Source organism: Lepidochelys kempii, chromosome 1, assembly GCF_965140285.1.
Source record: "Lepidochelys kempii isolate rLepKem1 chromosome 1, rLepKem1.hap1, whole genome shotgun sequence".
NCBI lineage: Eukaryota > Metazoa > Chordata > Testudines > Cheloniidae > Lepidochelys > Lepidochelys kempii.
The window spans coordinates 125,988,918-126,056,835 of record NC_136380.1 but is presented as its reverse complement, the minus strand read 5'-3'; the positions used below and the strand labels follow the sequence as shown (position 1 = coordinate 126,056,835).

General features: G+C 43.5%; 1 protein-coding gene across 1 annotated transcript; it reads left to right on the top strand.

Annotated features, from left to right (window-relative positions):
• The first annotated feature begins 38,759 nt into the window (after nt 1–38,759).
• On the top strand, nt 38,760–62,557 carry LOC140905109 (P2Y purinoceptor 8). Its single transcript, XM_073327780.2, has 2 exons — nt 38,760–39,329; nt 59,800–62,557. Exon 2 carries the CDS (start codon nt 59,904–59,906, stop codon nt 60,903–60,905), a length of 1,002 nt encoding a protein of 333 aa, XP_073183881.1. The 5' UTR covers nt 38,760–39,329; nt 59,800–59,903; the 3' UTR covers nt 60,906–62,557.
• The last annotated feature ends 5,361 nt before the right edge of the window (nt 62,558–67,918 follow it).

Sequence of the window (67,918 nt, the reverse complement as noted above, 5' to 3'; positions counted from 1 at the left end):
CATCTGCTACCATTGAGAACAGTCTAGAGCCATCCTCTTTGGAACCCCCTTTCAGGTAGTTGAAAGCAGCTATCAAATCCCCCCTCATTCTTCTCTTCTGCAGGCTAAACAATCCCAGCTCCCTCAGCCTCTCCTCATAACTCATGTGTTCCAGTCCCCTAATCATTTTTGTTGCCCTTCGCTGGACTCTCTCCAATTTATCCACATCCTTCTTGAAGTGTGGGGCCCAAAACTGGACACAGTACTCCAGATGAGGCCTCACCAATGTCGAATAGAGGGGAACGATCCCGTCCCTCGATCTGCTCGCTATGCCCCTACTTATACATCCCAAAATGCCATTGGCCTTCTTGGCAACAAGGGCACACTGCTGACTCATATCCAGCTTCTCGTCCACTGTAACCCCTAGGTCCTTTTCCGCAGAACTGCTGCCGAGCCATTCAGTCCCTAGTCTGTAGCAGTGCATGGGATTCTTCCGTCCTAAGTGCAGGACCCTGCACTTATCCTTATTGAACCTCATCAGATTTCTTTTGGCCCAATCCTCCAATTTGTCTAGGTCCCTCTGTATCCTATCCCTGCCCTCCAGCGTATCTACCACTCCTCCCAGTTTAGTATCATCCGCAAATTTGCTGAGAGTGCAATCCACACCATCCTCCAGATCATTTATGAAGATATTGAACAAAACCGGCCCCAGGACCGACCCCTGGGGCACTCCACTTGACACCGGCTGCCAACTAGACATGGAGCCATTGATCACTACCTGTTGAGCCCGACAATCTAGCCAGCTTTCTACCCACCTTATAGTGCATTCATCCAGCCCGTACTTCCTTAACAGATGCCCAATGGTATGTAAATAACATAAGCCCCTTAACCTGGGAAGAGGCCATTGGTGGTTCCTTAATACCATTAGGGGGAGTAATACACCATGCAAAAAGGCTCCTAAGGTTACAAGCAGTAGTTGAAATAATGGCAAATGAAACCGGAGAAAGTTTAAGAGCCCTGGCCAAAGAAACAGGAGCAATCCGACAGATGGCCCTCCAAAACCGTCAGGCATTGGACATAGTGCTGGTGGCAAAAAGAGGGACTTGTGTTCTCATTGGAAAAGACTGCTGTGTGTATATACCAGACAACACCAATGAGGTAATAGATCGTGCTAGCCACTTAGAACAAATTGCATATCTTCCCCACGAAGAGCCAAGTTCTTTATGGAAGTGGCTAAGTAACCTTTTGAGGTAATAGATCGTGCTAGCCACTTAGAACAAATCACATATCTTCCCCACGAAGAGCCAAGTTCTTTATGGAAGTGGCTAAGTAACCTTTTCAATTTCTCTGGCATAGGAAACTGGTTGTTTCAGGGAGCCCTAACTCTCCTGTTTGGAATCCTAATAATTTTTGTATGTTTTCAGTTACTTTCCTGTTGTATTCAAAATTGTGTCAGGCATGCTACACAGATAGCTGCCTCAAACCAGAGTGCTAATTTGATGATTTTAAATATCACTGATGAACAAAGAGATAAAGAACGATTGATATGTGGAACCCAGTCATTGTTGGTCATTGTGTAGCTTGACCAAAAGGAGGGATTGTGAAAGTAGAATGAATTATATTGAAATTATAATTCATTAAAGAAATGCTGCTTGAAAGGTTTGTTGAAATATAGTTGTCAGGAAGAGAAACATTAAGGACTGTGAGACAATGGGTCCTCAAACTAATTAACTTAGAGCTCCTACTGAGCTAGGAGATTGGTAAACGTTAGTATGCAAATAAGATATGTATGTATATTTGTCAGTTTCTGCTTCCTTTTGTCTCCTATGTTAAATTGGCTTTGGTTTATCTGTATAAATAAGTTAACTTGAGCTTTTGCAGGGGGCTCACATATATCTGGGTGCATTGGCAAAGCACTTTGGTAATAAACAGAGTGGTCTGACAAATTCAGTGAGTCTTGAATCTGACTTTGATAGCCTCTCACCCCATTGGGGGAGGAGGGAATCTAGTGGGGGAGTTGGGGTTCAGTGCAGAAGGGAAGGGGTTTCTGGGGCTAATGGGGGCTTGAAGGGTGAGAGTCAGTGGAAGAGGGGGAATAAATAAGAGGGATGGGGTCCCTGAGGATATAGAGGGAGAGGTTGAGGTGGGGGTGGGGGTGGGGGACTGGATAAGGAAACAGTAGGGGTTGGGAAGATCCATGGTGCCCTATGGTGTTTGTATCCATAGGCCCGACTTCTGCTGGCACTGGTGGGTGCTCGACCCCCCCTCTGCCCTCCCTCCCTGCCCCAACTCCACCCCTGCCCTGCCCCCATTCCAACCCCTTCCCCAAATCCCCAGCCCTGCCTCTTTCCCACCTCCTCTCCTGAGTGCACCATATTCCCACTCCTCCCTGCTCCGTCCCAGAGCTTGTTACGCCACAAAACAGCTGTTTTGCGGCGGTAAGTGCTGGGAGGAGAAGCGGGGATGTGGCACGCTGAGGGGAGGAGGTGGAGGTGAGGTGGGGTGGAGGGCGGAGCGGGGAGGGAAACTTGGCTGCCGGTAGGTGCAGAGCATCCACCAATTTTTCCCTGTGGGTGCTCCATCCCCAGAGCACCTATGAAGTCAGCACCTATGTTTGTGTCACTGAATGGGGATGGAGAAGCAGGGGTTATTTGAGGGCTGCAGTAATCAGTAAATGTCAATAGGGAGGGATAGCTCAGTGGTTTGAGCATTGGCCTGCTAAACCTAGGGTTGTGAGTTCAGTCCTTGAGGGGGCCATTTAGGGATCTGGGCCAAAAATTGGGGATTGGTCCTGCTTTGATTGAGCAGGGGGTTGGACTAGATGACCTGCTGAGGGTCCCTTCCAACCCTGATAGTCTGTGATCGAAGGAGCTGATCATAAGCAACAGAGGACAAACCATGAAAAAAGAAAATGAAGTGTATAGCTATATGCTTGTTTTTAATTCATAAAACCTTTCAATTCCATGGAATAATGCTTAATAAAATGAGGTATTATAGATAAACTAGGATGTATATAATCTTTAATTTATCTACAGTCTTTTGAGGTATTTTATTAATGTAAATGTAATAAAAACCAACATTTTGAATGGATAAAACAAAATAACAAGAAACTCCCCCAAAATAAAATGAAAATTTATTTAAAAATATATAATTTCATGGGGCTCTACATATATGTTTAGTGCAAATGAACTCAGTTTTCACTGTAATGTATTGCAGTTCAAAGCAGATAGAAAAATCATGTAATACTCTGGAAGACCAATTAGGGACTAATAAAAGCCTGAGGTAGCTAGTCCGTTGTTCGCACAAGAATCTAACTTGTTCTTTGGCTCTAAACTTACATTGAAACTGATGTCACTGAAGAACTTCCTACAGTGTTTGGACAGTTATTTCTAAAGAAAGCTATCTGAACCAGTTGACAAAAAATCTTTGTCGTATGCAGTGTTGTTGTAGCCATGTCGGTCCGAGGATATTAGAGAGACAAGGTAGGTGAGGTAATATCTTTCACTGGACCATCTTCTGTTGGTGAGAGAGACAAGCTTTCGAGCTACCTACAGTTGAGGAAAAGCTCTCTGTAAGCTCCAAAGCTTGTCTCTGTCACCAACAGAAGTTGGTCCAATGAAAGCTAGTGTCTCACCCACCTTGTCTCTCTCAAAAAATCTTTATTAATTTATTTTTAAAACCATTATGCTGATTAGCTATCTGACTTCGTAGCATTAGGATATGGTGATGAGAATGGGATATCATAATAGTGAGTGGTCAATTAAATCACAAAATGATCTGTGAACAGAGGGGCTGGAACCCCAATCTGTTGAGCCATTTAGGACCTGAATACGTTGTTTGGTGAAGATCTGCCCTTACAACTCTATAACCATGGCAGCACACAGATGTTTTCTGTCACAGTTTGGGATGTCCATATTCTCCAACTTTGTGTGTGTGTGTGAGTGAGAGAGAGAGAGAGATGGATAACATACATATAGAACAAAATTGTCCCATCCACAATTCACACACAAAAACACAAAAATGTTCCAAGAGAAATGTAACTATGCCAAGCAGGTGTACACGGTCATGGTTAGGGCTGTATTTTAGATAGACCCTTAAAATGGGACAAAGTTCTGAAAAATCATATGGAGAGAACCATCTTGGTTTTACATTTAGGACTAGATGACCCAATGGGTTTTTTCCATCCAGTTTTTTTGGTTCTGTATTGCAGTTTTTGCTTTTGATGATGCATAAGCAATCTCTGTCCAGTATTATATATAATTTAACATATAGTGTTGTAGTACATTACACTTTATTATATTTGTATCTCAACAGACAGAAATTTAAAAGAAAAAATATGATAGTGTGACAATCAGCGTCCATTCACCCCAAGGGAAGAATAGGGGGCCTGAATTCCAAAGAGTAAGCAATTGAATCAGCTGGTTGTATACAATATTGTTGTGTATAAAAAATATGACAAGTAAGGCTTTTTATGAAACCTTGTAATGTTCTGAACTTCATGGTCATTATGAGATATGTATACAGACTATGGTTATGAATTATGCATTTATGTACATAGAATACTATGCTCATGACCTGTACTAAAATTTCAAATATACCTCACAGCAAGGAGGGGCTTCTCCCAAGCCAGATTGTTACACAAAACTGAAAGCAACTAATGGCCCATGGTACAATCCAGGAAAAAAAAATGATGGCCCATTATAGTTAACAGGAAGACACCAAGTCATCCCAACTACCAAGTTGAGAGGGAATTTCCCCCACCATGAATCTGAGAGAAACAAAAAGAGAACTGCAAAACCTTAAAAGAGAAGTGGTTTGAAGTGAAGGGTATTGTGACTCTCTGTATCTTAGGGGAACACCCTGCATCCCCATGTTCATCCTTATAATACGATTGTGTGGTATCCAATGCAAAGTTTGTTATGTCAGGTGTCTTCGGAAGGCTCATGATGCACTGAGCATTGTTGTTATAGTAATGTTATGTTATAGGTTGTAATTTCATGTATATAGTTATGAGGCTGAAAATGTGTCCTCATTGCTTAAAACAAGCCCAGGCAAAACTCTCCAGGAACAAAGGGGCAGTTCACACCTTATCAGGACATGTATGGGACAAACCCAGCCAAGCCTAACAGGAACAAAGGACACTGGCCTAGGCAGCAACAAAGGATTTGTTGGACTCTCGAGTGAGTCACCCCCCTTCCTTTGGTCAGTTTGGGACTACGATAAGGTAATGTTCACCAGACCCTGAACGGGGTGGGGCAAAGCCAAGAGGGAAGAAAGAACATGATAAAAAGGAGAGACATTTACCATGCTCTCTCTCTTCTATCTCCATCTACAGACATCACCACCATGCGACTGAAGCGCTAATCAAAGGGGAGAGCCTGGCTGAAGGGCTACCAGCTAGCCTGTGGTGAGAAGCATCTACGTTTGTAAGGGCACTGAAAGTGTTAAGATCAGCTTAGAATGTGTTTTGCTCTTATTTCATTTGACCAAATCTGACTTGTTGTGCTTTGACTTGTAATAACTTAAAATCTGTCTTTTGTAATTAATAAATTTGTTTGCTTAGTCTACCTGAAACAGTGCATTTGAAGCATGTCAGAGACTCCCCTTGGGATAACAAGTCTGGTACATATCAATTTCTTTGTTAAATTGACAAACTCATATAAGCTTGCAGCGACCAGCAGGCATAACTGGACACTGCAAGGTGGAGGTTCCTAGGATTGTGTCTGGGACCAGAGATATTGGCTAGTGTCATTTGGTTGCACAATCCAAGCAGCGGCTGACCAAAAGTGCTCACTCACGTAGCTGGGAGCAGCTTACATGCCAGAGGCTGTGCAGGGACAAACCAGGAGTGGTGGTTCTCACAGCAGAGCAGGGTAACACTGGCTCCTAGAGTCGAGGACTGGAGTGACCTAGCAGATCACTGACACTCTGACAGGCTGCTGGGGTCAGAGCTGTTGGACCAGGGCTGTAGCTATACACACAGACTCTCAGGGCATGACCTGCTTGCTGTTCGGGAGAATCCCAGGTTTGGCGCTACAGCACCAAAGCATTGTGAGGCACCTTGAGTTGCATGGCCAGTGTTGACAACCCCTCACTGTCTTGAGTTACACCCTGGAATGTCACACTCACATGATCATATTCAGTTTGAGAACGGTAAAGCTGACTTCAAGCAATTGCATGACAAACAGAATTTTCTCATGTGATTTTTATTCCTTTTTATATAGGACATGAGTTATAAACAGCAGGTGTGAAGGTTGTGTTAATACTTGAACACGTGGTAGCACAGATAATTCTGCATTTTGTGAGATATTTGTGACATGTGGCCCAGCCACTAGGAGTCTTGCAGAGAGAGAAGTCTTCTTATAACTCTCAGCCCCTGATCAGAACCCTGACAGGTCACATGGCTTGGTATGGGAAGCCACCATGTCTGGTAGATGGGAAGGGGGAAATGAGACATTTTGTCCTCTTTTATACAGGAAGTGGAATTAGTTGCAGAGCAGCACAATATGCACTGACATTTTCATAGAACTGGGCAACATCCTTACATTACTCCATTTTATCACTGACTTATTTCCATCCCTTTCTCATGTCCCCGCCTCAGACAGATGCACCAGACACACTGTACCAGCTGGTGCCTGTTGAGTCTGTAATCCACTTCCTGCCCCAGGAGGTGGGGTTGGGGCAGAAAATAACTTCAGTCAATTTCTGTCCAGTCCTTTCTTTTGACTATTCCTTTTTCCAAAGTTCCAGAGCAAGCATGCAAGGGGCTTGATAAAGCAAGGTACAAAATCCCTTAACTCCCATTTTAGTTTTAGTCCAATTTACATAGGTCTGAGATTAGAATTAGACCTCTCTTTTCTCTTCCTTTCCCAAAGTCCAAGAGCAGCCAGTAGAACTAGGCAATAGAGCATGACTAGGAATGTAGGAACTGCATGGCCAGATCAGACTAGTGCGGCTCTAGTCCATTATCCTGTCTGTAACTGTAACAGGGCACACTCACCTCTCACAAGTGCCTGCCTTGGCCGAGTGTGTGTGCTTGCGACTGCATTCTCTCTCTCTCAGTTTGTCCCTGCTCCTGTATAGAGCAGTGCCTCAGGGCTCCCTCCCTGGAGACAATGTCTTCAGCCTGTTGGGCCCTTTCTGGTCACAGCTCTCCAGCTGGGCTACCACAGTTCAGTTCCCACTCTGAGGTGCCAGTGGCTAAATGGGGGGGAAGAAGGAGACCCAGGCCCAGCCCTACTCCAGGTCCCACCCCAGGGACCCTGTAGAAAGCAGCCAGCTGCTGTGTCCTTTTTCTATGTCGCACTGCTTCTCTAATTCCCTGGTCCGCTTCCCCGCAGCCCCGCACTGTCTTCACCCTTACCTCAGGGTCTTGTCCTAATGGAGTCCCAGCAACCAGCTCAGGGCTCCTTCTGGCCCTCCCTGACTTCTCGCATAGAATCATAGAATATCAGGGTTGGAAGGGACCTCAGGAGGTCATCTAGTCCAACCCCCTGCTCAAAGCAGGACCAATCCCCAATTAAATCATCCCAGCCAGGGCTTTGTCAAGCCTGACCTTAAAAACTTCTAAGGAAGGAGATTCTACCATCTCCCTAGGTAACGCATTCCAGTGTTTCACCACCCTCCTAGTGAAAAAGTTTTTCCTAATATCCAACCTAAACCTCCCCCACTGCAACTTGAGACCATTACTCCTTGTCCTGTCCTCTTCTACCACTGAGAATAGTCTAGAACCGTCCTCTCTGGAACCACCTCTCAGGTAGTTGAAAGCAGCTATCAGATCCCCCCTCATTCTTCTCTTCTGCAGACTAAAGATTCCCAGTACCCTCAACCTCTCCTCATAAGTCATGTGTTCCAGACCCCTAATCATTTTTGTTGCCCTTCGCTGGACTCTCTCCATCCTTCTTGTAGTGTGGGGCCCAAAACTGGACACAGTACTCCAGATGAGGCCTCACCAATGTCGAATAGAGTGGGACGATCACGTCCCTCGATCTGCTCACTATGCCCCTACTTATACATCCCAAGATGCCATTGGCCTTCTTGGCAACAAGGGCACACTGCTGACTCATATCCAGCTTCTCGTCCACTGTCACCCCAGGTCCTTTTCCGCAGAAGCTGCAGCAGCGCTGCCCTATCTGAGATTCTGCAGCTCCGCCAGCCAGCCACACAACAGCCATACTCCCTGAGCTCCAGAAAAGAAATGCAACTTACTCTGGCCCTCCTGCAGCTCTTCTTATAAAGATCTGCTGGGCCCTGATTGGCTGTGTCCCACACAGCCACTCTAGGCAGTTTGGAGGTCCCTCTCCACTGCCCTTTTCTAGGGCAGGATGTGGCAGGGCCACAAGGCCTCCAGCAAGGGGCCTCAGAGGGTTTTATATACCCCATCACAATAACAGTGGTGGTATTCTTCAGAGAAAGGCCCTGTACTGGACAATCATGGAAACATCTGTCAGCATTGGAGATATTTCTTCTGAACCCCCATTAGCTATTGATTAACTTCTGGCCTGAAGTATGAGGTATCTTTTGCAAATATATATCTCTCTATATATAGCTATAGCTGTGTGCGTGTGTGTGTGTGTATATATATATATATATATATATATATATATATATATATATATATATAAATGGGCAGAGACTAATTTGTATGTATAAGCTGTTGTTTTTTCTGAATCCTACTAAGCTCTTGATCTTAAAGGTGTCTTTTGGCAAGAAATTAAATATGTACTATATTAAAAAAAAAACACCAATGCTTGGCTTTTCATTTATCTACATCTACCATTAATTATTGTTTCACCCAATTTACCAAGAAGTAAGGCTACTATCTTGTTAAAGATAGAATCATAGAAATGTAGGACTGGAAGGAATCTTGATAGGTCATCTAGTCCAGTCCTCTGTACTGAGGCAGGACTAAGTATTCTCTAGACCAGTGGCTTTCAAACTTCTTTCATTTGAGGGCCCCTAAAGAATTTCGAATGAAGGAGTGGACCCCTTTGTAATTCTTAGACATAGTCTGCAGACCCCCAGAGGTCCACGGACCCGAGGTTGAAAACCATTGCAGTCTAGAGCATCCCTGACAGGTGTTTCTCTAACCTGTTCTTAAAAACCTTAATATGGAGATTCCACAACCTCCCTAGGTAATTTGTTCTAGTGCTTAGCTACCCTTACAGTTAGGAAATTTTTTCTAATGTCTAACCTAAAGCTCCCATAATTAAGTCCATTATTTCTTGTCCTGTTATCAGTGGATAAGGAGAACAATTTATCATGTTCCTCTTTATAACAACCTTTTACATAACTGAAGACTATTATCATGCCCCACTCAGACTTCTCTTTTCCAGACTAAACAAACCCAGTTTTTTCAATCTTTCCTTATAGGTCCCGTTTACTAGACCTTTAATCACTTTTTGTTGCTCTCCTCTGGATTTTCTCCAGTTTCCTAAAGTGTGGTGCCCAGAACTGGACATAGTACTCCAGTTGATGTCTTACTAGTGCTGAGTAGAGTGGAAGAATTATTTCTTATGTTTTGCTTACAACACTCATGCTAATATATCCCAGAAATGATGTTTGCCTTGTTTGCAATAGTATTACATTGCTGACGTATAGTTAGTTTGTGTTCATTATAACCCCCAGATCCTTTTCTGCAGTACTCCTTCCTAGGCAGTCATTTCCCATTTTGTATTGTGAAATTGATTATTCCAGTCTAAGTGCAGAACTTTGGATTTGTCCTTACTGAATTTCATCCTCTTTATTTCAGACCATGTCTTCATTTGGTCAAGATCCTTTTGAATTCTAGTCCTGTCCTCCAAAGTGTTTGCAACCCCTCCCAGCTTGGTATTGTCTGCAAACTTTGTAAGTTTGCTCTCTATACCAGTCATTATCCAGTCATTTTTGAAGATATTGACTAGAACCACATCCGGATACAACATTTGCTGCCCCCCAAGTTCTCCAGTATAGTAGCTGATTTCAGTGAGACTTTTTTTCCTATTTCCAGTTCACCCACTTCATTCTTTAATTCTTTCACACACACCAAACAAAGAAACTGATTGACAAAATATTTCACCATGCCAGTCTATTTTATGTGGAAGGTGCTCAGATACTAAAGAGGTATGCAATAGTACAAAATCCCTAAATACATAGATTTCACCACGACTGAAATTTGAGTTGCAAATTGGTTTTTACCTAGCTCCACAGATGGTTTCTACAAACAAACTGAAACAAGAGTTCTAAAGTAGGCATCTGTAGATAGGAATATGCCATGTGGAATACAGTTTATTTCCTATGGACTATTTTGCTTTTTGGCAACGAGAAGTTTTATTTGTTTTTATCAGGCCTTTTATTAACATTCTGCTAGATATATTTATCTAATTGCACATTCTGTGTCCATGAATATAGCGGGTACAATGGGAAATTATGGATATGTAGGAAGAACTACTGGCAGGAGTAAGCGCGTGGCCAGTTTAAGTGTAAATTTCATTTTATTGGCTTCACTCTGAAAGGCAGATCCCCAGCGGGTGTAAATTGTTGTAACTCTTTGGAGTTAATGGAACTATGACGGTTTAGACCAGCTGAAGATCTCCCCCTGTCCCTAGTCCATTCTTAAATCTGTGGGTACAGCTTGTTAGCACAATCTGCTATGTGTCCTTGCATACCCCCAAGGCACACTGGGCCATTACTAATAAGGCGATTACACTCCACACACTATGCTTTTTGCCACCTGCAATACATTGTCCATTAGTTACCCACTTTTGCTTTCTGCTTGTTGTGACGAATATATCTTTCTTACCACTTGCAGCTGAATATAGTTATGAACTGTCTGGCTGGAGTATATAGTATTCATCCCATAAAACATTAGAATTAAGTACAAGCAGTCACTGTATTAGACTCTTTAGCAAAATATGTGTTTTCAAAAGTTCTGCTATTAGGGAGTCAAATAGATCATAGACTAATTATCTTCATTCTTACACAAAGAGTGACTTAAAACATTCCCACATACTATTACTTCAGACTTCTGTGGCTCTAGCTTCAATTATGTCGCTCTATTCATTTAGTGGAATATAGTTGATTATGCGTCACAGCAAGTGTTTTCTTTTCTACAAAATATTACATATTCTTTCAGTTAATAAAACAATCTTATACTTATGTAGCACTTTTTATCCCAGAGGTGTTTTTTTTAGCAATTTATAAACTAATATGCAAGAATCATTCATATATCCTGAAATGCAGCCACTTCTGGAGTGGAATATGACAACAGTTTAACAGCTGATTGTAGCACTCCACAACAATTCAGAAAAGGAAGAGGATAATATAATAATAATATATTCAGTAATACCACAACCAGCTGAAACTATGAATGTGTTATGCAGGAGGTCATAGTAGAGGATCACAATGGTCCCTTCTGAACTTAAAATCTTTGAATCTACAAGGGAGTTTTAGGTAGGCCAAATTCCCACTAGAAATTTGGCCAGGACATGAAGGTAAATATCCCTTCTCTTTCATGTAATGTATAATAAGCACAAACAGTTCAGTGGATCTAAATGGCCAGGAATCAGTTTCATGTTGCAGCAAAAACACACACCCTCCAGCAGCACAGTTTCCTAACACTGTGCAAGAACATTGGTTCAATACAGACTTTCACGAAAGAGGACTACCAAGTGAATCAACAGTGCTTCCTGTAGAATGCTATTTTCCTTCCGATGGTCCCTGTCCTTCCGCATTTCCCAGAAGTCCACATCAGCTTAGCTTGTGAAATCTGATAAGATAGACTTCAGAGGGATAGTTGCACTATGTGACACTTCATTTATGAACATAGGTGCTTTTAAGGAAACTTTATAGCTTTACCATTGTGAAGAGCAGCAGCTAACAGGAGTTTCAGAGGGCATTGTTTCAGAGTCTGCAGACTCCGTGCTTGGAGATTGACTTGGTGAGTGATACATTTGATCAGTCTGTGGGTTGCTTGTTTAAATGTTTGTTCTCTGTATATGGGCAGTAGCTGGATCATGGTCCCAAGAGTAAGCAGCTGAGACAAGTCTGTTTGTTGGCGCTTTGCTAGGGGTCTCAAGACTCTGACCCTTGGAACTTTGATCTGCTCTGCCATTTGAAGCCTCTGAATTCTTAATTGCTCCCTGGTGGTGAGGTTTGAACCAGGAAAAGGGTGTCAGTATCAAAGCCCAGACTCCAGTCTGCACAGGAACGTCTACACTTCCTGTTTTTAGCCTGGTAGTGTGAGCCCGGCAAGTTTCAGTCAGTTGACCCAGGCTCTGAGATTCGCTGCTATGTGGGGTTTATTGCAGTGTAGATATTCCCACAGAAAACTTTCCACCAGTTATCTCTATGACAGTGGTTCCCAAACTTGTTCCACCATTTGTGCAGGGAAAGCCCCTGGTGGGCCGGGCCGGTTTGTTTACTGCCACATCCGCAGGTTTGGCTGATTGCGGCTCCCAGTGGCCGCGGTTCGCTGCTCCAGGCCAATGGGAGCTGCTGGGAGTGGCACGGGCCAAGGGACATACTGGCCGCTGCTTCCAGCAGCTCCCATTGGCCTGGAGCGGTGAACCACAGCCAGTGGGAGCCGCGATTGGCCGAACCTGCAGACACAGCAGGTAAACAAACTGGCCCGGCCCACCAGGGGCTTTCCCTGCACAAGCGGCGGAACAAGTTTGGGAACCACTGCTGTATGAAAAGGAAATGCTTTTCTATCTGATCATTGCCATCTTTCAGTGGACTACCCACTTCAGCTAATATTGAGCTGGAGGAATATTAAATAAGAGAGGATACAGTAATGGAGAAAGCAACAACAGAGGGTAGGGGAATGGATATCAAGAAGAAAGATAGTTCCAATACCAATTACACTAACAGGTAGGCAATACTGGCACTAGAATGACTGTACCGAATCGGGTGAGGAATGTGGGCATAGACAAGCAGAAACAACTGAGATGTTTGTACACCAATGCAAGGAGCCTGGGTAACAAAATGGAGGAACTGGAACTCGTGGTGCAGGAAGTGAAACCAGCTATTATAAGGATAAAAGAAACATGGTTGAATTGTAGTCATGAGTGGAGTACAGGGATTGAAGGGAATGTGCTGTTCAGGAGAGACAGAAATAAAGATAAAGGTGGTGAAGTAGCATTGTATATTATGAGTGAGGTAGACTGTAAAGAAATTAGAAGTGATGGAATGGATAAGGCAGAGTCTGTTTGGGGCATAATCACTCTGGGGAAGAAAGCTACCAGAGGCTCCCCTAGCATAGCACATGGGGTATGTTACACACTCCCAGAATACGATGTGTTTATGAATAGAGACCTCTTTAATATTTTAATTAAATAAATATTACTGAGAATTCTGTGATCATGAGAGACTTTAATTTTATGGAGAACAAATGCTACTAATAATGGTAGGGCCCAGATTTTCCTGGATGTGATAGCTGACAGCTTGCTTCACGAAAGACTCACTGAACAAACAAGAGGTGATGTAATTTTAGATTTAGTGTTGGCAAGCAGTGAGGACCTCACAGAAGAACTGGTTGTAGGGGACAACCTTGGTTCGCGTGATCGTGAGCTAATTCAATTTAAACTAAATGGAAGGATTAACAAAAATAGGTCCACAGCTAAGGTCCTTGATTTCAAAAGGGCAGACTTAAAAAAATTAAGATAATTAGTTAGGGAAGTGCACTGGACTGAAGAAGTCAGGGATCTGAATGTGGAGGAGGCTTGGAAATACTTTAAATCCAAGTTGCAGAAGCTATCTGAAGCCTGCACCCCTAGCAATGGGGAAAAAATTGTAGGGAAGTGTTGCAGATCAAACTGGATGAGCAAGGAAGGAAAGCTACTTCTTGGAGGTCAGAAAGTGTAGGGGGAAAGTGAGAACTGCTAAAATTCATGCAGAGTTGGACATTGCAAAGGAAATTAAAACCCATAGTAAAATATTCAATGGTCATATAAATAAAAAGAAAACTAGGAAAAAAGAAGTGGGACCACTAAGCACTGAGGATGGGGGAGATTAAAGATAATCTAGGCATTGCCCAACACCTACATGAATAATTTGCCTCAGTTTTTAATAAGGCTAATGAAGAGCTTAGTGGCAGTGAAAGGGTGGCTAATGGAAATGAGGATATGGAAGTAGAAATTACCACATCCGAGTTGGAAATCAAACTCAACAGCTTAATGGGACCAAATTGAGGGGACCAGGTAATCCAAGAATATTAAAGGAACTGGCATAAGAAATTGCAAGCCCAATAGCAAGGATTTTTAATGAATCCATAAACTTAGAGGTCCTACCCTATGACTGGAGAATTGCCAGGAAACTGCGGGCCTGTTAGTTTGACCTCAATTGAATGCAAGCTCTTGGAACAAATTTTGAAAGAGAAAGTAGTTAAAGACATAGGGGTAAATGGTAATTGGGAAAAAATACAACATGGTTTTACAGACCAACTTGGTCTCTTTCTTAACTAATTTTTTAGACAAAGGAAATGAAGTAGATCTAATTTACCTTCATTTCAGTAAGCCATTTGGTAGAGTTCCACATGGGACATTATTAGTTAAACTGGAGAAGATGGGGATTAATAAGAAGATTGAAAGATGGATAAGAAACTGGTTTAAGAGAAGACTACAAAGGGTCATACTGAAAGGTGAACTGTCAGGCTGGAGAGAGGTTACTAGTGGAGTTCCTCAGGGATCGGTCAGGGGGCCAACCTTACTTAACATTTTTATTACGGATATTGGCACAAAAAGTGGGAATGTGCTAATAACATTTGTAGCTGACACAAAGTTGGGAGGTATTGCCAATACAGAGGAGGACCAGAATATCATATAAGAAGATCTGGATGACCTTGTAAACTGGAGTAATGGAAATGGGATGAAATTTAATAGTGTAAAGTGCAAGGTTATGCATTTAGGGACTAAGAACAATTTTTTTTTTGCCATAACCTGGGGATTTATCAGTTGGAAGCTACAGAGCAGGAGAAAGACCTGGGTGTATTGGTTGATCCCAGGATGATTATGAGACGCCAATGTGATGCAGCTGTGAAAAAAGGCTAATGCAATTCTAGGATGCTTCAGGTGAGGTATTTCCAGTAGAGATAGAGAAGTGTTAGTACCATTATAGAAGGCACTGGTGAGACCTGATCTGGAATGCTGTGTGTAATTCCAGTCTCCCCTGTTTAAGAAAGATGAATTCAAACTGGAACATGGGCAAAGAAGGGCTACTACATGATGAAGGAATGTAAACCTACCTTATGAGAAGAGACTCAAAGAGCTTGGTTTGTTTAGCCCAACCAAATGAAGGCAGAGGGGAGATATGATTGCTCTCTATAAATACATCAGAGGAATAAATACCAGGGAGGGAAGAGGAGTTATTTAAGTTAAGCACCAATGTTAACACAAGAACAAATGGATATAAACTGGCCATCAACAAGTTTAGGTTTGAAATTAGGTGAAGGTTTCTAACCATCAGAGGAGTGAAGTTCTGGAACAGCCACCCAAGGGAACCAGTGGTGGTGGGGGGAAGATCTACCTGGCTTCAAGACTGATCTTGATAAGTTTACAGAGGAGATGGTATGATGAGACTCCGTACAATGGCATGTAGCCAATTGGCAACTGTTAGCTGCAAATATGTCCAACAATTAGTGATGGGACACTAGATGGGGAGGGCTCTGACTTACTACAGAGAATTATTTCCCAGGTGTCTGGCTGATGGGTCTTGCCTATATGCTCAGGGTTCACCTGGATCGCCATATTTGGGTAAGAAAGGAATTTCTCCCCAGGTCAGACTGACAGAGATGCTGGGGGTTTTCACCTTCCTCTGCAGCCTGAGGCACAGGTCACTTGAAGATTTAAACTAGTGTAAATGGTGGATTCTGTTGAATTCTTGAAGTCTTTAAATCATGATTTGAGGACTTCAATAACTCAACCAGAGATTAGGAGTTTATTACAGGAATGCAATGTGCAGGAGGTCAAACTAGATGATCATGATGGTCCCTTCTGGCCTTAAAGTCTATAAGTCAGTGAGCTCAAAAATTTTCAGTCTTTCCCTCATCCCTGTACAAGTGCACCTGGCTGTTATTTTGACCGCTCACTCACCAGGCAGGACTCTGTGTTCTCTCATCCTATGGAGATGAGATATTGACAAGGCTTAATTCATATTTTCCCCTGCTCAGAAGCCTTCCTTAAATATGCCAAATTTATAGACTCACTACCTGAATCATTTTCTGAATGCTTTTTGCATCATCTCTCATTGAAAGCTGCATTCCTAGTGCTGATCACATCAGCTCAGAAATGTTATATTGTTCCACAGCAATAAGATGATTCTTACTGTGATGGGTTGTATCCCCTGGGATGCAGTCTGGGAGCCGCTGGAACCGCTGTGCCGCCTAACAATTCTGCTGAGTTAGCTCTCTCACACTGCTCTGATGATGACTTACAGCCTCTCTCACGCTGCTCTGCTGGTGACTTAAAGCCAGGCTCTCCATGCCCTGTTAAAAGAACCTGAATACTTGTGGCACCTTAGAGACTAACAAATTTATTAGAGCATAAGCTTTCGTGAGCTACAGCTCACTTCATTGGATGCATAGAATGGAACATATAGTGGAACATACACATATATACACACACAGATAAGTTAGAAGTTACCATACAAACTGTGAGAGGCTAATTAGTTAAGATGAGCTATTATCAGCAGGAGAAAAAAAACTTTTGTAGTGATAATCAAGATGGCCCATTTACACAGTTGACAAGAAGGTGTGAGGATACTTAATTTAAGGAAATAGATTCAATATGTGTAATGATCCAGCCACTCCCATGCCCTGTTATCACCCAACACGACAGCAGGTAGCACCACACACCCAACTGAGTTACTTGAGTGCTTTACCTGAGCCACTCAAGGATCAACTTGCAAGCACCAGCCACTCCCCAGCCTTGCACCCCTATTGGAGTATAAGCCCAGGATTATTATACTGTCTTGTACTGCACTGAGATCTGTATGGTGCAAGTTCATAAATTGATTCGCTCCCCTCTCAATGTGGGAAAGATATGCAACAAGCCTGTCTGACCAAGCTGAGATTTTCTCAAACACTTCACTCAAAAACACAATGGTTAAGATAAAACATCAAATGAGTTTATTAACTACAGAAAGATAGATTTTAAGTGATTATAAGTGATAACAAACAGATCAAAGCAGATTACCTAGCAAATAAACTAAGCCTAATATACTAGATAGATAAGATCTGAATTAGCAATATGTCACCCTGACTGATGATACAAGCAGTTCACCAAGCTTCCATACACAGGCTAGAAATCCCTTAACCTGGGACCAGCACTTACCCCAGTTCAGTCTTTGTTCCTCAGGTGTTTCCAGGTTTTCTCTTGTGTGGCGAGTGAGGCCAAAAGATGATATCACTTCCCACATAATATAGTTTCTCCAAATGGCGGGAACCCTTTGTTCCAAGCTAAGTTCACAGCCCAGTTTGTGGAAAAACACAGATACCAAAATGGAGTTCAGTGTCATGTGGTCTGGTCACATGCCCTTGCATGTCTTGCTGAGTCTTAGCAGCCATTATTCATAGTCTGGCTGAAGCATTCCCAGGAAGGCTCACAAGGTGGGGGATAAGCTTCTCCTAAGGCCTATTGTTTCCCTTAATGGCCCTTTACCTTGAATAGTCCCTTCACAATCAGCTTTCTAGGCTGAAGCATCTTGCCTAGTGGGTGTCACCCAGGTGCAACCACATTTGAAATACAGATACATAATCAATATTCATAACTCCAGATACAAATATGATACATGCATACAAATAGGATAATCATATCCAGTAAATCATAACTTTTCCAATGACACCTCAGAAGTGGGTTTTAGCCCATGAAAGCTTATGCTCAAATAAATTTGTTAGTCTCTAAGGTGCCACAAGTACTCCTCATTCTTTATTCTGTACAAAGTGCATCATAATTATGTCATAATTACATTATAATAATACCGCTATGGTGAATATGTGATGCAGAGTGTCACACTTACCCCAGATTCTTATTAAAGGTGATCTCTGGTTTACATCTAAACCAACCAATCCACTTACCGATGTTTCCCCTGCTCTCTCCTAAGAGCTATTCACTGCTAGACAGACTAGCCTGCATCATTTAGATGTGAAAAGGGCACTTAGTTGCTATCTAAACAGAATTAAGATGTTTTCTAACTCATCTAGGTTGTTCATTTCACATGGGAATAATATTACGGGGACAGTCAATTTCCATCCAGACCTTATCCAGATGAATTAGACTCCCTTGCTAGGCATCATTGGAGATTTCAATACCATCACTGGAGCACATCCCATAAGATACAAAGCAACCTTTACTGCCTGTCTCAGAAATATTTCCATCACAGCAATATGTGCAGGGTGCAAGCTAGAGTTCTCTCCATACTTCATCATGCAGCATTACTCCCTGGATTTAGCTTCTTGAACAGTCACTCAGTTCAGGAGCGCAATCCTGCAATGATTGTTCAATTCAGACTCCTGGAGTCTACCTCCTTTGGTTTCAGAGACTGCCGTTACATGCTTGTGGATATGACCGCAGGAGTGTGGGTCTATGAAGGCAAAACACAAAGAAGTAAGGATAATAAATCTGCTGCTAGGCAGTGATTACCTTCCCAAATATTTTGGAATTTTACATTAGATTAGTGGAAAGAACTAAGTGGCCACTGGGGCTTTGTCCCCATATATATTTTCAAGGTAGGGCACAGAGAGATAACTAGAGAGTTCATATCATCCCATTTGACATCGCTAGCAAGAAAATTCCAAGCTCATGTGCTGAGGGTGTGCATGTCACCTAAACTCTAATCTTGTCCCATTGACATCAATGGCAACACTCCCACTGGCATCACTGGTAAAGGATCAGTCCAATGCAGGGAATTATCTGGTAGTATGGTAAGTAAGATTTTTTTCCCTTTATTAAGAGTATGTTTTTATACAGTTCACAACAGTCAGCATAAACTAACTCTCTGCTAATAGGAAAAGTGACTAATGCTATGCTCGGGAAGTCTTCTTGCATATTTTTTTATGTTTATAATGGGTGTATTTCTTCACGTGAATTTGTCAGCATTTCCCTTTGTCAATTAAAAATGTGGCCAATGTTGTGATGAAGGCTTTGAATAGAAGTGTTGCAACTTTGGTCTTCAAGCTCAAGCTCTTACACAAGAACACAGCAAATTATGAAAATATTTCATAGCATGGCCATAACCAGCTATTTCTGAAATTTCTCAATATGGGCCCTATTTCTTCTTATCCTGAAACAAAATAAATAAATTCTTGTTTCAATAAAAGAGTGGAATAATGCCAGACTTGCAGAAGATTATTATATTGGAACATCATATCAGCCACTGGAAAAAACCGTCCCAGGACATCAAAGAGATTGCCACCAAAGCACTCCAAGAATAAATGTTCCAGCTTAGTGGGACATTGAATTGACTTTGGTTTCAACAAGAAAGATTCCAGTATTCCTTTTTCTGGATTAATTCTTACAGTCAGGTGTGACAGCTTTGCTTAGGAATGTACATAGATCTGAATTGTCGGTACTGGTGAAGCATTTCAAGTAATACATGTCACAGTATATATTCATTACAAGCTATTTACAACAGATTTATTACAGATGCTGCGTAAATCGTGGGCCCAATTCTGCCACATTTATGCATATATGTGAAAATTCCAAGGGTCTGCAGAGAAGACTAAAACTGAACATCATTTTAACATATTTTGCTGATTCCACTCTTACACCTAGTCCTATTCTCTTTTCACCCTTACTTATTTTCTTCTAGAAAATGGAATCATCTTCAGTTCCTTTTCTGAATCTTCAAACTTCTTTCCCTCTTTCTATGGCTGATCCTTAATCAAGAACAGAAAAAAGTGTCTCATCTATCAACCTTATGTAAAAGATATCCAGTAAGTTTACATAGAAGACCTCATTTAACATACTTAAAATCTACCAGAACTTCTTAATAAATCCCCATTTTCAGGGTCTGATAACTTAGGAAGTAAAAATTCCTTAGTGCTGAAACATAGCCCATAAATATTGCTGAAGGCCCAGGGCTGATTTCTTAATTATCCTTAGCTGGACCAGGGCAGGGGAGGGCAAATTACGGTCCGTGGACCAGATCTGGCCCATCAGGGCTTTCAATCAGGCCCACAGGATTGCCAGGGGCTAAGGCAGGCTTCCTGCCTGCCCTGGTCCCACACCGCTCCCAGAAGCATCTAGCACCACGCCACTACGGCCCCTGTAGGGAGGGGGCAGAGGGCTCCGTGTGCTGGGAGCCAATGGGAGCTTTGGGGGGTGGTACCCGCAGGCAAGGGCAGCGCGCAGCAGAGCTCCCTGCCCCACCCCACCCCTAGGAGCCACTGCCAGACATGCTGGCCACTTCTGGGAGCGGCGCAGGGCCAGGGCAGGCAGGAGCCTGCCTTAGCCTCACTGCGTGTTGTTGCGACCCCGGAGCCGCTTGAGGTAAGCAGTGTTGAGCCACAGCCGGCACCCTGAACCCCTCCTGCACCCCGCACCCCAACCCCCTTCCTTGAGCCCCCGCCACACCCCTCCTGCACCCCAACCCTCTTCCCTGAGCCCCTTCCTGCACCCCTTCTGCACCTCAACCCCTTGCCCTGAGCCCCTTCCTGCACACCGCACCCCCTCCCACACCCCAACCTCCTGCCCCAGCCCTACATTCATGGCCCTGCATACAATTTCCGCACCCAGATGTGGCCCTTGGGCTAAAAAGTTTGCCCACCCCTGATCTAGGGTGACCAGATAGCTCATGTGAAAAATTGGGATGGAGTAGGGCGGTAATAGGGTCTTATGTAAGACAAAGCCCCTAATATCAGGTCAGTCCCTATCAAATCAGTACATCTGGTCACCCTCGCTGGCTCATACTTTCAGTTTCTTCTGTTACTACTTCTGATTCAAGCCTTTTCAATATTCAGTGATGACTGATAAATAGGAGCTGCATTGTAATGTACAGTCACACTCTTGTGTTTAAAGCACTAGGCTGGGTCCTAGTCTTGACCCTATGACAGAGTTCCTTTCTGATTTGGGGCAAATTATCTAACCAGTCTGTACCTCCATTGTCCTGTTTGCAAAGAAGTCACGTAATGCTTGCTTTCTTCTCAGGAATGTGGTAAAGTATTATTTTTAAGGTAGTCAGAGAGCCTCAGAAGAAAAGCACTATATATAACGCAAAGAATTGTTATTATAAAAAGTCCTAGAAAGAAAGTTAATGTTATATTTGGGTCATACAATCTGAATATTCACCTAATATCTCAAGAGCTCAGTGTACAGAGTTTTGTTTTCATTTATGATCTTTTTCTTGCTTTAAGGTCAAATTCTGTTTCCAGCCATTCTGTCTCCTCGCAAAACCTAATAAAACAGCAAAGGAGCAAAAATTAATTTAGCTCTTCCCCATACCCAAACAAATATGTGCTTTATTATTTCGCATTACATTCTGCTGATATAACTAAAATGTCTTTGATGGTAAAGTCATTGCAAGTACTTCACCTGGATTGTGGTTTTGTACCTTGTGTAAATAATTTCAATCAGCAATAACTAAGATAAATTCAGCTTCACCAGCAAAGACCCATTGGGCCAATATCTCCTGCTTTTCTATGAACCAAAGGCATTTAATGGTACAGCTGGAAACTAAGGCAAAGAACTAAGTAAGTTAGTATTTGTATAGAGTGAGGCGGGAGATACTTGTAGATTAGTTGGAGGCTACTCTCTGCAGATAAAGCAGTTTTTTCCCCAGCCTCATTTGTGTGGGGGCACTGCAAAGTAGTAGTAGGCATAGGTGTCTGGTTTATTTTAAAACAAATAAAATTTATTGTCCATATCCTGGGGAGAAAGCAAAGCAAATCCAGGTGGCAGAGTGAGATCTAGACTGTTCAGCACAGAATCACACTCGATGAAGTACAAAGGAAACCAATGGCTGTGCATAACGATACTTATTTCTGCAGCAGAGAGGAACCTTCTGAAAACCACAGCACCAGTGACTTTATTAGATCTGATATGAGCCAGGAAGAGAGACAAGATTGTGCTGTGAGAACAAGGCTGAACAGTGAACAACACATTGCTGTGGGCATGTGACGGAAAAGACAGAGCCATGGGAAAATAAGGGTAATAATTGAGTTGCACCAGGGGAAAAAGCTGACCTTTTCTGAAGTCAGGTCTCCCCTCTGAGCCAATCCCAGGGCACATTTTCCCTGCTACCACCTGGAGGCCCACATAAGCCCTGGCCCTTAGTGGTATTCATGCTGAAAAACCTGTAGAATCACTGGGAGATCTGATTTTTCCTAGTAAAGGGTTTCAATTGTCGAAAGTTGCATGTTTGGAATGGAACTTATCTGCAGTTTTTATTTTAAAACTGTGCTTTCCTATTTCTCTCTATCATGAGAATGCCCTGAACATGTAATACATCCCTTATGCCAAGGAATGAGAATAATAATTTAAGTTGGTACAAGGGGACATAACTATGAGCAATGGACATAATTCAGAAAGGGAGAACCTGGGCTGAGTATCAAAAATAAATTTTATGTCAGCAAGATCCCTTGGACTGGAACAGTCTCTTCCAAGGGAAGTAATGGATGCCACATTACTTGAACAAGTTAAAGCTAGACTGGATGAAACAATAACCAAAATGTATTGTGGGGACCAAAGCTGAACTGGCAGGGGAATCCTAAGTAAAGCTGGTTTGGAATGTATTTTGACAAAATACTTTTTCATCAGAAGAGTTTCTCAGTTCCAGGATGGAACTTCTGGTGAGGTGAGAGAGAGAGAGAGAGAGATACTCCAAAGATTAGGGCACTCTGCCTGATTCAGAACAGAGACCCTACAGCCTATGTGAGCACCCTAACTACCAGGCTATAGGCTGTTCTAGAGTAGGTCACTCACTCTCTCTGCCTCATGGCTTTTTTTTTCCCCCACAAAATATTTCTAAAGGTCTCATTCTAAGACCTCAAAATGTTTCCAAACATAATTCTTGGTTTCTGGCCAGCCCTGCTTATTAGGTCTATTCTGTCTGTGATTTCTATTGTTCCATGAGAGCTTCTGCAGATAAATGGAGATGGTATGTAACATGTTGAAAAGTTAGCCCTTAATATCTCTTTTTTAGCTTTTGATGAGCTCTCCTTGACTTCACATACTCAGTAGGCTTTATATCTCTTTTTTAAAAGGTGCTTGCGTGCCAGGAAGATTTATTTTTCATATTTACTTCATTGTGACAATTTATTAAAGTCTTCAGGGAGTTTAGCTCCAGAGTAGCTACAGCTACTTTTGTCTGTACAGTGGAACTGCAAGACAACTGAGGAGCTACAGCTCTTCACATGTTGTTATAGCTGAGTTCTCTGACTCACCCCCTGATGGGTCTATGGTCTACTAGTTCTCCTCTGGAAGGACAGACATGATTCCTATAGATTCACCAAAACATCAAGGGCCATATTGTCTGGCTTGCAAGCTGTGCTGAGCACAAGCCCAGTGGATGAGGGAGAAAGGGTGGCTTTAGGCAATCATTGTAGTGCCCCTGAGCATCAGTCAGATCATCACAGGCTATACTCCCCAGATAGTTTAGAGCAACATGAGGGTTGTCTCAATGGTGCCAGCAACTAGTGGCTCTCAGGCACCATTCCAGTAACTGGGGATTCCTATGGCATTGGGCTACCCTGGCCATACCTGTTTTCCCCTAGATATACTTGGAGGCCAGGAGGGGAGGGGGTGCAGGAGCTACTACAATGGGTCATTGCCACCAGAGAATTCCACTGTGTGGGGAAAATGTTCCACTGACTGCAACTGCAGGCTTTGGGGATGCTTTGTGGGGAACAGCAGCACAAAGCTGCCTTAACAGCCCAGAAAATCTGACCCCTGATTTTTTGTAGATAGCAGACATTGCAAAATAATTTGCTTATGGTGAAAAAAGAGATGGTAGGTTTCTTCTCAATCCTTACTTTAAACTCCTATATACTGAAACTTTCAACTTTTTTTATTGCATCAATGGGTTTCCCTCTAAAACACTCAGAGAAACCACCAACTAAACTATACTTTTCTATTCATTTAGTGACCACCTCCAGTTACAAGAATATGCTAAGTCAATGCATGCATATGTGTCATTACCATGCCTGGTGAATACGCCCACTCCATCACATAAAGATCAATGGAGTTCAGCCTAAAACAGAGGTTACAGTATGGCCCATTGTATCCCCTGCTTCAGTTATGCATAGCAAAGACTGGAACATATGAACGGATATCTTTTCATCAATCTAAATCAGCTACACTATGTTGTTTATCCAGGGACTAGACATATTCATTGATAAAATAATTATGGGTAAAGAAAGTAATGTATTTCTCCCTAAGGGATGCATTTAAATAGGCACTCAAATACCAATGTGATAAGTGCAGTAGAATAACCTAGATAGATAGAAAGAAAATTGAACTTGTGTGAGCTCAGAGTTGTTATACTGCAGCACTCAAAGTTCAGATGAGCAAAAACAACATGTTATGTGCCTCTTTAACACCTCTTGTCTGTGTGATTTTCATATTAAATTTAGCTTGTGGTGTACCCTGTAGCCAAAAGTTACTTAGACAAACAAACAGGTGATGAACACTGTATATATGAGCCAGATAACTTTATTTTGGTAGTGTTACTTTGTAACTGGAAAGTGTGACCTTTTGTGACCTTTAATGCTATTGTGGGCAAAGTGAGAACAAGCGAAAAAAAACACACAAAAATGTATTAAACTAAATGAACTGCTTATATTCTTGGCTCATCTATAAAAAAAAACCCTTCACACCTGTTGGACCACCAAAGCTCTATACTGACAGGTTTCAGAGTAGCAGCCGTGTTAGTCTGTATCCGGAAAAAGAACAGGAGTACTTGTGGCACCTTAGAGACTAACAAATTTATCAGAGCATAAGCATTCGTGGGCTACAGCCCACTTCATCGGATGCATAGAATGGAACATATAGTAAGAAGATATATATATACATACAGATAAGTTGGAAGTTGTCATACAAACTGTGAGAGGCTAATTAATTAAGATGAGCTATTATCAGCAGGAGAAAAAAACTTTTGTAGTGATAATCAAGATGGCCCATGTAGACAGTTGACAGAAGGTGTGAGGCTACTTAACTTTGGGAAATAGATTCAATATGTGTAATGACCTAGCCACTCCCAGTCTCTATTCAAACCCAAGTTAATGGTAAATAGTTTGCATATTAATTCAAGCTCAGCAGTTTCTAGTTGGAGTCTGTTTTTGAAGCTTTTCTGTTGCAAAATTGCCACCCTTAAATCTTTTACTGAGTGGCCAGAAAGGTTGAAGTGTTCTCCTACCAGTTTTTGAATGTTATGATTCTGATGTCAGATTTGTGTCCATTTATTCTTTTATGTAGAGACTGTCCGGTTTGGCCAATGTACATGGCAGGGGGGCATTGCTGGCACATGATGGCATATATCACATTGGTAAATGTGCAGATGAACGAGCCCCTGATGGCGTGGCGTGATAAGGTCCTATGATGGTGTCACTTGAATAAATATGTGGACAGAGTTGGCATCGGGCTTTGTTGCAAGGATAGGTTCCTGGGTTAGTGTTTTTGTTGTGTGTTGTGTGGTTGCTGGAGAGTATTTGCTTCAGGTTGGGGGACTGGGATAGGTTCCTGGGTTAGTGTTTTTGTTGTGTGTTGTGTGGTTGCTGGAGAGTATTTGCTTCAGGTTGGGGGACTGGTCTGTCTCCCAAGATCTGTGAGAGTGAGGGATCATTTTTCAGGATAGGTTGTAAATCTCTGATGATGCGCTGGAGAGATTTTAGTTGGGGGCTGAAGGTGACAGCTAGTGTCATTCTGTTATTTTCTTTGTTGGGCCTGTCCTGTAGTAGGTGACTTCTGGGTACTCTTCTGGCTCCGTCAATCTGTTTTTTCACTTCAGCAGGTGGGTATTGTAGTTTTAAGAATGCTTGATAGAGATCTTGTAGGTGTTTGTCTCTGTCTGAGGGATTGGAGTATCACACAACAAAAACACATGGCATTAAGAAGTCATTACCCTGAAACAGAAGTTCATACTGTGATAGACCCCAAAAGTCATTCCTGGGTCCAGGAATTTCCTATTAGCATTGGAAGAAAATCCAGGATGGCAGGCAACACTAAAGTCTTGAGATTAATATGGAAATGTCTCTGAGTTTTCTCACTGACTGCCCGAGAGCAAGGTTGGACCCTTGTAGGAATAAGTTATGCAGGAATTTCCAATTAGTTACACTCTGATGCACCCCAGAACAGCAATGCCAGAACACAAGGACATTGAGCAAAACATGAAGATAGGTGGAATTAACACATATAACAACCATGAATCAGTTAAGTCAGCAACAGTCTGAAGAAAACATCATCATAGTCCAAATGGCAGGTGTGTAGCAGCAGGTCCTGAGTAACTGCACACACCTAGCCCTATGTGCACGTACACACAGGAACTGGAACACTGAGTTCAGCGAGCAAGGCCCAGGAAACGAACAGGAACAGGGAGCAGGAAGCAGGGGAAGCAGGAAAGCAACACACACACACACACACACCAGTCATCACAATTTCCTTCTCTTTTCCCCAGAAGTTCAGCGGTATTTTACCAGGGGCACCTGGGGATCCTGGGACTGTCAGTTCTGCCTCTGATTCAGCTCAGGGGGTGGATGAGGTTGTTGTGGTGCAAAGTTCCCAATTAGTCACATGACCTCATCGTATGGAGAAAGACTGTCCTCTTCCCTCCCTGTTCCTCTCCCAGTATAGGCAAGATATCTCGCTGGTATCTCCGTGTTGTACTCAGACTTGCCACACTCCAGACCCTAACATATCACTAGCAAGGTTTGAAGATAGATATCTGCAGCCCCACACAACTGCAGCTTTTTCAGAATCAGCAGCCTCTGACTCACTGGTAACTTTCTTGTACTGTGGTAAGAAACAAGAACCTCTGGATAAATGTGTGCTACGAGTTGTTTGCTAAGAAAAACAAAACAAGTGAGAAACCGCCACCAACAATGGCCTCCTTCAGGCAGCTCCCAAAACGTGCAAATTATCAGTCACCCATATGGACTGATGCAACAGGCCAGTATCTTCAAGTACCCTCTGCCAGTAATGGATGGGTGCTAGGACAGCTTGTTCCTAAAACAATGTTGCTGTCACCTGCTCCAGAAGCCATCTTCACATTTGTGCAGAGTGGCTGTGAGAGTAGCTGTGCAACAAAGAGATTCAAATGCCACAGAGAAGATTTAGTGTGTTGTGAGGCATGCAACTATGACAGTCAGGAACGTAGCAACAACGTATTGAACACATCAGACACAGATTCTGAGGGGGAGTAGAAATGTTTCAACTATCTGCTAAATACCGTGACTGTTTTTCTGCAATATAGCTCAAAGGGGAGCTGCCTTAGAAATTCATTAATTCATAGTTATATGTAGGGGTTACATGAGAGTACATGCCTGTACTTCGTTATTCACACAATATATTCATACAAGACATTCTACGGCCCTCCTACTAAGCGTCACTACAGTTATAAATACCGTACATGTATTGTCAGTGTATTCAGTGATAGAAGATATTTACAGTTGTATGATGTGTGCTTAGACTTATGTCTTCTGGTGAGCAGATAACATTAAAAATGGTTTATAATTAGGGGTAGGGGGCCTTGTTAGCTGCATAACTTCATACAAATACCAGATAGAACAACTTTTCTTAGATCAGTCCATTCTACAAATAATGACAAATACATTGATGTATTACGTAATATTAACAAGCTCATGCTGTCGTGTGACTACAGACTTTTGCTTTAACTGAAGACAACACACACCAATCATCACACAATTAAGGGTGAAAAAGCCCTCTACACCACCGCACTCCACACAGGAGAAGGGTCAGCCACATCCAGTAGTTAGGGTGCTAGTCTGAGATCCATGTTCGAGTCCCTACTCTGCCAAAGACTTCCCATGTGACCTTGAGGAAGATCATAGAATCATAGAATATCAGGGTTGGAAGGGACCTCAGGAGGTCATCTAGTCCAACCCCCTGCTCAAAAGCAGGACCCATCCCCAATTAAATCATCCCAGCCAGGGCTTTGTCAAGCCTGACCTTAAAAACTTCTAAGGAAGGAGATTCTACCACCTCCCTAGGTAACGCATTCCAGTGTTTCACCACCCTCCTAGTGAAAAAGTTTTTCCTAATATCCAACCTAAACCTCCCCAACTTCAACTTGAGACCATTACTCCTTGTTCTGTCATCTGCTACCACTGAGAACAGTCTAGAGCCATCCTCTTTGGAACCCCCTTTCAGGTAGTTGAAAGCAGCTATCAAATCCCCCCTCATTCTTCTCTTCTTCAGACTAAACAATCCCAGTTCCCTCAGCCTCTCCTCATAACTCATGTGTTCCAGTCCCCTAATCATTTTTGTTGCCCTCCACTGGACTCTTTCCAATTTTTCCACATCCTTCTTGTAGTGTGGGGCCCAAAACGGGACACAGTACTCCAGATGAGGCCTCACCAATGTCAAATAGAGGGGAACGATCGCGTCCCTCGATCTGCTGGCAATGCCCCTACTTATACATCCCAAAATGCCATTGGCCTTCTTGGCAACAAGGGCACACTGCTGACTCATATCCAGATTCTTGTCCACTGTAACCCCTAGGTCCTTTTCCGCAGAACTGCTGCCGAGCCATTCAGTCCCTAGTCTGTAGCAGTGCATGGGATTCTTCCGTCCTAAGTGCAGGACTCTGCACTTGTCCTTGTTGAACCTCATCAGATTTCTTTTGGCCCAATCCTCCAATTTGTCTAGGTCCCTCTGTATCCTATCCCTGCCCTCCAGCGTATCTACCACTCCTCCCAGTTTAGTATCATCCGCAAATTTGCTGAGAGTGCAATCCACACCATCCTCCAGATCATTTATGAAGATATTGAACAAAACCGGCCCCAGGACCGACCCCTGGGGCACTCCACTTGACACCGGCTGCCAACTAGACATGGAGCCATTGATCACTACCCGTTGCGCCCGACAATCTAGCCAACTTTCTACCCACCTTATAGTGCATTCATCCAACCCATACTTCTTTAACTTGCTGACAAGAATATTGTGGGAGACCGTGTCAAAAGCTTTGCTAAAGTCAAGAAACAATACATCCTCTGCTTTCCCTTCATCCACAGAACCAGTAATCTCATCATAGAAGGCGATTAGATTAGTCAGGCATGACCTTCCCTTGGTGAATCCATGCTGACTGTTCCTGATCACTTTCCTCTCATGTAAGTGCTTCAGGATTGATTCTTTGAGGACCTGCTCCATGATATTTCCAGGGACTGAGGTGAGGCTGACTGGCCTGTAGTTCCCAGGATCCTCCTTCTTCCCTTTTTTAAAGATTGGCACTACATTAGCCTTTTTCCCGTCATCCGGGACTTCCCCCGTTCGCCACGAGTTTTCAAAGATAATGGCCAGTGGCTCTGCAATCACAGCCGCCAGTTCCTTTAGCACTCTCGGATGCAACTCGTCCAGCCCCATGGACTTGTGCACATCCAGCTTTTCTAAATAGTCCCTAACCACCTCTTTCTCCACAGAGGGCTGGTCATCTATTCCCCATGTTGTGATACCCAGCGCAGCAGTCTGGGAGCTGACCTTGTTAGTGAAGACAGAGGCAAAAAAAGCATTGAGTACATTAGCTTTTTCCACATCCTCTGTCACTAGGTTGCCTCCCTCATTCGTTAAGGGGCCCACACTTTCCTTGGCTTTCTTCTTGTTGCCAACATACCTGAAAAAACCCTTCTTGTTACTCTTAACATCTCTCGCTTGCTGCAGCTCCAGGTGCGATTTGGCCCTCCTGATTTCATTCCTACATGCCCGAGCAATATTTTTATACTCTTCCCTGGTCATATGTCCAACCTTCCACTTCTTGTAAGCTTCTTTTTTATGTTTAAGATCCGCTAGGATTTCACCGTTAAGCCAAGCTGGTCGCCTGCCATATTTACTATTCTTTCGACACATCGGGATGGTTTGTCCCTGTAACCTCAACAGGGATTCCTTGAAATACAGCCAGCTCTCCTGGACTCCTTTCCCCTTCATGTTAGTCCCCCAGGGGATCCTACCCATCCGTTCCCTGAGGGAGTCAAAGTCTGCTTTCCTGAAGTCCAGGGTCCGTATCCTGCTGCTTACCTTTCTTCCCTGTGTCAGGATCCTGAACTCAACCAACTCATGGTCACTGCCTCCCAGATTCCCATCCACTTTTGCTTCCCCTACTAATTCTTCTCGGTTTGTGAGCAGCAGGTCAAGAAAAGCTCCCCCTCTAGTTGGCTCCTCTAGCACTTGCACCAGGAAATCATCCCCTACGCTTTCCAAAAACTTCCTGGATTGTCTATGCACCGCTGTATTGCTCTACCAGTGGATATCAGGAAAATTAAAGTCACCCATGAGAACCAGGGCGTGCGATTTAGTAGCTTCTGCGAGCTGCCGGAAGAAAGCCTCATCCACCTCATCCCCCTGGTCCGGTGGTCTATAGCAGACTCCCACCACTACATCACTCTTGTTGCTCACACTTCTAAACTTAATCCAGAGACACTCAGGTTTTTCTGCAGTTTCGTACCGGAGCTCTGAGCAGTCATACTGCCCCCTTACATACAGTGCTACTCCCCCACCTTTTCTGCCCTGCCTGTCCTTCCTGAACAGTTTATAACCATCCATGACAGTACTCCAGTCATGTGAGTTATCCCATCAAGTCTCTGTTATTCCAATCACATCATAATTCCTTGACATCACCAGGACCTCCAGTTCTCGCTGCTTGTTTCCAAGGCTTTGTGCATTCATATATAAGCACTTGAGATAACCTGCTGATCGCCCCTCATTCTCAGTATGAGGCAGGAGCCCTCCCCTCACAGACATTCCTGCCTGTGCTTCCTCCCGGTATCCCGCTTTCCCACTTACCTCAGGGCTTTGGTCTCCTTCCCCCGGTGAACCTAGTTTAAAGCCCTCCTCACTAGGTTAGCCAGCCTGCTCGCAAAGATGCTCTTCCTTCTCTTCGTAAGGTGGAGCCCGTCTCTGCCTAGCACTCCTCCTTCATGGAACACCATCCCATGGTCAAAGAATCCAAAGCCTTCTCTCCGACACCACCTGCGTAGCCATTCGTTGACTTCCATGATTCGACGGTCCCTACCCAGGCCTTTTCCTTCCACGGGGAGGATGGACGAGCACACCACCTGCGCCTCAAACTCCTTTATTCTTCTTCCCAGAGCCACGTAGTCTGCAGTGATCCGCTCAAGGTCATTCTTGGCAGTATCATTGGTGCCCACGTGGAGAAGCAGGAAGGGGTAGCGGTCTGAGGGCTTGATGAGTCTCGGCAGTCTCTCCGTCACATCGCAAATCTTAGCCCCCGGCAAGCAGCAGACTTCTCGGTTTTCCCGGTCAGGGCGGCAGATAGATGACTCAGTCCCCCGGAGTAGAGAGTCCCCGACCACCGCCACCCGCCTCCTTCTCTTGGGAGTGATGGTCGTGGAACCCCCCATCTCAGGACAGTGCATCTCATGCCTTCCAACCAGCGGAGTCTCCTTCTGCTTTCTCCCCCCAGACATATCATCTGGTCCACTCTCCGCAATGGTACCTGTGGAGAGAACATGAAAGCGGTTAGTTACCTGTGTCCGCATTGCTGGAAACCGGACATTCCCCCTTCTTCTTCTGGAGGTCACATGTTGCCAAGCTTCTTCACTGGCCTCTTGGCTCCGCTGTGCAACCTGCTCTAAATCTTTAGAGCTTTGTGCCAGTAGAAGCATATCCTGACTTTTGTCCAGAAAATCCTCTGTTTCTCGTATGCAACGCAGGGTCGTTATCTGTTGCTCCAGACCTTCAATCTTCTCTTCCAATATGGAGACCAGCAAGATACTAAGTCTCTCTGTGCCTCAGTTCCCTGTCTGCAAAATGGGGATAGTAGTACTTCTCTATCTCAGGAGGGTGTTGTGAAGATGAATATATTAAAGATTGTAAGGTGCTCAGCTACTTTTGTAATAGGGAGAGTGCCTTAGTTATATATTTGTTTTGTGCTGTTCACTTTTTATTGTTTTGTCTTTTTACCAAGTACATTATAAAGTCCCTTGATGCCTCAGTTTTCCCATCTGTAAAATGGGATAGTGATGCTTACCTGCTTTGTAAAAGGATTTGAGATCTGCTGATGAAAAGTACTGTGTAAGAGTGAGGATTTATTATTACTATTGATTAAGTGCCTCAAATGTATAGTTATTGTGAATGCATATGTGCTCTCAATATATATTTTTATAGTGTACAACAAAAAATCTCAGCTGTACACTATTTGGGGGCACTCCAAAATGGAGCCCCCTAATTGGAGATATACAGTGTCTGATTTTCATGGTGCTGAGTACCACAGCTTCTAGTGACTTTGATTGGAATTGTGTGTTCTCAATTCCTCTGAAAAATCAATTAAGCATCCAAAATTAGAGGCAACATTAAACATTTGACTTATATGTCTGTAACTTCAGGTGCAAAGCTCTATAAAGACTAGTGAAGTACTTCTGTGTAGTAGTGGTCGGACATGTGACCATTATAGAAAACATTCTGGACCAGGCTGTGCCTTAATTCTACATGGATGCACAGGGCAGGACAGGGCACAAGAAGGCTCTTACCCCTCCTCAGATCCTTGCTTAGAAGGAGAGCACACAGTAGGTATGTCTACACTGCAATTAGACACCTGTGACTGGCCTGTCCAGCTGACTCAGACTCACGGGATTCAGACTCAGGGGCTCTTTAATTGTGGTGTAGATGTTATGGCTTGGATTGAAGCCTGGGCTCTAGGACCCTGTGAGGTGGGAAGGTCCCAGCGCATGGGCTCCAGTCTGAGCCCAAATGTCTACACTGCAATTAACAGCCCCACAGCCTGAACCCTGCAAGCCTGAGCCAGGTGGCACAGGCCATACACAGGTGTCTAATTGCAGTGTAGACATACCCCCTAGAGTCCTTGTTCTCAGAACGCAAAGCCCCAGCCAGGCTCGGGCTTCTGCTGTTTATAGCCTCTTCAGAGGGAGCAGCTAAAGGTGGGACTATGCTCCACAATGACCAGCAGAGCTGTCTGGGTACAGACTATATCCTGTCCGAGAGAGACTCAGCAGCCACACTCCCAGGAGTGTTCAAAGCTATTATGTTTGCTTGAGGTACAATACATCCTGGAGACCTAGCTGACAGCATGCATTTTCACACACACACACACACCCCCAATGTGGTCTGATGGCAATAGGCCACAATCAGTTCCTCTCTGTTTCCTTTGTGCTGATTGCACCTTCCATCCAGATGTCTCTTAGCACCCATTTCTTTTAGAAGGTTGTTGTTTCTTTTTAGAACCCTAATGTTTCCTCTTCATCTCATCAAAACAGTGTATTGTTACAGGGCAAATATATGGATCAGAATTTTTGTTTCACGTGCTCTTAAAAATAATAACCTGGCTGGGCTACAGCTATCAATAGGCAAAATTTTGCTTTGAGATCCACACAGCAGCTCTTATTGCTCACATGCTGCTCTTCCAAGGGAACAGCAATATATGTTGTAAGGGAACATTTTGAAGCCCATTATCCACTACACTTACATGGCATGCAAATTCCACTTGTATTGCAAACAATGAATACTTAGAATGTGACTCCCCATACATGGCTTCCAGTGTGTATTCTGAGTACAGGTGAGTTTTCCTTATATACTGACATTGGGACCAAAACTAATTAATTCTTCCCCTTAAGTATCTCAGATCAGTAGTTTATCTCTTGCTGTCTCTTATAGCAATGCTGATTTTTCTGCTGATTTTCCTTTTATGGAATTATATAATCATTTTAAACAAGCCACTACAGACTCAGGGCCCTCTTTCTTCTGCTTCTACAAATTTATTTCCTTTTGTTTCTTGAGAGGAAGAGTCTTTAATGAGCTAGAACAAACGTAATTTAAAAAAAAAACAATGCCAGACACTTATGCAGGAAGAAAAATGCTTACCATTCAAATAAGCCCACACAGAGGTATATGACAAGCTGTCAAAAAGTTAAGGGTACCCCTCTGTTTTTGAGAAGAGTGAATATGATCAAATTAAAACTGAAGACGTATTTGGAGCTTCAACCAAAGGTAGGAAATAGAGGCTACTCAGTTTCACCCACCAGTGAAAATTATCCAAAACGAGAATGATGATTCACAGAATGGTTGTATCAGTATTGGCTCTCTGCAGGGACAGTACAAATGCTGTTCCATCTCTAGGGCCCGCCAGTACACATATTTTAAATAATCAAATTTGAGCCCTGTCTTTTTTTTTTTTTTTACTGACCAAAACTCTCCAGTCTGAAGCATGTGCAACAACCAATGACATGGAGTAATTTTCATGAAAAGCATCCTCTAAGCACTGTACTTACTAACAGAAAACATCAGAATGGAACTGAGCACAAAGAATAAAATCAGAAACAGAGAAACAGATCACACTTTCACAAGAAGTGACACAGTGAGACCCCAGTGATAACATGAACTCTGTGGGGGAGAGGGGCTTCTGCACCCCTGGGGTGCTCATTGTAGGATTTGCCTATACAAAAACTTGGCAACTGATAGGCTGCTTGTGTGCTGGGACCACCACCTGACCAATATGGTCTCATTGTTTCCTTGTCCTCCCCCATCTGTCTGTATCCATCTGTTGTCTCTTGTTTTATAGCCAGATTATAAATTCTTGAGGACAGTGGCTGTCTTTTTTGTTCAGTGTTTGTATAGTGCCTACCACAACTGGGTCCTGGTCCATGACTAGAGTTCCTAGATGCTACCATAATAAAAATAATATCTAATGAGTCAGATTCATTTGTTGCTAGCTGCATATATCTATCGTTTATCTATAAATCATCTATCATTTGAACGAATGTCATTGTAACTAGTTCTGCTTCTTAGAGAGATTAACTGGGTTCTGCATAGCAGACATGTTGTGGTATTTCCTGCTGTTCAAATTAACAAGTGTGATGGGCAAAGTAAAGTGGCTTTTGCATCTGATTGGCCTGTTCTACCGCAAGCTGACTGCTGCATGGAACCTTTCCTAGCCAGTTCTACAGAAACTCCATGCTGAAGTCAATAGAGAGAGAAGAGCCATTACTAATATCTTTCTAAAAGATGTGCTGTCGCTCATCCAGAAGTTACGGCTCAAAGCAGAAATTACTGCATGAAATTCTATGGGCTACATCATACTAGAGGTCAGGCTAGATCATAAAGGTTCCTTCTGGCCTTCAACTATGAATCTATAATGCTCTGACCTCTCCCTGCACATCACTAAATCCTGTTCTTTGTTATTAAAATGCTGTTTTTACAAGACAGCAGGAAGTACTTGATCTTTGCTTGAATACAAATGCCATCTCTTAGCCGCTTTTACAGGAGGAATCGCTATCAGCATAGCTCAGTTTAATCTGCTATTTTGACACTTGGTCACTCTAGGCAAAGGTGTGTGGTATATAGGTAGGCTAAGAAACAAACAACTTCTGTAGCTCTTCCGTGAAGTTAAAATTAGCAATTGCTGGAACAGGACTTCCTGCAAAGATGAATAATGAAAATGGGGTGGAGGGGAAGTTAGACAAACCGTCTCTCTTTTGATGTTTTTCTGGGGTTTCTCTGGCATGGTCTACTTTTTTTAAAAATGCACTAGTTTAACTGTCGGCCAGCAATGCAAGCCCCTAATACAGACACACTTAAGCAAAGCTAAACAAGTACTTCAACCAACTTAAACCAGTGTAGCTTGCATCGGTAAATTACCAATTTAACCAAATTGATTTAAGCCAGGTTTAAACTGGTTTAAGTGTATCTACATTAGAGGATTCTATCAGTTTAACTAAATCGATTTAGTTAGTTTGTTACAATTTTTCTAATATAGGCAAACCCTCTGGCTTAACCAAACAGAGAAATGGGTAAATATTAGCTTCCCATGTCACCCCTCACTTCATTGAAATCCCTCCTGAAACCCACTTCTTCTACAACCTTTAACCCATATCAATATAACTCTAGCACCACACCATACAATAGTCTTAAAAAGTTATCCTTAGAGCCAGTCAAAAGCCAAAATTTTCTTCCACAACAAATTCCAAAATTCTGGGAGGGAAAAAAAAAGTTTCAAAACAAAAATAGAATTATCAAAACTTCCAAGGAAGGGAAAAATCTGGGGAAAAAAAGGGGGGAGGGGTTAGAAATAATAGAAATGTTTCGTTTTGAAACCTGGCAGCCCAAGCTCTGAGGCCTCCTGCTTCAGATGTGGCTCCTTGAGTTTTCAGGCTCCCAGCTCTGTCGTAGGGAGCTGGGAAGTCCCCAGAGCTTTTAGCTTGAGCTGGGGTTCTCAAGGATTCTGTTTCCTGCTGCAGAACAAGGAGTGAACTGCTCTGCTCCCCCTTCAGGCTTCTCCTCCAGCTTGTGCATGCCCAGCACTTGTGGTGGGGTGGAGAGGCACAGGCCCAGAGCAGCTGCTTAATCCCTTCCTCTGCTGTGTGGGGTTTCTACCCTCTATGACAGAAGGCAAAAGGCACATCCCTGACACAAAGGCCGCCCCCCTGGCCAAATTTCAAGTCCGTACTCCAGAGCATGGGGGTGCTAGAGTTCTCAAAGAATAAGTTGCCAGAGAGAATTTAACATGAGGAAAACAGTGTATTTTTCCCTAGCCTGATTCTCAGAAATTGCTGAATTGTTTTGACTGAAATTAAAACACACACACTACAAACCCAAATAAAATAATCAGCCTGAGGCAGACACCCAATATGGAAAACTGCAGTCCAATTGGTTAAAATTTGGCAAAGTTATACCCTACAGAAAACAGCATGTCATAATGGGAAATGTCAAGCAATCTGAATAACATGTGGTATATATAAATTCACACATGCAGATAATCTCTTGTTCATGCAGACTTCCTGTCTGACCTTGGGCAAATCACACAATCTCCCAGTGCCTCCGTTCATCTGTTCAACAGAGAAAATACTTTCCTACTTAACAGGGGAGTTGTGAAGATAAAATCCATTAATGATTGTGATATGTGTTATCATAAAGAAAGGCATAGAAGTGCCTATAAAGATATTCAAATCACCAAAAAGAAGATAACACATTATGGCACAGTGCTCATGGGGATACCAATCTCTCTCCAGACCAACCCCTGCTGTGTAGGAGTTGGTGAAAATGTTATAGGCTATCTATAGCTTCCATCAACTTTCTCATGACTATTGGAATTACTATTCTTTGACAATCAATACTACTGACTTTTACAGTAACAGCATCTAGAAAAAGAAGAGATTTATGTGCTGGCAGTAAGAGGGGTGAGTGAATCTAGAAACGTTACACAGTTTGGAGATCTGAAGTGGAACATGAGTTCATTCTTGCATGCTCAGTTTGAGGTTGTAGAGTTCAGGGATCTTTTGGGACAGATGTATTAAAGTGTGGTGGTTTGTTTACCATGTCAGCTGATTGCACCTTACAATGTATGGCAGACTTGAACATGACTGGTTTAAATGAGATTGAATTTCTTCCCCAATTGTATCCACTAGCTCCGTTTGAGTCTGGACAGGTTCTTTACCAGCCCTTGTTGTCAGTAAGATTATTTAGGCTGGTTTGTGGAAAGGTAAAGAGCATATAGGAAACACAAAACAGACCAATGTGAAATGAGTTTCAGACAAAATTAAAATATTTGACATTTATGCCGATCCTTTCATTATAGAGGATTCAAAAACACATTACAAAGCATATACATACACTCTAAAGAGGAGATTTCCAAAGGTACAAATAAAGGTGCCTAACTCCTACTAGTAATACCTAGCTCTCATATAGCACTTTTTCATCAGTAGATCTCAAAATGCTCTACCAAGGAGGTCAGTATCATTAGTCTCATTTTACAGATGGGGGAACTTAGGCACGGGAGATGAAATGACAGATCTAAGGTCTCCCAGCAGGCCAGTGATTAAAGTGGGATTAGAACCCAGATCTCCTGAGTTAAATCAAGTGTGCTAACCACCAAGACACAATGCAGACAATCAGAGGGCAGCAGACAACTTGTACACAGACTGCCACACAACCATGGGGGTATGGGACATAAACGAAACCCCTTATCTCATAAAAGGATGGCATCATTAGGGCAAGATTATGATTTATGGGCACTGTCCTGCATTAGGGACAGAGTGATGGCTCCAGTGCCTCTGCAGTAGCTCCTGGAGGAATTGTACCCCACAACAATGCCCAGATCTGTGTGTCACACAAATGGAGCACACGTTGCCCCATCCGTTAAGAGAAAACAGTGAAGCAAACCAGTGTCATAATTAGAGCTAGTTAGAAATATTCCACTGGAACGTTTTTCCAGGAGAAAATGTTGTTTGATTGAAATCAAAATTTTCTGAGGGTATGTGTCAATTTTGGCAAAGTTTTGTTTTTAAAAAATCAAAGCCAGATGTCCCACTTTGAGGTTATTGGCGCAGCAGATTTCGAGTTTTCATTTTGAAATGACATTTTGGTCATTTGAAAAATATATATATTATAAAGTAAAAATTAGAACAAAATCAGTTTTATCAAAACAAAATATTCTGATTGAAACAAAGCCACTTGTTAGAACATTCTGTTTTGTAGAAAAAATTGAAATGTTTTGGTTTTGTTCTGATTTGAATGAAAAAAAATCAAAATCTTGGCATATTTTGAAGAATAGACATTCCGTTCTCCAACCAGCTCTACATATAACAAGCACAATATTTAGCGCTCCACTTCCCTAGTTGTTGTCAGTTGCTATTGCTTTGTATGTGCTGTCGTAAAAATGAGTCTTGAGGAAGGATTTGAAGGAAAAGAGGGTAGCAACTTTGCAAATTTTTCATGGAGTTTTTCACTGCACAAAAAGGCCAGTTTAGGAGAATGATAGAAACATATCTGAACTCAGAAAGATATTTCAAAAGCAGAAATATGTGGTTCCTTTTCTGACTTGACTACACCCAGTACACTAAAAACCTATTCAGAGTTTACAGGTTTCATACAAGATAAAAAAGAATGGAAGAATCTCGGTATTACAAAATCCACAACGGGGAAAGATATTCACAATGAATCAAGCATTTGTCATACACCGTGAATATTTGCCAGGGCTACTATTGGCATCCCAATGCACCATAAAGTAATGAATAAATTTAGATTAGAAAGAGGATTTTTCATTTTATGTCTGGGGAGGAAACAATGTTTATCCTTTTAGGACATATTATTGAGTTGTTGTGATCTATGTGTCAAAAAGTCAAAAGTATGAAGAAGGAAGTAGGTGTTGCAATTCAGTGTGCACGTTTACTATTGAACCACTTGCAGAAAATTTGTGGTCAGTCAGACTGCACAGCTTCAGATTATCGGATGTGGATGAGGAATCAGGTAAGATATATAAATCTTTTGGACATAAGTCACTTGAAGAAGGAGTTCCTACTAGAGTCAAACAGCTGAGTTGCAGCAATATATTGTAACAGTTCACATTATTGCTTTGTTATGTGCTTTATTTTTAACTATGCAAGGCTAAATCTTGGGGTTTGTGCCCAGTTTTTACTCAGTCCTTGATCAGGCAAACTGCCCTCAAAGTCAATGGAAGTTTGCTTGAGTAAACACTTAGTAAGGATGTTGGACCTTCGCATTTGGTCCATTGAATTTAAGGGAGTTGTTTTTACTCTTCTAATATAATTCTTGTAAATGCACATGCTTGATTTTACAGTGAGTATTGTAACATGGGCATAAGTACTCACAGTATTTCAAGTGATAGCGCATTATGATTCTGTTGGATGTCTAAGGTTTTTTAGTTAACTTTACAGATCAGAGGGTCTATTTTGCTGTATAAGTCTGCAAATAATTCCCATTTGTTCTGAGTTATGTGCATGCATGAAAGGTAGGATTTATGCTAAAAAAAAAGCACAACCTTTGGTTCTTTTCTATTTCTAACTGAACAAATCATTGTGGAAACATGATTTCACACACCAGTTAATTACAAAATACACGTTATTTCTGAGAAATGTACATAGCTCTGCTGCAATATTACCCCATTATGTATTTCCATGCTTTGATTGGTCAGTATTAATTTATTAATAATTATTTTACAGTGCCCAAAAGTCACATAAATCCTTTATATATGTATATATTTAGATACACATTGTTTTAAAAGACCTGAGGTAAAATTAAAAAAAAAAACCTTATATTACTTAGGTGCTTAAGTCACTTAAACACTTTAAAAAAATACCCCTAGTCCCTCTCCAAAGGGCTTCTGACCTAAAATTTAGACAAGATACAAATGATAGGAACAAACAATAGGGTGAGGACCAGGACCTACAAAAGAAGGTCAAACAGTTACTTAGATTTGTTATGTGTTATGTCGTTGTGGGTTTGCTCTATATACTCACAGATGTATACTTTTGCTTTAACTGTTTACACACTAAGGTATTTTAAAATATTTTTATTTTGTGTGAGGTGGACCGGTGGGAACCGTTACAATGAGGAATTGAGCTGGTAGGAGGGAGAGAAGGTGGGGTAAATATGTTATGAAAATAACAGATTTTTAAGTTCTCTGGCAATTTTGAAAAATCCAAAAAAGTTTGTTTTTTAATGTTTTAAAATATTTTATATACAATTAAAGAAAACTTTGAAATGAAAATTCATTACATTTCTTTTCAAAAACATCAAAACAAAACATTTTAGAGGGTCTTTTTTATTTGATTTTTTTTCAAAACAAACTGATGAAATTGACGCAAATTCGTGAAAATGTTTCTCTTGGCTTTCCAGCCTCTTTGGAGCTTTGTCAGGGAGTTTGAGCAGTTCTGTTTGTTGGCCTACCTCAGAAAACCCAGTGATGCAAAGCTTATTAGAATCTGAGAAAGTATAACACTAGGGCCTGATCCTTTTCTCACTGACTGATGGGAAAAATCCTATTGACTGGATTGGGGGCAATATCAGACAGCTCATTTCTGATCGGCATTGGGTCACTTCTCCCTGTTCCTTTAGAAAGTAATGTCTTTTTCTGTTAAAAAAGTTAGTTTTAAAAACAAGTTAGTTTTAGGGCATATTGTATGACTTTGAATTTAATCATTTTTAAAGATACAGAGGAAAATACTTTATTTTCTTTCGGCCTACTGTGGTTTACTCTAAATTAGGACATAATTCCCCATGCAGGGAAAACAGCGCAGAAAAAAGGCCAGAAAACAGATTCATGCACTATCTGGTCTGCAGAAGAAATTAATTTATAACAGTTTCTCACCCTATAGAATCATGTATTCTACTTAAGTATAATTGACAACCTCTATCTGATGTATGCAGTATAGCTGTAGCCGTGTCAGTTGCAGAATATGAAAGAGACAAGGTGGGTGAGGTAATATAATCTATTGGACCAACTTCTGCTGGTGAGAGAGAGAGACAAGCTTTCTAGCTACACAGAGCTCTTCTTCCTGTCTGGAAAGGAACTCCCTGCCTCACAGCAAAATGCAAGGAAGAACAGATTGTTTAGCACAAGCAGTTAGCACATATTGTAAGGAACTATTCAAGATAGAGTGAGCAGTTAATACTTCTGCAGTCACAGGACAAAAAGAGAGGGTTAGAGGGTTACAGATTGTTGCAATAATAAGCCATAGATCCAGAGTCTCAGTTCAATCCATGATTTGGTGGTGTATTACAACAATCTGTAACCCACTAACCTTGAATGGTCCCTTACAGCAGTGGTTCTCAAAGCTGGTCCGCTGCTTGTTCAGGGAAAGCCCCTGGTGGGCTGGACCGGTGTGTTTACCTGCCATGTCTGCAGGTTCGGCCAATCGCGGCTCCCACTAGCCACAGTTCGCCGCTCCAGGCCAATGTGGGCTGCGGGAAGGGCGGCCAGAACATCCCTTGGCCTGCACCACTTCCCGCAGCCCCCATTGCCCTGGAGCAGTGAACCGCGGCCAGTGGGAGCCGCAATCGGCTGAACCTGCAGGTAAACAAACCAGCCCGGCATGCAAGGGGCTTTTCCTGAACAAGCGGCAGACCGGCTTTGAAAACCACTGCCTTACAGTATGTGCCAACTACTGCCGCTAAACAATCAGTTCTACCTTGCATTTTGCTGTGGTGCTGGGCGTTCCTTTCCCAGACCTGAGGGAGAGCTCTATGCGGCACGAAAGCTTCTCTCTTTCACCAACAGAAGTTGGTCCAATAAAAATTTTATTAAAGCTAATGTTAAAAAAATTATATAATACATAGGTTGGGAAAAGAGTGTCTCTACATCTGGGTATAGTGCTTAGATTATCTACAAATACAAAGTTAGATTTTTAAAAGTCATATGACACACAGAGTACATAATCAGCAATAACCCAAATTTAGGTGAACAGATTTCACAATACAGTTTAGATATTAGAATCCGAATACTCGGGTACATCACTCATGAAAAGTTGTACAGAGATTTGTTTGGTTTGGTTGTGGAAAGCAAAATATATCAATGGGTGGAGATTGTCCCTCAGGGCACGTCTTTGCTGGCAACGATGAAGCGCTGCTGCGGCTTGTGGCTTGGGTAGTCGCGGCAGCAGTCCTGGGGGAGAGGTCTCCCAGCATTCTAAAAAAACCCACCTCCACGAGGGGCGTAGCTACCAGCACTGGGAGTGCGGCTCCCAGCACTGGTGCGCTGACTACACTGGCACGTTACAGCACTGAAACTTGCAGCGCTCGGGGTGTGTTTTTTCACACCCCTGTGGGAGAGAGCTGCAGCGCTGTAAAGTGCCAGTGTAGACAAGCCCTTAGTAATTGAGGATTAGGTTGGTTGTCCATTTAGAAAGTACAATCCATGAGGAAAATATTCGTTACTTTCCTCACTGCGCTTCTCATCTGCACTCCAGCTCATCCCTCTGGTATTGCCAATGTCCAGTGATGTCTTGAATAAACACGAGCCTTGGTGGCAGTCAACTTTTCCAGTGTGAATTGAGTATAAAATGCGACCATCCGATTCAGGAGCAATTTACACTCATTTTGCAATTCTTTCACTCAGATGTAAATGACTATTCACAGCAATGGGGAATCTAGCCCCCACTCTTTCAGGAAATCCCGAAGAGCTTGCAGTAGCTTTCTCCACATGGTACATTGGGTTGTGCAGAGTTCCTTGATTCCTACTGAATCCCTGGAAACCCCTTCCTTGACAAACAAGGGGGGAAAGTGTGTTTGAGTGTGATGTTGAGCAGAACAGAAATAATGTGCATGCTGACTCCAAAATGGGTTGTTATGCAGCTCACTTGGAGTCTAGATTTCACTTTAACCCCAATCCTAGTTGTGTTATTGCTAACGGGTGACTGAAGTCAGGGAATGAAACATACTAGGTTACATGTCCCAGGTCAAAGGGCAGGACTGAGGCCCCAGGGTGGGTGACCGGAATCTATCTGAATCATGCCTGTTTTGTTTTTAAAATGAAAAAAGGTTTCACTTCAGTGAAGAAGTCACTATGAGACACAGCAAAAACAACAGGGAGCCCTTGTGGCACCTGAGAGACGAACCCATGTATTTGGGCCTCAGCTTTCGTGGGCTAGAACCCACTTCATCAGAGGCATGGAGTGGAAAATCCAGTAGCAGCTATATATACACACATAGCGCATGAAAAGATGGGAGTTGCCTTAGCAAGTGGGTGGGAGTAGGGGGTCAGTCTAACGAGACAGTTCAATTAACAGAACAACAAGGGAGGAAAAAATCATTTCTGTAGTGGTAATGAGGGTGGTCCATTTCAAACAGTTGACAAGAAGGTGTGAGTAACAGTAGGGGGAGATTAGTATGGGGAAATTAGTTTTTATAATGACCCGAAATGCCTTTTCCATTGCTGAACTTGGCAGGACAGACATACTGATACTTTGCATCATCAAAACCACAGAAGTGGAGATTTTCATAAGATAAAGAAGAGGAACAGCAGCTGAAATTAATTTAGAAATGGACAGGTTGTAATGACATATATTAATGATATTACCTATTTTCATTTATTTCAGAGACTCTCATACACTCTGGAGATATTGCTATCCAGATGGAATGCATTCATGGTTCTGATAAAAGCAGTTCATCGTGAAGTTTGTTCCTATAACGGCACAGTTATACCAACATAAATGTTATTTTATAGTATTATGATTACATCTGCAGTTAGGCATGGCATCCTAATATCCTGTATGCTTTGTTCAGTGTGCTGGATAGCTTTATAACCCATTAGAGATACTGCATTGTGCTGATAAACTTTGTGTAGCTTATTTAGAGATTAAAATGTCTCTGCAGGTAACTTTAGGGGAAGAATTCTAGACATTCAGGCTATGTCATCAGTGCAAAAAAAGGTGTGTTTTTACCTAGGTAGTTAACTCCTAGCTATCTCGCTGTAAAATCCCAGTGGATACAAGGCACTGTAGTTTTTATCTCAGTGTAACTAGTCGAAGTCAACCCCTAGTGGGAGGTATAGGGTTGACCTCAACTAGCTACATCTAGGTAAAAACTATCAGTGCCTTATGCCACACAACCTAGGTAGAGCTCTCCTTAGCTGGATACTCATCGGGGTTCTATGTTTGAGTCCCAGTACACAAGACCCATGTGCTCTAAGTAGGCTATAGCCCTGTCTCTCTCCCCTTGGCCTGTCTGGCACAATTTCTAGGCATAGGCTCCCTGTCTGTTACTCCTTTGTGGAAATGGGACCCCAGGGCCAGTGCTGACACCCAGACTCCCCAGTAGCTTAATCACACCCTTTTCCAGAGCTCTAATCTTATGGGTGCTCTGGGTTTACAGTTCACCTCTTTAGGGACACTTGATAGTGGAAGCACATAACAGACACAAGGGTTTGGTAAGGGCTCCTCCAAACCAGTCACTTTTTACATTGGTTAGCACAAGAAATACACCGATCCAGGTAAAACAATAACACCTGTATGCATTTCCCTGCCTCATTTTCTTTACTGCTCTTGAGCATTCTTGGGGTTGAAGTCAGAGTCCTCTAAGTGTTCCAGGATCCCACCTCCTGCACGTGATTTCTGCACATGAAAGTATGCCCTTCTGTTACTCTCTCCTGCCTTCCTGCCCATGGCTTCTCCTCTGGAACATGCAGTCTTTCTGGTCACTTCTCCCTGTATTTCTAGCTCTAAAATAGCTGGTGACAGAGGCTTTCTTTTATAACCGCCAGACCTCTTTGTCAGGTGACTTACAGATCAGCCCCAGCAGGCGATCAGAGTCCCGTACCAAATAATTTCTTGCTTAATTACCATCCCCCAATAGTTCAGACTTGAAAAACCTGGTTTGCCCTGGGCAGTAGCCATCTCTTTATCCAAGGGGGCTCCATTTGAATGGACATTCATCAAAATGTAACAACCCTATACTGTTAGTTCTGTGCCAGGTGAAAGAATTTTTCCTGGCCCCTCCTGTGGGTTTTATCTCAATACGGAGACAAAAGACAGCAGAGAAGGTAACCAAGCCTCATATTCAAAATGGAATTTGTAGTCAGACACAGACACATTTCCAGAGTACCCAGGACCACCCTGATTTCCTAAATTGTAAATAAATTCCCCAAATCATCACACCTTGTCTCCACTCAGATTTTATGTTGAGAAACCACACCTCTTTGTCAGTGAAGACAAAGCCTCAACTGTGGGTTGAAGAGGAGGGGTTTGACTCATACCACAGTATGGAAGTGAATGGACCTGATTTTCCATCACCTCGCATCTTACCCAGTTATTTACATCTTACATAGGGGGTGTAAATGCTACCATTGTGCTGTAGTGATGTGTGAAAGACTTGTCTATACTAGAAAAGTTGAACTGATTTAACAAAATTGATTTCAAATTGATCTAGTTAAACTGTTGCAAACCTCTAATGTGAGACATACTTAAACCTGTTTAATCATTAATGAAATGGTTCAACACAAGCCAAACTAGTTTAGGGGTGGCTGTGGTAGGGGCTGGCACCAGTTTAAATTGCTCAATTTTAAATATTTTAGATGACTAGTTGAAGTCCATCTACAGCTGGCCTGATTATGACCAAGATAGAACTAAAGCTTATTTAGTTGAGCCAGGCATTCAGATCAGGCTCTGTGCTGGTGTAATAGCTTTGCTATGATCTGTTTTTAGCCTTCTCTTCCCTTATTTCTTCCTCCCTGTTTGAAGGAAAGATATTCTCTTACAGTCAATGGTCTATTTGATAAGCAATAATTGAGAAGTCTATTTGCTTTATCTGATGGTTGCTATTCGTTAAGACGTAGGGACATTTTTACTGAGCTCCGTGGTGACTGGTTTTGCCTGACTGCTAATTACTGAAGAAATTTGGTTGCAGTATTAAAACCTAATATCTTTAAACATCCTAAAACTAAATATATAAAATGCACCTGTCATAAGAGGTGTCTAGGCACATGGACATATCTTTAAAATGATACTCGATTTTTTTTTTTTGCCGATATTCTTGCCTGATTGTAATACAAAGCTTCTCGCACATCAGATTAGGGGAAGGAGAAAAGAACCCTCTGTTGCCTAGGAGAACTGACATCCTCCCTCTGGCTAGTGCTGCCCCCAGCAGATGGGCAACTGCTTTGTACAACAGATCCTACGTTAAGCACACTGCATTCAGTCATTCAAAGAGTCACAATGGCATAGGTAGTAGGGTCAGTATCCCAGGAAAACAGTCACCGTCATTTTACAGAGACAGAAAAAACCAGAGCATGTGGTCATTAGCACCAGCTGGGAATCCAGAAGCATCTGGGGGTGAAAATCACTCTCACCTTGAGACCTTCGTCTATAAAGGGTGAAGGACTGAAGAATGGGAGAGACAACACCCGCAACGTAACTTCAAGATGTTTCCACCAACCTATCTGCAGCCCCCCCTCTCTTATCAGGAGTAAGAAGTGTGTTATTAAAATGTAGCGTTAATCCCTAGCTCCACATTTACATGGTGGGAAGCTTTAAACAATGGGGGGCTTTTATTTGAAGAAAAAGCGTTGCTTTTTTAATTTTTATTCCCTGCTAGTTGGCCCTACTTCCACACCTCAAACCACTCATGCTGTCGATGTAGGAGAGGATCCTTTCAGGACAGGAAGTGGGAGGGAACAATCCTGCTGATGGGGATACCAAGAGGATTTTCCACCTCCTTTTAAGAGGGGGTTCCAGGCCCTGGAGGTAGCTGACAAGGTGGTGGAGAGGAGGAGATGAATCTGTTTTGGGGGGGCAGGTAGTGCAATGAAGAGATGGGGGGAGGATGTTCTTGTAATAAAGGGTATTTTGCAATAAACTTGTTCCCCCTTTTCACTATCTTACGCAGGCAATGTACACAGAGAAAAGAAATTTCCTAACTCCTTGATGTCAGAGTCAGGTGGTACAAAGCAGAACCACCACTCTCTGCTCTTGCCAACAAGGAACACATGGCAAAGGGAGACAGATTATACTCTTTGCCCTGCATTTCCCCACATGCAGTGAGCAATGTTCCTCCTAATTTTTCCCATGCATGTGTGGAATGAATTTTCTTATGTACACCAATATGGAGATGATGTGTGGCAAGGGTGGGGCTGAGAGGTTCGGAGTGTGGGAGGGGGCTCAGGGCTGGGGCAGAAGGTTGGGGTGCCAGGGGGTAAGGGCCTTGGCTGGGGGTGCAGGCTCTGGGGCAGGGCCAGGGATCAGGGTTTCTGGGTGTGGGAGGGGGCTCAGGGTTGTGACAGAGGGTTGGGGTGGGGCCAGGGATCAGGGGTTTGGAGTGCTGGCTGCCCTAGGGCTTCAGCAGGGAGAGAGGACTGCCCCCAGCCTTCTCTCCACACAGCAGCACCTGGGCTGGGGATGGCGTGGAGGTGCCTCTCCCTGCTGCAGCAATTCTGGGCCGGGCTGGGGGAGAGACATCTCTCCACACCACAGCAGCTCTGGACCTGGCTGGCACCAGGGGAGAGGTGCTTCTCCCCACCGCAGCCCTGAGCACCTGTGCAGCCCTTGATAGGCTTGGTAGGGAACTGAGGCAGTGAGTTAAGGTTTGAACATAGGATCAGCATAAAATCATGGACATTAAATACCAAAAGCCCCATCACGTGTGGGTCTAGCCTGTTTCCTAGGGTTATTCCATGGCTGTTCCTTACAGTGTATTTTCTAGTGCTTTGTTATTGACCCATTTTAGTAAACCCATGGGTAGGGTTATGACTATTTTTCTATTGAAAGCCCAATTTTGACCAGAGTGTTGCACCCAGCAGGTTCCCCACTGTCCAACTGTTGGCACAGTTCACACAGCAAAGGCATAATCGCTAAATAGGATTCCCTTCCCAGCCCCTGCAAAGGTTAACTGAAAACAAATGCCTCGGGGTTCCAGCAGGCACCACTCCACTAGTCCTGTGAGTCCAAAGCAGATTCAGCATAGTCTCTCATTCATGACGCTACCAGCCCTGGGCAGAAATCTTCTCAATTCACGCTGATATGTTTTTCCCTGGATCCTATATCCCCAAACACTTTCTTTTAAAGGTCTCTTTCTACAGGAGACTGGATTGTCAGCACCAACCTGTAGGCCTGATAGATTGTACACTTCCTGCATTGCAGGGTAGGTTTTTTAGCTCACATATAAGGAAACCCAGTAATCCTTTATTGATCTTTCTAGAGGCAGGGTACATACACCTCATCATAGGCACTTCCTACCCTTGATCCACCCATCTTCTAAAAACCAAACCTTGTTTTCTGTCTAATCTCCATCTAACCAGAGATTAGGTACACAAGTTGTTTTGGAAGACCTAAAAGTTACTCAGTCTGAGGTTTTTAACATAACACTTCAAAAATGGCTTGGTCTGGAAACTCGACATTTGTTTCATCCCATTGTCCTTGAGGAGAATTAATGCTTTTTGAGTATTTGTAAGAAGGTTGGTTGATATTAATTTTAGGACTATTCACTATGAAAATATTGAACTTTGAAAACTTTATCAGGTCCCAGCAGAGCTTACATACTTTGGAGGTTTTAAGATTTCATTTAGCCCAGGGGTTCACGAACCTCATTGCACTGCGACCCCCTTCTGACAACAAAAATTACAACACGACCCCAAGATGGGGGACCGAAGCCTGAGCCCGCCCAAGCCCCTGCACCCCAAGCAGGAGGCCAAAGCCCAAGGGCTTCAGCCCCAGGAAGGGGGCCTGTCACCTGAGCCCTGCCACTTAGGGCTGAAGCACTCAGGCTTCTGCTTGAGCCCCGGGCAGTGGGGTTCGGGCTTCGGCCCTGGGCCGCAGCAAGTCTAAGTCAGCCCTAACGAACCTATTAAAATGGGGTCACGATCCACTTTGGGGTCTCGACCCACAGTTTGAGAATGGCCGATTTAGCCCTTTTCATTGCCCAGATATCCTTGAAAGTCATCACTAGGATAGAAAGTACCTCACAAATATTCCCCCCCCCCCAAAAAAAAAGATGCCTACGTGTTGAGAATCCTCCCCAACATTCCACAGCTTACCTTTGTCCTGCTCCCAAGAGCTGCTGGGTTCCCTAGCCACTGGCAGCTTCTCATAAACACACCCTTCATCTGGACAGAAATGCAGGTGGGCTCTAACTGCCCAGGGCGGAGAGACATTGGGCATCAGACATCTTGGGAAAGGTGAGCAAGAGTGAAAATGAAGAAAGGGAGGCTGAGTGCTCAGGATAAACTGGTAGAGTGACCAGACAAGGGGGAAGAGACTGGAAGGAAAAGGAACGGAGATGAGATTCTTTTCAATTAATCATGGCCCAAAAAGGAAACTAGCAGTGGAGGTGCGGCGATATTATCAAATGGCAGAGTTCATGCCCCATCTCCCTCTCCTTCCCATTCATGACCCAGCTGGTGTAAACTTTTCTGTCCGACATGCAACTATCCCCCTCATCCTCTAGCAAACCTTGTAATCCTTTCATTGCCAAAACACATCCACCCACTGTTCCAACCGGTGTAACCCATTCAATACACACAATACTTGGAGTGCAAACAACACTTCCATCTCAGCACTGAGGGCAAGTGAGCAAGTGCGAGAGCTATTCAAGGGATTTTAAAGCTATGAAAGGGTTAACACAGAAAGACATATTAATGATATCCAAAGCCCTTCTTGAAAACTGGTACAATGCTCCAAAGGGAAACACAGCAAAAGAGAAACTGGAGGATGCACCCTGCAGAGCTGGTTTTCGCCTTTCTTCTGCCTTTACTACAAAAAGAACAGAAGAAGGATTATATCAGGAGAGGTTTTGGCTTGTTATGGGTTTTCTTTGCAACCAGAAGAAGCTAGAAGTATTTGCCAGGTATACTATATTTACATTTATAGCACCACCTGGTATTAGAAATGCAGCATTGCAGCTACCCATTGATAAGAATGGAAAAATCACCAAACACTAATTTGGTTGTTTTAATTTTTGCATGATGGCATTTCCTAAATTTGAGTGTTTGACTTTGCAAACTTAATGTTCTTTTAGCACAATTTTTAATGTAATTTTGTATATAATGGACTCCTGACCTCTTTCTTTTCTCTTCTGCTGATTTTAAACAAGTTAGTTGGTGGCCCACAATTCTGTGCTACCTCTGTAGAGTGACATTCTCCCAAGAAGGTTTCATATAAAACATGCACCACCTCAGTGCACTCACTCTGCATCCAGTGTAACTGCTTGAGGATCTGCCATCTTATTACTTACTATGTTTTTAATGTCTGATTCTGCTGAGTAAAGTTTCTCCTCCATGATAAATAGAATTGGTTTAATACACCAGTGCTTTTCTCCATGGATTTAAGCCCAACGGAACGGCATAAAGAGAAAGTATTGCTTATGCTCGTGATTCATTTATGGCAAGTTTAGTGATATTTGGTGTTCTTAAAGGTCCAGTTCCTGGAGTCAAACGATTTTTCAGAGAATTCCAACTCTCATTTTTTAGTTTCTAGCTCCCATAGTTGTGGAGGAATAGTTGAAACTATGAACCCTAATGGCTGAAAACCCATAAGGCAAGTAAAAACACAACATGTATTATTTAAAAAAATCTCATGACTTTTAAGCTAATCTTAGGATTTTTACATCTATCTCAGAATTGCTGAGTGTTTGAGGTTGGCAATGCTATCTTCAGCTAACTGTGCTCAGTAAAAATGCTGCAGAATGATTCTACCTTGTCACCATCTTATTGCCCCCATGCCCTAGTCTTCCTGAAATACAAGCTGCTACAGGCAACAGTACTTCAGGCCCATATTTTAAATCTGCTCTAACATGTGCACCGTGTAGCTCAAATGCTGTTTCGCCATGTGACCACTCTCATTTGAGCTTGGCAAACTGATGTGGGGTAATCTGAGTGCAGTGAAGTGTTGCAGTGAAGACAAGCCCTCAGAGACACACCTCTGAACACTTCCAAGTAAAATTCCCCCTTGTCCCTTGGAGCAGTAGTAAATCTGCTGCTTTGATATGCCTAGACTGTGGCCAATGGTAGAGGAGAGGCATGTGTGTGGAGACAAGACTCTGCCCATTATCACACATCCCCATCCCCTTGTTCTGGTGGGTAACCGCATTTACTCAAAGTCCAGGTAGGCGAGGTAGGGGCTTAAGGAACAGACTCTCTCGCTCCCAACAAGAGCGTTTAGTCCAAGTCACAGTCTCGCCACTCTTAACCTCTGTGTGCATCATTTTCTCCGAATGGGATAATATCACAGCAGTGTTATGAGGCTCTATTTGCATTAGTCATTGTACAGAGCTTGAGAGAAGTGAGGGGAGGGAATGCCAGTCGCAGTTCCCTGAGTCACCTTACTGATTTTGCTCTAAAGAAAAGCTGCAGGGGGGCAGCTTTAATTTATGCAGGCTTGGAAGGATTAGATTTGTATTGGTAAATGTCAGTAAACATCAATTTCACTGTACACACACAAACCAAAGAAAAATATTTCCTTCAATAATAATTAACATTTACAGACAGAATAAGAAAAATGTCATGTGAGAACTTAATAGAGTCAAACTCCAGTGATTTAGACTTCTGAATTAGGCTGGTCACAAATGAACTAGCAAATGAATGGTAAAAACAGGTATGATTTGTTGATTGAGCTATATTATTTTGTATATTTTGACACACGTAAACAATTTGTGTTTTAATGGTTTATACAGCTTTAACATTTTGAATCTGAAAGTCTACTGCCATTCAATAGTTGTCTGACACCCCTTCCCTTCATAATTTCATGCAACTGTGAAAATTTAAATCAATAAAAACAGAAAAAAATGCTTAAAAATAAACTTGTTTGATATACCTAGTTTTAAATTTATGCCTGGTATTATCCATCAAAATTATTTTAAAAATAGAATTCTGCCAGGCATAAATTTATGCCAGCAAAGAAAGCAACACAAAGTAAACTAAGCAGATCTGAGGATCCACCCCATTAATGTTTGTGACGTGCTCAGACACTGTGGTTATTGGAACCACACAAGTAACTAGATAGAGCTACTATGTATTTACCGTCAGTATACTAGAAATGTGGCAATTCTAGCTCTGCTAATCCAGAAACATCCAGTGGTCTCACTTTATTTCTCAACAAATAATGAAGAGAATAGTACTATAAGGAGGTGGCATATTATTAAATCTTCCTTACTTGTACACTTATCCCACAGAACCTTTGCTAATATATTATGAAGAATTAAAACTGAACTACACTTGTCAACATAAGAACGGCCATACTGGGTCAGACCAAAGGTCCATCTAGCCATAGGCACTGTCTCCGTGGGTGCTCCAGGGCTGGAGCACCCATGGGGAAAAATTGGTGGGTGCTCTGCACCCACTGGCAGCCAAGCTCCCGGCCCTGCCCCTCCGCCCCAGCTCACTTCTGCCTCCTCCCCTGAGTGCACTGCGTCCCTGCTTCTCCTCCCAGTGCTTGCCACCACAAAACAGCCGTTTTGCAGCGTAACAAGCTGTGGGAAGCGGGGGGGGAAAGTGGGAATGTGGCACACTCAGGGGAGGAGGTGGGGAAGAGGTGGGGCCAGGGCGGGGATTTGGGGAAGGAGTCCAATAGGGGCAGGGAGGGGGCGGAGTTGGGGCAGGGACTTTGAGGAAGGAGTTGGAATGGGGGCAGGGCAGGGGTGGAGTCGGGACGGGGTCAGGTGGGGTCGAGCACCCACTGGCGCCAAGAGAAGTTGGCGCCTATGCATCTAGCCCAGTGTCCTGTCTTCTGACAGTGGCCAGTGCCAGGTGCCCCAGAGGGAATCAACAGAACATGTAATCATCAAGTGATCCATCCCCTGTCACTCCTTCCCAGCTTCTGGCAAACAGGGGCTAGGGGCACCACATAAGTGAACAAGGTACATTCGATGATGTATTAGCCTTCGTTTTTTAAAATTCATGTTTGTTAAAATGATTGTTCACAAACCCTTAATGCCAGGTAGTGAGGTCCTAACTTTTTGTGATTAGTGGGGAGGGGAAATTACTGGTTTCGAAAAAATGATATAAAACAAACGTGATTTTTTGTATGTCATTGTGTCTGTATATTGATTCATATGCTATTTAATTTAGTAGAAACCAGTACAGCGAGTTAAAAGCTGACTTTTTCATGAATTCCACTTTGGAAGGAAATGGTAAGATGTATGTGCTGTAGTTTTTAACTTTTGATTTATTTTTCTAAAGTCAGAAGTTCCTGCCCAGCTTGTTGCATTATAATAAGGGTGAAACGGTCACATCCCCTCCACATCCTGTGTGGGCTTAGGGTTACCACCTGTCTGGGTTTTACCCAGACAGTCCAGTTTTTGGCTTCTGTGCTAGGTGTCCAGTTTTCAACCGGAAAGTCTGGGCAAAAAGGGGACCTGGCAATCCTAACTGGCACCCAAAGCAAAAGTCTGGTTACCATGGGTCCGGGGGAGGCATCAGGTTATTAACCCACACCAGCCTCTGCTCAGCCGGGGCCACCTCCTACCTTCAGGCAGGCTCCTTGAGACACTAGCGAGTAACGGGGGGTGGGAGGGAAAGCAGCGAGCGACGGGGGCACAGTTTTTGAGGGGGGAAAACAGAGCAGGGGTGGGGCCTTGGGGAAAGAGGCAGAAAAGGGGGAAAGACCTGCGGGAAGAGCCAGAAAAGGGATGGGGCCTCGAGGGAAGAGGTGGAGCAGGGATGGGGCCTGGGGGGGGAAGAAGCAAGGCAGGGGACAGGGCTTCGGGGGTCTAGTTACCAGCAATTAGAAAGGTGGCAACTCTATGTGGGCTACCTATATCACAGCTATCCACAACACTCACTCCTGTGCTGGTGCATGGGGAATGCGCAGACGGGCAGGAATTCTGCCCTCCCAATGTTCTGGCCAGCACAGCGAGCTAGCATGAAGGGGAAAGTAATCTGTGCCAGGTACAGGGCTGGTGCAAATGATTCCCCACCCTGGGAAGAGGGGAAACCATGAACCAGCTTATTCATCTCTGAGTCACAGTACGGTCTCTGGTCTGTTCCTGGCTAATACAACTATTCAGAGAACACAGGAACTTCCATACTGGATCAGACCTAAGGACCATCTAGTCCAGCAACCTGCTGCAGACAGTGGTTACTACTAGATGCCTCAGAGGAAGGTGTCAGAACCCCACAGAAGACAGATGTGGAGTAATCTGCTCCCCACATAGGTCTTATGCTGGTATCTAATAGTTATTGACTGGTTTAAGCCCTAAAGCACAAGGCTTAATACCCCTTTCAAAATTTGTGTTGACATTAAGTGTGATAACTCTGAATATTTGTATACTACATAAATGTCCGAACCCTTTTGGAATCTTGTGTGAAAAAGGATTCCTTGCACTGGCTCACAATTTCCCACCTTTTAATTTCACTGTCTCCTGAGGGCTCGTGGCCCTCACTGCTTTGGGCTTCTTCAAACTACGGTAGTAGTTAATATTAGGAAAGAAGACAGAATTGAAGGCTGCCTAACCAGCGTAGCATTGAGAAAGATACAATGTTATACAACGCTGTGGTTAATTCAGGAGACATTTCAGCAATGTAACAAGGGAAAATATGAAATACATTTGATGTGGGTGTACTTAGAAAAATACTCCAGGCGAGGTGTAAAATACTTAAGAATATGAGGAAATTCAGGAGCCTCCCCACCTACATACAAACATATGAACATCATGATTGCCGAGGTTATCACTTTTAGAAATACCATTCCAAAGGTACCCCTGATAACGACAGAGCGGTTAACTAAAACACTGATAGGCTGACTTCAGTGGCATCAATTTAGGAAGCAGCACTTCCTAGACTAAATCAAAAGTGCAGAATCCTCTCTTGACTTGGGGCTCTGTGAATAAATGCATTTATTACTCATTATTATTAATAATATTTGGCTCCCAGTATTTTTTCATTCCGTCCCACTTTCATTCAATATTGTCTCAGTCACTTGTATTCACTAAGCACCAAGACCCTGCATGTGATGCACTGCACATAATTTGGTTGGTGTCAATCAACAAAACAGATTTGTAGTATTGAGCCTTGTTGTTCCTCCATCAATGTGCTTTGTTCTGTTCTACTTCAATCCATGCCATTTGGAAGAAGAACGGGACCCAAAAAGAACCAAGGGGAAAATCCTCATCTGATGTAAACTGTCAAAGCTTCAATGACTTCACCTGAGCTATAATAATATACACTAGCGGAGGATCTTTTCCCAAATCCTTTGACATTCATGTGCTCACTCATTCATGCATTTTAGTAAGAATATATTAAGCACTATAATTTCCAGTCAGTCTGTTCTCAGATTCCAAAATATCAAGAGTTCTATATACAAGACCTGTTCCTGCTTCCACTGACTTTAGTAGGAGCAGAATTAGTCATTAATCATATTGTCATTTGAACGCTGAAGCCTGGCCTACAACATTTGAGGATAATTGCATAGGAGTCACGTGACAATTGCAACAGCCTTTAGAAAATGTTAATTTCTCAAAACTCTATATTTACTAAAAAGATATCTGAGATCCAGTTTAATATTGTTATTGCAGAAATCAGCAGATGGTGCTGTTACACAACCTCACAAATTATTTTATATAACATTGGAGCATGGTTCAGCCTTGGAAGAAATGTTTTTATTGTGTTACTTAGTGATGTAGTTTCTTCATGCGGGATCTGTGGTGAATGGCAGGGAAATTTTCTTTCTCCCTTAATCTCACTAATCAGGGTCAATTCTTGAGGCACAGTTGCTTCCTGGAAACAAGGAATTGGTTTTTGTTCTGAGATTCCTAAAAGAGGGGATTACCCGCATGCTGTTTATCCACCTCTATTCCAAGACAGGTGTAGCTAGTGTTAAATAAATAAGCTGCACTAAGAATATATTCAGCCTGTATGTCCCTGACTTGTTTTCCAACAGGAAGTTGACCTACAAGACTGTAGAACAGAGGTGGGCAGACCTTGGCCCACGGGCCACATCCGGCCCATGGGACCATCCTGTCCGGCCCCTGAGCTCCTGGCCTGAGAGGCTAGCCCATGGCCCCTCTCCTTCTGTCTCCCCTCCCCGACAGCCACACCGCAGTGCGGGCAGTGGGGCTGTGAGCTCCTGCCGCTCTGAGCGGCATGGTAAGGGGGGCGGCGACGGTGGTGCACTCGTGCGGGGCGGTGCAGGGGTTGGGTAGGAAGTCCCGGGGGGCAGTCAGGGGACAGGGACCAGGGAGCGGTTGGATGGGGCGGAGGTTCTGGGATGGTCAGGGGTCAGGGAACAGGGGGGTTTGGATAGGGCATGGGACTCCCAGGGGACCTGTCAGGGGGTGGGGGTATGGATAGGTCGGGGCAGTCAGGGGACAGGGAACAGAGAGGGTTGGATGGAGGTGGGATCCCGGGGCTGGGGCCGGCAAGGGACAAGGAGCAGGGGGGATTGGATGGGTCAGGAGTTCTGAGGGGGACAGTCAGGAGGTGGGAAGTGGGAGGGGGCAAATAGGGGATGGGGGCCAGGTTGTTTGGGGGGTACAGCCTTCCCTACCTGGCCCTCCATACAGTTTCACACCCTGATGTGGCCCTCGTGTCAAAATGTTTGCCCATCTCTTCTCTAGAATCTGTTACCACTAGGCAGAGGGGCTACAGAGGGGCCTGACCCTGTAAGGTGCTGAGCACTTTCAAATCCTTTGACTTCAATATGAGTTGAGGATTCATACCACTTCTCAGGATCATGCCCTCATTCATGTTTCTACAAGAACAGGGCAAAATTTTTCGGGTGAAATACTTTTGGTGAAAAAATGCATATCTGGTGACACCAAAACATTTCCTGAATTCATGTTGGTTTCAGCAAATTGTTTTGGTTGAAAATAATCTCCCCCACCCCAAAAAAATTCCAACAAATTTCAAAACATTTTGTTCTGACATTTTCAAAACAAAATGTTTTGATTTTTTGGTTTGAAGTGAACTGCATTTCAAAATTTCCTTTAATTTTATTTTTAAAACAATGAAAAAGTTTTTAAATGGTCAAAATCAACATGAAATATTTCAGCTTTGCCAAAACAAAACAATGAGCTTGCCCTTAAACAAACTCTTTTTGACTTTTTGATTCACTGAAAAAAATACTTAAAAATCATTTTGGTTCAACCCAAAACAATTGTTTTTCAATTTTTCAGAATTGCCAGCAAACCAAAGAATATCCATTATCCACACAGCTCTAGTTACTGCATTGCATACTGTGAATGAGGACATCAACATGGGAGTTACAAGTACTTAGCCCCTCGGGATTCAACCCTTTGGGTTTGAATCACCAAAGATTTAGACCCCAGTTCAGAATAGTATCCAATGTTCAAGATGGCACTTAAGCAAATATTTAACTTTGAGCACAAGTTTGTTGAAGTTAATCCACCAAAATGTATAAAGCACCCCCTATCAAACACCCCATAATATGAAAAATAACGTAAAATACACATAAATACAGTAAGGTAAGAAACCACCTGTCACGATGTCTGGAGTGGCTCAGAACCATGAGTGCCGACCTCAAGGCAGACTGTCAAAAGGCAGGGCAGACACCCCAAACTGGTTATATGTCCTATCATTAGATTTCACCAACCCAGTAACAAGCATGACCCCCTAAAGCACAACAACAGCCTTACTATGGAGTCACAGACAGTCCTTTTGGGCATTCCAGTCTATCTTGCCACCCAGGCAAGCTGGACTTTGTGATAGATGGTCACTTTACACCAAACATCACAACAATATCTAGGTTTCAGAGTAGCAGCCGTGTTAGTCTGTATCCGCAAAAAGAACAGGAGTACTTGTGGCACCTTGGAGACTAACCAATTTATTTAAGCATAAGCTTTCATGGGCTACAGCCCACTTCATCGGATGCATTCAGTGGAAAATACAGTAAGAAGATATTTATATATACAAAGAACATGAAAAGGTGGAAGTACCCATACCAACTGTAAGAGGTTAATTAATTAAGCGGCGCTATTATCAGCAGGGGGAAAAAAACTTTTGAAGTGATAATCAAGATGGCCTATTTCAGACAGTTGACATGTAAGTGTGAGGATATCTTGGTATATATAAATATCTTCTGACTATATGTTCCATTCTATGCATCCGATGAAGTGGGCTGTAGCCCACGAAAGCTTATGCTCAAATAAATTTGTTAGTCTCTAACAATATTCAGGTTACTCCTCGTGCCAAAGGACCAGTCACTTACCTGACAATTGTACTCCGATCTCAAACCAAAGACAACACCTGAAGCCAATCCTGTAATAAACTAACTAAGAGTTACTAAGAAAATAAATGAGAGTTATTTACAAGATTACAACAAGTAAGCATACACACAAATGAGTTACAGACTTAGATTTAAAAAGGTAATACAAGCTTCTATTAAAAGCAGCTGTGTATGTCCTTTAGGACATGCCAAACAGCATGGGGATCTCTTGCTTATGTTTAGGAATCTTTGCCCCTCAGAGTCCAGACAGCATACAGAGACCCAGTTCCTTCTTGTCCGGGATTTTTATTCCCTTCACCCCAGAATCCAAGTTGATGTGATGAGTTCATGTACGGATCTTCCCTTCCTGGAGGGAGTAATGAATGAAATCTCTGTCCTTTGCCACTGCACAATGCCTCCTTTTCCTTCAGTGGCCCATAGGACAAACACTTTACCTTAAAAAGAAAAGGAGTACTTGTGGCACCTTAGAGACTAACAAATTTATTTGAGCATAAGCTTTCGTGAGCTACAGCACACTTCATCTGTAGCTCACGAAAGTTTATGCTCCAATAAATTTGTTAGTCTCTAAGGTGCCACAAGTCCTCCTTTTCTTTTTCAGGATACAGACTAACATGGCTGCTATTCTGAAACTTTATCTTAATTAATGCTTCTTTTCTGTTTGGTGACAGAGGTTTACAATGCAAACACTCAATATTACTTTATACCATGGGACACAGATATTATAAGTAGGATTAATACATGCAGCATCCTAGAAGCATTCCATGACTCTAAACACTAAACACATTCTGATAATACTAATATCTATTTAACTAACCCACAGGGGAGCCAGACTGGTTTCCAGCTTTCATCTGTCTGCGTTCAGTGAGGCCCTGGGCCTTGGCATGAGCTAGCACCTTGTCTGCCAGTGTCACACCTCCCTCTAAAAATGTTAACTATTAAAGCCAATTGAAAGGGCCTGCATAAAGGAGGGTGGGGGGGGGGAAGGTGGAATGGAGGAGGAGGTGGAGAAGATAATAAATGGATCAAGAATGGGCATGGTAAAACATGGTAAAAATGGAGGAAAAAGCTTTAAGCCTATTTAAGATATAGCAGCAATTCTTGGTGATGTATGCTCAGGTGGCTGGATCTTGCATCTTGCTATTGCACTAGAAACAAAACTCGTTAAGCACTTTAGAAAATAGCTAAAAACTATTCTTTGGTCCAAAGGGCAGAGTGAATATGATTTAATGTGGTGGGAATGAACAAACTAAGAGTTTTATCATGTGTTAGATTAACTTGCTCTTTTAAAAAAATTCACCAAAAATACATTTTTTAACCAGGTCTAATCTCTACCATCTCGAGATTCTTCTTTTGTGGGAAAAGGTGCCTGAAGCTTTTCCATTTGTCCCAATCCAGAAGAAATCACTGAATCTATCTCACTATCATGGGAACACTGCCAAACAGCACCATAGAGATGCTTAAGAACCAAATGCTGCAGACCACTTTGCCTGCCCTCTACTTGTTCATCTTCACCATCAGCATTCCCCTCAATTCTATCTCCTTGTGGTTCCTTTGCCGCCACTCAAGGCCTTGGACTCCCACCATCATGTTTTCCATTAACCTGACAATCACGGACTTGCTGTACAGCATACTTCTCCCTTTTCAAGTTGTCTACCATTTACGGGGAAATGACTGGCCCTTTGGACCGGTTCTGTGCCGCATCATAACTGTGCTATTCTATGCAAACATGCACTGTTCCATTTTAACCATGACAAGCATCAGCATAGAGCGCTACCTGGGAATTGTTCACCCGCTGAAGCACAGGGCCATGAGACCCATTAGAACAGCTCTCCTCACATGCATCATCATTTGGATATTTGTTTTACTGCTGCACTTCCCACTCATGAAGACAGAGCTAACCTTCCAGGTAGAGGAGCTGCAGATAACCACTTGTTTTGATATATTGCCCAAAGCTATGTTTCCTTCAAGAAATCATTTCATCGCTTATTTTGGCTCTCAAGTTCTCCTGTGCTTTCTCCTACCTTTGCTAATAATGGCATTCTGCTACACCTTAGTCATTCGAACTCTTCTTAATTCCCCTCCCACACAACTAAGGGAAATTAAGAAGCAGACAATTTTTTTGCTAATAGTGTTGCTTACAGTCTTTGTAGTGTGTTACGTGCCCAATATTGTGATATCAATCATCCATTTCATCTTTAGTACCCAATATAAGACTGCTTATGTGGAATATAAGCTGTCTCTGGCTTTGAATAGCCTTAATTGCTGCTTCGATCCACTTGTTTATTTTTTTGGTTCCAAAGAGTTTCGACGAAAGATACAGAAGAAGCTCTGCAGATGCATGCCTGATATATTCAGTGAAACTGCCACCATCTTTTCAGAACAAGATGTGCCAATAACATCAAGAGAACACGCACCACATAATTAAAAAATGTATTTGATCTGGAACAGATTATATTAGTCATTGCACCGAATCATCATCCAGACAGTTTAGAAGTTGTTCTATTTTAGAACATAGAATGTCAGGAGATACAGAAAAGTACACCACACAATTTATTGCCACAACTTATTCTGGAAACATACCAGGCACTCAGGAAGGCTCAACGTGCATGGAAAAAGGCATCTCTCTTAGCTTGCTCAAAACAATGCATTATGGGACGTAAATTACTATAAATTAGGAATACAAGAAATGTGTTAGTGTCAGGTACCTGCACTGCCTTGGAATGTGTTTCTGGAACATTTTCTACAACCTGGTTCCCAGTTCAGCATTTCTAAAGTAAATAATTGACAGCAATAAAATAAACACCACGTTTGTGAGGGGCAGAGGAATAGCTGAACCTAAAATGATGCACATCCCTTGACTTAAAAGTAAGCAAAGACTGGTGATTAGCATCTGTAATAGGGGAAAAGCCAAAAGACATGAAGACAAGGTTTAATCTGGTCATGCAAATTTTATTTCCTCTTTATCAGTATTTACTTGACTGGCATATTCAGTCTTAAAGCATAAAGCTTATGCTCCTTTTTCACTGACACTGCTTTGACAGGCCATTTATAGACAAGGCCCATTTTACTATGCAATGTATTATACCTCACTTATGTGGCAAGACCCAGCAAAGACGAGAACCCACCACCAGCAGCCTACTGCTACAAACCTTTCTGGTTTCAGAGACTGGTCTTGTACAGCCTAACCCAAACCCATACCCATGCTGCTGTCATGGATTGGCTGTAAGGGTACATCTACACTGCAGTTAGACCCCTGTGACTGGCCTATGCCAGCTGATTCAGGTATGCTGGGCTCAGACTAAGGGGCTATTTAATTGTGCTATAGACTTCCGGCTTAGGTTGCAGCCCAGACTCCAGGAACCTGCGAGGTTGGATGGTCCCAGAGCGCGGGCTGCAGCCTGAACCTGAACATCACCACTACAATTAAACTGCCCCATAGCCTGAGCCCCATAGCCTGAGTAACAGGCCAGCTGTGGATTTTTAATTGCAGTGTAGACATATCCTAAATTTCCCCTCCCTTGGCATTATGCAGCAGCAACAAGAGCAGCTCAGAGTCAGGGTGGGGAAGGTCTCTTGTCAGGCAGAGCTTGTCTCAGGGGAGTTCTGAGCAGTGGTCTGCAGCTGAAGTGCTGTTAAAATTCAAAGGAAGCAGATTTGCAAGTGAGACTTCTCTCCTTAGAAGCTCTGCAGCTGAGGAAGGCACCTGTCATGCAGGGTTCCTGAGCTCTTCCTATGCAGCATCTCTGTCCTGAAAGGCTGAGTGCCTCCTGCTCCTACCACTTCTCCATATATTTTATTTCATCTCCTCACTTGTTTTCTGCCCCCTCCCCCACACTATTCCATCAGGCTTGCTGGCTGTCCATATAAATTGTACAAAAAGGAAATTATGCAGCAGTGTAACCCCGTGGGCTAATGCACTGTCCCGGGGATCGAAGAATACTTTCCATTCACAGGATTTTGGTCCTTTTTCTCCTAGGCTTTGGTTTTATTTCTTCAAAAATAAAGCTGTTTAACACATGCTCAACATATCAGTTGTGTCTTTTCCCTGACCCAGTGTCCTCTGCGGAAGCCCATCTGTTCCCCTCAGCTCTTACGCTCATTCCTAGCCTGCTTCCTGCAGTATTACACTCCACAGGCCATCGACTTGGAAGCGGCATATGAACTAGGTTCTCACTGATTAGACATCTAACTATCTGATTGGTAAGTGCAAATTTAGAATTTTGTATGTACACTTGTGCACGTGAACTATAGATCCATAAACATTTAGAGACCAAGAGCCAAGTGTTGCTCTCATTTACATTGCAGGAAATATGGAATAATTCCACAAACTTCAAAGGCATTATTCTAATTTTACACCAGCATAACCAAGAGCAGAATCCAGCCACAGGTTGAGGCCCTTTTGATATCAAATCCAGTCGTTACTTTATGATCTCAGGGAATAGTTATAACAAAAGGAACTGTTGCCTAGTGTTTAGAGTATGCAATTGGGAGCGAGGGTTCTAATCCAAGTGCATTGATATTATCAGGCAAATCACCTAACCTCTCGGTCTCCATTTCCCCAGCAGTAAAATGAGGATAATAAATTTTTGGTACCTTTGAAGGGTTTTGAGAAGGTTAATCAGTAAATGTATTTTACAGCACTTTGAAAAAAATCAAAAGCGTTATTGTCCATATGTGCTACAACGTGTACTAAGATACTGCACATTTTTCTTTTTTGTTTTTTTACAAAACCACTTGCAATCTAACTTGTGATAATGACACCTTTAAGAGATGGTGCATGATAGCCTGAGAGTGGGTGGGTACTTCCTTCCTGACACACTTTCTCAATAAATGAGTAGTAAGAAACATGTAGGTCGTTTATTGAAAAGAGGGAGGGGAAAACCTTTTCAAAAGAAATTTATAATATCTGATACCCAAGCGATGCCCTCAAGTCACAACGTTTGATCAGTCTGTGGATGATCAGAAGTGCTCAGATACGACAGCAAAGAGCATCACAGATTTAAAAATAGCTAGGGTTGCGTACAATTGAATGGTTGTGGTCAGATATACTGGGAGCGGGTATGACATGAAAGTGTGAAAGCTGTGGATCCAAACACCACAACCTTTGCCGAGTTCAGGTGTTTGTCAGAGACAAGGCAGCCAGTCTGAGTCACAAGACATTGAGCCTGGGGAGCCTGCCTGGTTTTCATTGAACGTTCGGACAGAATTGACACATTCCCATGAAATATTTCAATTCCCTCAAATCGTCATTTTCCAATAGAAAACTTTCATTGGAAAAATGTTAAGCAGCTGTACTTCACATTAGATAACACTTCACATTGACTTCATTTGCAGCTGTGAGCACTCAGACATTCAGCAAATCAGATCCCAGGTGTCTCAAGAAAATGAGGAATATGATTAGTGGCCATCTGTGAAAAGTTTGGTTTAAGTGACTTGCCCAGAATCTCACAGGGCCTCTGTGATGGAGGCAGGGATAGAATCCAATTCCCCAGAGCAGCATTCAACTGCCTTACCTCTGAATAGGGCCCTACCAAATTCACAGTCCATTTTTGTAAATTTCATAGACATAGAATTTCTAAAATCTTGAATTTCATGGTTTCAGATATTTAAATATTAAATTTCACAGCTTTGTAACAAAACATGAATATGTATTTAAAAATGGCAAAATATAAACATGTAAAGCCCTTAAGACTCAACGTTTCTCAAACTGGGGGTCCCAGCCTGAAAGGGGGGTCATGGTATTGCCACCCTTACTTCTGCACTGCCTTCAGAGCTGGGTGGCTGCTGGCAGGGTGCCCGACTCTGAAGGCAGCGCTGCTGCCAGCAACAAGACATAAGTAAGGGTGGCAATACTGTAAACCCCCTACAATAGCCTTGCAACCCCCTTTTGGGTCAGGACCCCCAGTTTGAGAAACACTGTGTACTTTTGTATACTTTTACCCTATAGTATAGGAACTTTTACAGTATAGGGTAAAAGTACACAAAAGACCAGATTTCACAGTGGAAACCAGATTTCACAGTGGAGACCAGATTTCACAGTGGAGACCAGATTTCACAGTCTATGATGGATTTTTCACGGTCGTGAATTCAGTAGGGCCCTACCTATGAAACTCCCTTTCCCTTCCTGCAATCCCCTGCACCATTCCTTCCTACACACTGACACTCTGAGGGTGGGGCTTGCTATTGATCTTGCTGGGGGTGGGGCTGAGGGTGGGAATAGGGGCAGCCATGTGGAGCACTCCTGCCCCCCCCCCCCACATCCATTCCTGCTACTGACCATCTGCTAGCTGGACTGTCTCCACCCACCAGTCCTTGGATTACTGCTGCAGAGACACCTTACCACAAGCGCACATGAGAGCACGTGCTCCCTCGGACTCTTCCCCACCACTCAGTTTGCATTGGGCTCACTTTGCTGTTTGATAGCTTCACCACCCTGCCCTACCCCCCGCCCCCCCCCACCCCACACACACACTGTTTGGTACTCTCCTTCCTTGCCCAGCCCAGGTCTCCCCCTTCCCTGTTTGTTTCCTGTCTAGGCCACTGCCCATTACTGTTTGTTCCCTGCCTCCACTGCCCCATTCACCCCATGCACCTGCACATTCCCAGCACTTGTGATTCCCCCCACTCCACTGCACCCTCTCACACCTACCTCTGCCCCTCACTCCCAGAGCAGCTGGTTGTCCCAAAACTGCCTGCTACGACCCCAACCTTCTTTGTTTAATTCACCCCCTCCCACCCCTCACTTTCTGATTACACCCTGTCCCCCACACATGTAGGCTAATGGGTGGGAGGAGTCAACCTCCATCTTTCCTGCCCCTACTTTCCCCTTTATCATTTCTAGCCTCCCCTCTGGTATCTGTCCCACCACCTGCCCTGGATGGCAGAGCCCAACTTGGCCACACACAAGGCTTCTGCTCTGGCGGCTTCATCCGTGGATGGAAGGTGGCAGACCGAGGGAGAGGAACCTTTGTTGCCCTACCTCAGTTTTCTCCCGCCCCGCCTCCCCTGCCCCCCACTTCTGGCACCAACAGTGCCCCCACTGGTGCAGCAGCAGGCATAGGCAGGGATTTCACTGCCAAAACTCCTACCGCCACCACAGAAACCCCTTTGGTTGGCAAAAAGGGCCCAGGATAGGAAAAAGGGCAAGATCCCCAGGCAGAAGGCTCCTTCCATGGCGGCAGCGGTCACTGGCATGGCCCAACCATCGGCCCTGGCTCCCCCTGCCCTCCCTTCCACCAGCGCCAAGGATGCTCGCTCCTCGGCCTCCAGAGCATAAGCCCAGGTGGCTGCAATCCTGCCTGCCGCCCCATCACCATCTGTCACACCCCTCTGCCAGTTGCGGAGGTGGATGGGGCTGCTCTGGCCCCTTTCCCCTTGGGGAAGGGTGCTGATTATCAACCAGCTAATCTGGTCTGTGTTCTGGCACCAGTTCAACCTCCTGAGCCCTCCCACAGGGACCTTGACCAGCCTCCTGAGTCTCCCCCTGGGGGAGAGGGGACAGATCTAGTATTCATCTAGAGCCAGGTCCCTGCCTTCCACCTCCAGGCCCTGTAGAGACTCCTTTACATTGTAGGTAGTCTGCTACGGAGCATACTGGCAAATGCCTTCCTCTGTTAGGACTCATACAACAAGCAGCTCTTTTCTCCATCAAAGAGGTTTCTCACGAGACCCCTCTGTGCTGCTGGTCTTTTACCAGGACCTATTCAGAACCCAGAAGCTAGTTTCAGTAAACAGGTCTGTAGTGGCCCCCACTGGGGAGGCCCTCCTCACAGAACCCTCATACATAACTCACACCTTTGTGCGCAGGTGGTAGAGTTCCTCTTGGTGCACTGGAGGATGGTCCTGGCTGGTGCCACAAGAACCAGAGACCTCCTGGACTGCAATTGGAGTGATTGGGTGGATCCTGCAATGCTCAGCTAGCTCATGGGGCTGCCCACCCTGTGTGTTCCCTGTCATGTGCTCCAGGAGATGAAGGCAGCCTTGCCTCCTGCTTCTCTCATTTTTCTTGAGCAGGTCCTGCAGGAGGGTGCCCCCTGTCCATCCCTCACCCTGGCCCCCATCATCAGGCCCCTACCCCACAAGCCTCCCTGGCTACCCCGACATGCCACCTGGGCCAACTGCATGACATCCAGCCAGTCCACCTCTGAACCAGGATCAGAGAACATCACATCCACTTCCATGGCCTCATGTCCCACTCTGACACCATGTGGCGGGACCGGTTGCCACCTGCGGAGCCTGAGGAACCCCAGTGGGACTGTCTGTACTCTACTCTTGTTACACAACCCGCTGGGGATATTAGTTGGAAGCTCCTCCATGGAGCCATGAGCACAGGTGTGTATCTGGTGTGGTTCACAAACTCCACCAACACTTGTTTCTTCTGCAATGAGAGGAAAGCCCTGTTTCACCCTACATAGATGTGCACCAGGTTGCAATGGCTCTTCCAGTTCCTCCAGAACCTCAGTAAGAGGTTCTGGCTGCATTTTCCCCCTGCCTCCTGATCTATGCACATCCCATCACTAGCCCCACAAAGTGACGGGACCTCCTCCTGCCACCAGCCAAGATGGCCATCCATCACTCCAGGAGGAGGAAGCTGGAGGTGGGGGTTACTCTCTGGCTGTGGAGTCTATTTCTCATCCCTTATCCAATCATGCTTCCAGTCAGAGTTCCTCTGAGCAGTGTCCACTGACTTTTAGGAGCAGGGGAGCTGTCCAGGTTTTCTGCTCAGTGCCCCTTTCTGGGTCCCTCATTTTTAACCTTTGACCTCTTTCCCATTCCTTTTTTCTCCTTCATTGTCTCACGCACTCAACTGTGGCCTGGGCTTAGTGGTTCCTCCCCCTTACCTGAGGGAGGGGTTGGGGGGGATGCGTTAGTCTAGTGCAGGCCTAGACGCGCCTGTCCCAGTCCTAGAAATAGCACAGAGCTTCCAACTTCTACAACCGTCTCCATTACTACACAGCCCTGATTCATGCCCAAAGCAAGTTCATTCTGTGCCATGAATGCGATAAATAGGATCTGATCATGTCATTAAAGACTTATCACAACACAGATGCACAAATGGACCAAATTAAGATTGCAGAGAGGCAGAAGGCAGCTCAGCCTGAAACAAAAGGGTGTTGTTCTGCTTGGGCAGAACGCCCCAGGCTCCTCTGTAACCAATGGGAAATTTTAAAGCCAGCATCCCCTGGCATAAATCCCTGAGGATGTGATGGAAATGCTGCCTGTCCTCCTCTGGGAGTGAATCCCCTTAGAGTACAACAACCCCCAGAGCTTAGGGAAGTGCAATTTTGAACTCCCTACAATGATCAGGCTCATTATGTCCATCACTTGGGACTTGTTGTTATTTCTGCAGAGTGCAGTGTCTCCAGGGTGGAGCTTAAATACGTCCCCCCCGCCGCCGCCCCAAAAAAGATGAGAACTGTACATTATTATGGACAAATC

Excerpts from the sequence above, each read along its gene's own strand:
- LOC140905109 (XM_073327780.2), top strand. The coding sequence starts at position 59,904 with ATGGGAACACTGCCAAACAGCACCATAGAGATGCTTAAGAACCAAATG.